Source organism: Micropterus dolomieu, linkage group LG20, assembly GCF_021292245.1.
Source record: "Micropterus dolomieu isolate WLL.071019.BEF.003 ecotype Adirondacks linkage group LG20, ASM2129224v1, whole genome shotgun sequence".
NCBI lineage: Eukaryota > Metazoa > Chordata > Actinopteri > Centrarchiformes > Centrarchidae > Micropterus > Micropterus dolomieu.
This window is the reverse complement of record NC_060169.1, coordinates 24,544,985-24,602,447: the sequence shown is the minus strand read 5'-3', so window position 1 is coordinate 24,602,447 and position 57,463 is coordinate 24,544,985. Positions and strand designations below refer to the sequence as shown.

Below are 57,463 nucleotides of genomic sequence, written 5' to 3'. Positions count from 1 at the left end.
CCAACTATAAAAACCGTTTGAAATCTGTGCTGGCCAATAATGGCTTTTCTACAAAATATTAACATGCTGTTTGTCCAGGGGGTCAAATACTTGTTTTTCCTCATCAGATGGTTATCAATTTTTATAAATTCATATGATGTGATTTTCTGGAATTTTCTTTGGGATTCTGTCTTTCACTGTTAGAATGTACATATGATTAAAATTGTAGATTGTTGCATTCTTTGTAAGTGGGCAAACCTGCAAAATCAGCAAGGGGTCAAATACTTTTTTCCCCCACTGTAATTGCTGCATTTCGTATTGTATTCCCTTTCACCACTCAATTCCAAAAAAAGCAATCACAATATTGTCATGTGTAACTCTTTAACACTGGCAGTAAGTAGGTTATCGCACTAGAAGGTCAGGGGATCAGTCAGTAGTAACCAAATAGCAAATATATGTACCAGATTTTGTGTCAATCCATTAATTTGATGTGAAGATATTTCAAAGTCAAAACTTAGATCCCCTGGTGGAACTAGATGAAAAGTCAGGGGTTCCCCAAAGACATTATGTTTCATCCTTTGGGCGCCATAAATGTCTGTACAAAAAATCAGGGCAATCCATCAAATACTTGTTGAGTTACGGTGTTTTATCTGACCAACCAAAATTGCCTTCCATAGAGCCATGCTGCTAGCACTGACTTGGCTAGAGAGCCTGAGACACAGCTTACCAAGTGATCACAATGGACCTACATTGATTCATGTTACACATTGTAGAGTCTTATTAAAGCACCGTCATCAACATTCAAAGTAAATAGCTTTTTATCTGGTCTTACCTTTTCTACATCTCATCAAAAACTACCCAGGAGTCTGAAGCTAGCATGTGTTAATTGAGCACTACAATAAATAAGCACGCATCAGATGAGACCTTCCCATGCAGGCGTTGATCAGCTATGGCAGAGTGATGAGAATCGACTGAGAGTCTCAATTTCCAATAGCAATCACAGTGTGACATCTCTTTCTCTAATTAGGACTGGAGGGCAGGAGAGATGAATCCAGTGGGAGCTGGTGTTGCTTTGAATAAGTTGTTGTCTACTTTAATAGTCTCTCTCCTTTTCTCCCTGACCTGTAAATGATGCGGACACTGTAGAGTCCAAGCACACATTCTGACAGCAGCTATTGTCGGCTGCTGGGTGAATTACATACCACATATAGTGTTAATTTCAAACAGCTCTTTCATTTGCTTTACTTAACCTGTAAACAATTTGGCTTCATGGGGAGCGCAAGTCATCCATGAATGCTGAATTTGTTCTGGCAAAGACAGGAAGCAGGTCCATGTTTAAAAACCTGTGGGAATTTAGCCAACCAAATATCAGTATACATTTAGCAAGCCTTGAATATAGTATAAACCAGGTTAGGATTTCTGTAACACTCCATATTTGGACAGAGGGAAAGTGTGTGTGTGCACATTCGTGCCTAGGAACTCTGGCCTGAAATTAACCTTTTAGTTGGTTAGATGACAAGAATTAGAGTCTAATGATTTAGAACGATGTAGCTAAAAACAGTTTAGGAAAAAGGACAAATAACAGGGCTGTTGCCAACAACCTGGTCTCATGGGATATACGTACCTCTGACTACATTTTTGCAGCTCCACAATTACGTACCCTCAAGTACATTTTGCCACAGTTTTGAGAAATAAATGTCCACTGTGGGTGCTAAAGAGAGGCACTGTACTGGAACACTATGATCACATTAGAGATGGGCTGTAGTTGACTTTTTTATTTTCATTATTAAAAAGTCCTAAACCTCAACTTTTAAGCTTTTATATAAATATACTATATTACAGTAGTGAACATGTGTATGTACTGTCACAGCCCAGCTCTTGGACTGTAACAAAAACTGGAGACACACAGGTAAACTAAATAACAAATTGATATATTGATAAGAAAAATAAGCTAAACCAATGTATGCCATTTGAAAATATATGTATAGTTACATGTATTTAGTCAGAAGAAATGTAAGGATTACAGCTTTCTATTAGGTGTACAGGTTGCCTGTTTTAAACAGATGTGTTGGAAATTTCCAGGAAAGTGGTCAGCCAGGGGGCGGCATGGTGATGCAGTGGTTAGCACTGTCGCCTCATAGCAAGAAAGTTGTTTCCCCGGCCTTTCTGTGCAGAGTTTGCATGTTGTCCACCTGGGTTCTCTCCAGGTGCTCCAGTGTCCTCCCACCATCCATGTCTTCCAAAGGCTTCCACAGGTTAATTGGTGTCTCTAAATTGGGTGTGAATGTGAGTGGATGTCTGTCTATGTGCAGCATCCCTGGCGACCTGTCCAGGGTGTACCCCACCTTTCGCCCAATGTCAGCTGGGATGGGCTCCAGCCCCCCACAACCCTGTACACAGGATAAGCAGTTGACAATGGATGGTCAGTCAGGAGTTTCCAGGCATGCACAAAAAGCACGATTATATAAAGACTTGATTTATCACTAAGTTTAGACAATTGTGAGAAACTCCAATTTGAGCCAAAAGAGTGACACGGGTAAATTTGAGCCGTGTGCAATGATTTGGGTATAAAAAACAAAGGAAGGAGAAAAAGGGGGTCTTCTCTTGAGCTGTCAGAGAGAGGTTCTCTCGGTCTGCCAGGAACTAAGGTAATAGCCTATAGATAGGTTAAATTCTATGTCGACCTTGTCCTAGAAGCAATATCCTTAAGATAATATTGATAATCTGATTTTGGTTACAGTTATCTTTTTCCATGCCAAACTTGGTATTGTTATCAGTAACATTCACTGATTCTCAAGCTTTTCTGTAATTCATACTCATTTTTATAATCCTGTAAATAAATTATTGTAAAAACTTTTATTCGGTGGTAAGTTGTGATTTATATTTCCATGAGGGAAAAGCCACCACATAAACAAACCTAAAACTGAATGAGTCTTATTCTAAGAAAATACATCATGTTTTAAAAGTTTTTGCTTGGTGCAAGAAATCATGCAAGCATTTCTGTACTTACATCAGTGTAAACAGCATTGGTTTAATTCAGAAACCTGTTTCTTTAAGTGAAAGTTATATTTAAATGATACTTTAATCACCTACTGTATAATTGAGTTAATCAACCAAAGAAGAAAAAAGAAAATTACTGCTTAAAAAAATGCACCCAATTAGTAAGAAAGAAACACTGGTGATAAAGCAGTACCCGAAAGTAATAAAATATTAACACCTTATACCAAAGTGAAATATTGCTATATGTGTCAGCTGCTATATCATGTCATGTTACCATAGCTAATTAGCACGTAGCAGCAAGTGTTTAAGCAAGCGCTTTAAAGATCAAAATGTGTCTACATGATTAAATAATGTATTTCCCATTGGATGGCAAAAAACATCCAATTAGCTTACAGGTTGATTTCTGTTTTTAGCAGCAAAGTTCCAAACTGTAAAGTGATACTTTACACAATAGAAGATTCAAGATCCCCAGAGGATGAATTCTGATTTTCAGGGAATTTAACTTTGGGGGCTCAATGTGGTTAAATGGTGAGATACAAATCATATACAGGTCTGGGACTGTCTCTCTCCTTGTCAGGGTGATGGCAACTGGGCTGATAGGAAGACACTGTAGGCTAGCAGATAATGGTGTTTTCTTCAGTTTGATATGTTTACAGACTGGCTGTCTCTGCTTAGAATGCAAAAAATGTGACCTCCAGATCCCAATATGACTTATGTAATGCATCTGAGTTTAACATCCAGCAGACTGGCTGTTCAGATTTAGGCCAGTTAAAGCTGTAGGGAAAGACTATAGGGATAGCAGAGAGATACATATTGTGGACAGAGGGATTTTTCCGATCGGGTATGTCCCCACTCTGTATGCTGATGCCCAACTGGGCTTCAATAAACAATGGTCTGTAAGACATTTTGAGTGTTTCTGAGATGTGCTGAAAATAAGAGTTGACCCCTGCACTAATGACTTTGGTGCCCCTATGAGTTTTCCTCTAGTGCCACCAGGAGGTTTTCCTTTATTCATTCTAAATTTCAGTTAATCCAACACTTTGGTTTATGACTAAATACCTGCAAAATAAATGACATTCCCATCGGCCTCATTTTTACATGTGTGTTAGCATTCCAACATCAAATGTTAGAATGCTAACACGCTAAATTAAGATGGTCAACCTTATACCTTCTATACATTGTAAGCATGGTAGCATTTATTTTAATGTGTTTTTTAAATTATTATTTTAATGGTGTCTGGTCCCTAGTCTGAGGCCATGGACAGCACTATGCATTCAAGCAAGCATATAACCACCACTTATCTTGCTCACTGTCCACACTCCTACCTGAAAGATCTATTAAAAACAGACGAAGGCTAGACTGTCCACTCCACTCTATCTAAAGTAAAAGGCGGCAGAGAAGGTTGTCAGGTGTTCTCCATTAGTGGTTAAAAAGCAGCCTCTCACTCCCTGCTGAATGTACACTCACATAGCAGCATGGAGAGATAAGTGTGTGTGTGTGTATGTGTCTGTGTGTGTGTAACAGAGAGATGCAGCTCACAGCGGCAGGTAGAAATCATGTTTTCCTTTTTGGGCAGTCATTTAGTTTCCAAGGTAACTAAACATGCTTTCTCTAAAAATCTAAAGCAGACATGACCCAGCACTGCCTCAGTGGGTAGTGAAGGTGACTAGACCATCCAGATCTCATAACAGTCCTATGGAAAACTACCGAAAATGTGTGGTTCCTCCGACGTCAATTGTTTTATTGGTACAGCACTGTTTCATGAAGTCATCAACATTGCAAAGTGTCACTATCAAAACAACCACAAGATGGAAAACATTTGCTAGATTTCAAATGACTAATTCCTTCCCTGATTATTTGTTGCAGCTAGTCCAGATTGTATTGCAATAGTTACTGCAAGAGTTGTCCAGGTGCTCAATTGTCTGTGAAGATTTTTGGTCAAAACAAAGTTTGTCTTGACCTCGGGTGAAAAGGCTGTGGCTGGGGTGGGTATTGTCCTTTAAAATCCTTTTGGCTCTTCGTAGGCAAAAATAGATCTTGGCACAGGAATTTGGCCTTCTTAAGCTTCCTCAAGAAATATAGTCGTTTTAGAAGAGATGTGAGACGACCATGTCAGGTTCTCTGTGATGCTGATTCCCAGGAACCTGAAACTGTTCACCTGCTCCCCCTCAGCTCCACTGATGAAATCCGCCCGATGATGGTGGTGTCGTCCACAAACTTCACAACAGAGTTCTCTCCATCTCGGGGGATGCAGTCGTGGGTGTACAGCGTGAACAGGTGGCGGGCTGAGCACACAGCCATGGGGGGCTCCGGTGTTGAGCACAAGAGTGGAGGAGGTGTGTCCACCAATCCGAAATGTCTGGAGTCTGTTTGCGAGGGAGTCCAATATCCAGTTGCAGAGTGTTGTATCCAAACCCAGAGTGCTGAGTTTGCCAATCAGTTTCATGGGGGAGATTGTGTTTAATGCTAAGCTGAAATCCACAAACAGCATTCTGAGGTAAGAGCGATTACTTAATAACTCCTCAGTATGATGTATCACTTTACTTCAGGGTGCACAAAACCAATAACTACTGATTAAGTAATGAGTCGTTGCTAGTTTTGTGCCGCTCAGTGGCTGATTTAAAGTTAACTAGTCTACTCATGAAGAGAGTGGTCAGTACGTCGATCACAAATATTTATGAAATAACCATTATGTCATGATTCGGTATTCAGTATCTCTCAGTCTGTTCTCTAGCAACTCTCCATTGTCACCTGCAGCCCTCCATCCAATTAATTCATTTTCAGGCATTCCTGATAAATGAAATTAATCCAGTCAGCAATTATATTTGGCACAGCCACCACAACATAATCGAAGAAAAAAGGCTTAGTAGAAGGAAATAAAATAACAAGTGACTTTCTCCATATTGCTGATCAGTAAAAGCTGTTTTCAACATGTACATTCTTTAAAGACACAATAGTCAGATAGTGTGTTCCACTTTTCATTCAGTAAGAGTAACAAAGTCATTACCAATAGTGGAAGCAGTATAAATCTTAAGCATTAATGTGACTGGGTCTGGAACAATCAACTTATAAAGTCAGGTTTTCCAACACTTCATCAAACCTGGTTTAGGAAATTGACTGATAGGTTGGAGTCCTGTTCTTTTAATGCCATTATGCTGTAACAACATAACATAACTGTAACAGCTACATTATGCGAAAGAGTCGTGTGTATACTACATCCTCTGTTTTCCTGAAATTAGCTTTTAAATTGCTTTACTTTCTGGTGTAGCTATCTGTCCCAGGAGTGAAGACTAGAAACATAGCACTGCAGTGAACAACAACAGAAGGCTGTGGTGTGACTGAACACCTCCCATTGTTTTTAATGTATGGACGTGTAGCAAGCCCTCAGTAACTTTCCCAGGATCGATAAAGGTTTATGAGATTTTGAAAGTGTATCGTTTAATTAGATCACATACATCCTATTAACACTGGACAACACAGTGTTTTCAGTTCCAAGCTACTTAAAGTATAAGTCTTTTTTTTCTTTGACTGCATTTTATGGTTTATTTTGCGGGAAAGTTCTCTCTCTCTCTCTCTCTCTCTCTCTCTCTCTCTCTCTCTCTCTCTCTCTCTCTCTCTCTCTCTCTCTCTCACACACACACACACACACTGCCTCCTCTCTGAAACCCAACCTGTATTGGGTTGTCCAATATCATGGATCACTCTGGATGAATAAATTTGCTTTCCCGCTTCTGTCCACTCAATGCTGTCTCCACATACACACACACCACAGGCCTCTGTAAATTGTTAGCATCCGCTCGCTGCATGTAATGTGATATTACAACAATTAGCAATTAAACACTATACAGCGCTGGTACATTGAATTTATGTTTCTGTCTTTTGCAGATGTGATGGTGCTGGGTGTCATTGGGAAATTTTATCACTACTTGGGTAATGGAATTGGGGAGGGAGGTGGGAGGGGTCTGAGAGATTGTGTTGTTAGGGCTTCCTGACAGACGAGCAGAGGTTTTCGTTGCTGATCCCTCCCCCCACACTCCTTTTTCACTTGCAATTTAATTAGCTTTATTGGTATGAAAGTTCGCAAACAATATTGCCAAGGTAATTACAATTTACATATAATTTAGGTAATGATTGGACCTTCTATGACTGCCTGCTTGTGGATGTGTGTGTGTGGGGGGTGTTACAGAATAATTGAATTTAATAAAAACAATCAAATAATGGGCAGATGATGAAGATAATAGTAACAGCTCCATGCGTTGATTGAATAAATGAAAATGTGTTGATCAAATAGTTTTCTCTGTGGCTTTGGCATGCACAGAAATCTTTTTCTGCCTCCGGGGTTTTTTCTCTAAGGAGGTTTTGAATTCAAATTGACCAGAGGATGTATCAAGTTCTTTAAATTTATATACTGATCATCAACTTTCTCTAGGCAGCCAGGGTTGTTGGAGTCGATAAAAAGGTTGTGGTTAATGAGTGTGTAGTTGATATTTTTCTCAGATCTCTGGTCAGGTAGTCTGCTCGAATGTACATAAAGATTAATAGCACTGAAGTTTGTCTGAGTGTTGTTGGTGGTGGTAACCAGCAGACTCTTTGCTATGTTCAACACTGTGAGAGCAACTGTCCAGTCAGCACAGGGCAACGCTAAAATAACATAAACCCAGAAAGTTAGTTTTGTATTGTATAAAAAAAGAGTGTGAATATTACCCATTACATTACCCAGAAACACAACTTCAACTGAATGATAATGTTGCTCCGTAACTGCTAGATGTGCAAAGCAACTGCTTCGCCCCATTAATATGTTAATATTGTGTTCACAACTTTTTTCTGCTACAAGTGGCCAAAAAAAATCATTATCATTACATAATAATAATCATTATTGCATATTTATAACAAGCGACCCTCCCAACCCAATCATTATATTTTCTATCTTACTCATTTGGGCCATGTCCACATCAGAAACTATCTGCAGTGGAAACAACAGACTCATTGCCAAAGCACATAATTATGCTTTGGCGATAATCGAGGCTCATAAATGTTACCTTCCCAGCAAGGCTGATTAATTCCTGGGGTGTTATTATTTATGACCCTCAATTCTTCTTCTTCTGAATTCTTCTTCTTCCTGACTGCCTGTGCAGTCAGCTGATAACAGAAACGTATGTCAATGGCAACACCTGTATCATGTGATCAGCTATAGATCAGCTAAAAGAAATCACAGTGTTGGAAGGTACAGAAAGATGGCTTCTTAACATCACTGGCAAGCAGTATATTAACCATGTCGGTTATAGCTTTTTCAAAAAGATGACTCTACATTTTGGTGGTTAAAATTCGCATGGTAGTATAGTATGGATGAAATCCCTAAAAAGTTTGGTTTTGTTTTCAAATGTATGTCTTACACACACACACACACACACACACACACACACACACACACACACACACACACACACACACAATGTTCTATAAAGTACCTAAATCAGCAGCAGATAAGGACAGCAGTGTGTGAGAAAGATTATGGTGAATATGAAAGGTCAGCAAGGGTAAAAGGACAGAGAGGGAGGAAGACAGAAATCAAGACAGCCGTAGAGAGAAGGTGGTGTATGTGTGGATAATACGCAAGATAATTACTGGTCAAATGGTGATGGGCCTCTGCTTGGATTGGTTTCCCACTTGGGGAGGGGGGGTTGTATGGCCGTCCCCTGATTGATAAACCATGTATGTGGTTTCCTTGGCTAACCCCCCTGTGTGTTTGTGTATGTCTAAAGGTGAGCTGGTGGACAACGGAAGACTTTTAGATCGAGCTGATACTGAAGGACTCTTGACATGATGTAGCTGTGTGTGAGTGTGTGCACGCATGCATAATTGAGTGTTTATATGCTTCTTTCATTCAGCTCTTGAGTAGCTACTTCTGTTTAAAGAGGGAGTAAAAGTACAAATGCCACTTGAATGTCAAACAAGGACATCAAGTTGTAAGAGTTTTATTTTGCTATGCAAAAGGATTTTTTTTCTCTCAGCTAGTAGCCTCTCACAGCTCCAATACACAGCTTTAACGTCTGTGACTTGAACCAACAAAATGCCAGAGGAGCAAAAATTGGTACTGTTTTCTTAGTATTGTTTTATTTTTAAATGTATGGTCAAAAGTAACCAGACACAGAAAGAAAGAAAGTGTCGTGAATTTATGTGGTGGATTTTCCCTCATGGAAATATAAATCAGAAACCATAGAGACTGAATAAAAGTCTTACAATAATGAAAGAGAATGGATTACAAACAGCTTAAGAATCAGTAAATTGAACAATAATAACAAGTTTGGTATGTAAAATATAACTGAAACCAAATTCAGATATCAATCAATATTTCCTTAAAGATATTGCTTCTGGGGCAAGGTGAATTATAATTTAACCTATCTATATTAACTTAGTTCCTGGTTGACCAAGAGGACCTCTCTCTGATAGCTCAAGAGAAGACCCCCTTTCTCTCCTCACTTCATTTTCTATACCCAAATCAAAGCACACGGCTCAGATTTACCAGCGTTACTCTTTGGCTCAAATAGAATTTTTCCAACAATTGTCTAAACACAGTGATAATTTAAGTCGTTATATAATCGTGCTTTTGGTACTGGCTACAAGCCCGGGAATTCCTGACAGACCAATTTCCTGGAATTATCTTTCGTCCAGTACATCTGTTTAAACATGCAAACTGTACATCTAATAGAAAGCTTCTATTAATAACACGTAAACTATACGTACATTTTCAAATGGCATACATGTAGAAACATTTTTGGCAACAGCCCTTTTGTTCTTTTTCTAAACTGTTGTTAGCTACATTGTTATAAATCATTAGACTCTAAGGTTCATTTCAGGCCAGAGTTCCTACCAAAAGTGGAGTGTGACAGAAATCGCATATATTATACTATATTCAACACTTTCTAAATGTACACTGATGTTTAGCTGACTTAATTCCAACAAAAAAAAGAAAGAAAGAAAAAGAAGGAGAGAAAGAAAGAAAGAGAGAGAAGGAAGTCATGGCCTTGAGGGAACAGGGACTTTTGGATCTTGATATGCTTGACATTTATGGGCACAGTTCACAAGCACAATCTCAGAAAGGACTGTATAGACATTGTAAGATACAAAGGATTTTTTGGCACATACGCATTGATTGAAGCTGAGTTTGTTTGAAGGCATGCAATACTCCCAAATTCTTACAGAAATCAAGAAATGTGTTTTTTGTTTAGCCCCATCAGCAGGGTAAATCAGGACATCTAAGCTGCAGGTATATTGTGGCCAATGTTACAACACATCAGTGGGAATCAGTGGGAACAACAAACAATGTTTTCTACTGGACCATTTTACATCAGAAGAACCACTTCAGAAAAACACTTAAATGAGACTGAATATAAGACATTTAAGTACTTTAAATGCAACTGCCATGAATGGCATTTAGTGCGATTTGGAGAGATGAGATCAACTAAAGCATGCACTGTGTGTGCATCTATGCACATGAAGTTTGATATAGACAGGGATGGGCGCAGACAATGACAAATAAGACAAAATCACATCAGTATGATTATAATAATTCCAAATTACCGTACATATTAGACACAGTTACCTTGATTTGTTGAGTTTTTGACAATTGAACAGAAAGTGGTTTAAAGGCTAGCAGAGGGACACTTGCAGACTGTAGATGTGATCATCCAATGACCAAATGATGTCAGCCATTGCTGATATTGTGACAAAATGAAAGGCAGTTCAGATCAGCTTCAATATAGAGGACATTTATCTTTTGTATGTCTATAACGTCTGTATGTACAATGTTGAATTGGTGTTATTAGCACTTTAAACATGTTTTTTAAACTGTCTATTATCAAAGGCCATGGGATTGTATCATGCAGAGTGACTGAGAAACATTATCTGTGGAGTAAACTGATTTTTAGTGTGTAAAATCAGTGGGGTGCCCCCATAGTTACTTTTTTGTATTTTGGAATGCAGTCAAACACTGTCGTGTCCTTTTTCTGGCCGAGTTCCCCTTGTGCAATAAACAAGAGGCACAAATCAATAGGCCGCTTCTTAATTTTCAATAATTTATTAAAAATACAAAAAGTATAAAATATATCAAATAGACAAATACTATAGTGATTACATGAGGTTATAATTAAAGAAAATAATAAATAGACTGGTAAATAAAAGTGGAGATAAGTTTATATTTGTTGTCAATTTAATAGTTTTTATATGGTCTTTTTTCAGAACCTAGAAATCCCTAAAGATTACTCAAGAATTCCCAAAGTCACTAAAATTAGCTACAGTTAAAATAAACTGGTGAACATTAAACTTAAGATTATATTCAATGGTATTTAATTCTTATTCAAAATTCAGAGATAAAACTGACCAGTTTTGTCAGAGACGTTCTCCCTCAACCCCTCTGGAAGATGTCTGAGGGCTACTCCTTCTATTCCCTAATATAAACCCCTAAAAACTACAGCCACGTAGACAACATGGCCGACTTCTTAAACTGCCTCATTCCTAGGTACTTTCACTCTCCATGGCTATAAAGGTCACAATAATAAGCTATCAGTTTAAATGTCTGTTGTGTAAATGATCTTCTTTGGTAAGCAATGTTTTTTCCCTTCTTTTTCCTCTGGTGTCAAAAGTTCAGTCTAAATCACTCAAAAGGCACATAAGACAATGAAAACACTTTTTCCTCAATGCATGCATATTGAAAGGTACACATAGTCTGTAATAATAAGATTACTTTAAATATTAAACTCTCAGTTCCAACTAGATCTTTACCATTAACTCTAGAGATGCTTCAAGCGAGGCCTCAGCTTGTAAACATGTGGGTTCACAGGCCAGCTTACCTTTAGTAGTGTTGTAGTCAAGACTGCCCAAACTCAGACCAAGTCAAGACCAAGACCAGAGTTTATCAAGACCGAGACAAGACCAAGACTTTTAGGGGCTGAGATCAAGTCGAGACCAAGACTGAGGGAGGTCTAGACTGAGTCAAGACCAAGACCAGTTCCCCACATTACAACATACGATAAAATGTGGAACGAGATCATAGGTACTTCTCAAATTGATCTGAAAGATCCACATTCCCATTAAAACACCCGCATACAAACACTAAGAGCTGAAATCAACATAAGCATCTTTATTCAACTATCCTTTTCCATGTTTACCATCACAGGGAGGGGTGACGGTAACGGTAATTAGGGTTATTGGTTGCATTTGAAGTCAAAGTTAGGATGCTAACAAATAAAGCAGACAATGCAAAAGCAATTTATTTATATTCCCAAAGTTACGGTCTTGAAATAAAATCCTGAGTCCTCAATGTCCAAGACAAGACCAAGTACAAATGCAGTAGAGGCCGAGATGAGACCATCAAAAAGTGGTCTTAAGACCGGTCTCGAGAACTACAACATTAACCTTTAGGCTATATTAAACATTTCTATATGACAATTACATGAGTTTACTAAATAGTTAAAGACATTTAGCTCCTTTTAAGGCTCTAGGTACATCTGCTCTCAGGCAAATGTTACTTGGCAGTGACTGTCAAGTTCTGTGTGTTTTTTAATTGATTACAGCTCAGCTCAAACTTGAAAACTGCTTTTCTCTCTGAAGAACGCAAAGGACAACTCAATCTTTTCACTTCTTGATTCTTTATTAATAAAGAAATCTTCTTTGAGATGGTTTGATAGACCAGTGATGGAATAATATGGTATAGTTTCTTGAAGGTGACTTGATAGATCAGTGATGGAGCAGTAGATATAGGTTGATAACCTTTCAAATACACAAATCAAAACATGAATTAGTTACAGATAAATCATGAATCAGTCACACATAAATCACAATACCACTTTCTAATAAATAAATAAATGCTATTGAATCTCCAAACCAAACTAAACACGATCATTAAGTTTAACCTAGGATTTTAACAAGAAAATACCAATCCCATAATAAAACTCATGCACATGTTACTTCTGTCAAGTTCAACATTCACATAACAAATCCCCATTACTTATTTTAAATTGCAAATTACAATCCAAGCAGAACCTGAACATTTAAAACTCAATATATTCAAACACAGTCAATCATAAATTGTCCTACCAGTTGTGTCTTTGAATGATCAGGAGCTGTAATCATAGTATCCTTTTCCAGGGATAAATGAGAGAACCAACCGAACTCTCTACAAACATTTCAATGCAATGCTCTCTCTGTGGGTGCACAGGCAAATATAGTCCCAAAAGCTACTTCCCCAAAAGTTGGTTCCACCAACTTTTGTTGCATGGTTGCCCCCTGCAGTTTGGGAGTGCTCTGAGTGTCCTGGGTGAATCTAGGCTTGGAGTGCTCAGCACAACTAAAGCAAAGTAACCATAAATTGACACAACAGTGACAGAAATATTTTAACTTTCTGATGTTTGGCTCAGTCCAAAGTCAGCCTGAATTCACATTTCCTGTCTCCTTTTTACACAAATGATTATCTTTATTTCAAAACAGCTGAAAGCAATAGCAGTTTTATTTTCTTAGCAATAACACTATTAAATAAATGTACTGTGGCTAATGTCTGTCAATTAATCATTCCTTTAAACTTGTGACCGTTTACAGTTGTTCACTGCACATAGACCAGAATAATCTCTTCAACACATTAGCACATTTAGTATTTTTTGGACTATACATGAAGTGTTAAATTGCATTATTTACTAACAACAGAGAAGCATTACAGTTACCAATCTGCTAATCAGATGTCAGACAGTTGATAAAAGCAGGAGAATTTTGCCAATAAAAATCCAACGTGGTCTTTTAAATCCACCGAAGCATGAAGTGGGCAGAATGTTTTGCTGCTTAATATGCTGCAGCTGTCAAAGCTGCTTCTTCAGTCTAAACTGGATTCAACTTTTTTTAACCTCTGGGTCTTGGAAACAGCCCAAGCATAGCAGCGACAGAAGTAGAGCAGAACATTACACCAATGAGTAAGAAGGAGGCGGAAGCTAAGAGGGGACAGTTTAGAGATAAAGGTTAGGAAGACCAAGGATAGGTGAGAAAGACGGGTGAGGGAGATATAAGCTGCCCAGTTTGGCTTTGGTATAGAGAATTGAGAAACAGGAAATCAATAGTGGCAGCCACCCAGGCAGCCAAATAATGGAGGCTTTACAGTGGCCCACAGCAAACGATGACTACACATTAATAAGGAAAATACAGTTTGAGGGGAAAATGACACGCCATGGTATGCTGCGGCCTGGTTGTGGAATGAGAAAAAGACATAGAATGAGTGCTGCAAAAATACAAAATTTTGTGCAAACATCTACACTTGCTACACAAATGCACAGTCAGCTTCTTCCTTAAAGGTCACATGGAGAAAGAAAAAATGTCAGACTGACAGTAATGGCTACACAGGGATTGGATCTTCCACTGTCGCTGCTCATTTCCTCTTAAACCTGACCAAATGTCAGCAGTATGCCTGTTTGAGGCTCCTACATCATAGTGTCGGTTTGTGGTGGTAAATGATGGTTGGGGTGGTTATGAATGGTGCTGCAGTCATTAGCTATGGTATGAGAGGGAGTTATGCCTTATGTGTCTCTGGGTAAGAATATTAAAGAATAAATCTCTACTCATGATACACATGACATTTTGTGTTTTAGGTGAGCTACGATAAAGCACAAAGTTACAGTTTAAGATGTGTTACTGATTAAACCTACAATAACTGCTTTTTTTAGGTCACATGGGGCCAACAGAAACAAGCTGTGAACACTACATGGTGAACTTGTTTGCAAGCAGCTGCTAATTACACATCCAACTGATATAGAGCACCATAATCATCTATTTGGAGTGTTTCTGGATACCTGATGAATATAAGCCCAATATTCACTCTGTTAGCTGTGTTTGGTCTCCACCAACTACTGAGGGAAATTTCTGGCTACTTAGCTGCTAAATGATCCACTATGTTCACCAGGCAGTTGCTTTATCTGTCCACTGTTTGGTGCTGGGGAGGTAGTGTACAGTGGGTTAATAAGAGCTTTTTGCAGAAAACAGCTGCTGGCTGAACCTGGAAATAACGCTGATGAGAGCAATGAGAGTGAAACAAAATTGCGGTCCAGAAAACAAAAACAAGTTTTAAAAAAATAATAATAATAAAAATAAAAACATTGATTATAGTCGCATTAATGGTTAAGACAACTTTGACAGGTTTTCTCAAACTTTAAATTATGTCAAACTAAAGGGCGACTATAGGGAAGTTTTTACCTATTATCAAGGATAGAGGGAACTAATGTACGAACTGCTCTATTACAGCCCTTGAACATTATACCAGCAAACATTTTTAGAGTTACATGGCTCTCCAACCAAGATTGTTGGTTTTGATATAATTTAAGCAGGAATTTCAACCTACATGCTGCCTTATTATTTCATGACTCATTTTCTCTGCAGCTTCTTCATAATTCTCTCTACTTTCCCAATGTGACATAATAGGCAGGCCTCTTTTGAATTAAGTGAAAACCAAAGCAACACAGCATTTGTACAGTATAGTCTTGGCTAAATTCATATTTTTGACACATATAAAGCACAATGCTCATTAAGAGCTTGCATTTTTATAGCACCTTTCAGATGACCAAAGGATGCCTTACACAAATGGCAGATAAGTCAAAGCAAAACAAGAATAGAAAATGATTATTAAAATCTTTTATTGAAGTACATCTGCTGTGTAATGAAGATTTGGAGTCTGTTGTCCATGTAATCCATCTGATGTTATCACAGAAATGCCCTCATACTGACAAGTGGTCAACAGGTAAAATACTACTGAGTGACTTTATCATGACACTGGGTCACACAAGCACTGCCTGGAAAACAGACTATGACACATGAAATAATGAAACTGATACTGCTTTGGACGTGGTCACCTTCCATTTACTGGATATCTGAGATCATTCTTTATATGATGTCTGATTCAAACTGGTGCCTGCTTTTTGAAGTAGGAACTAATAAATCAGCGCTCACTTGAGCTCAGGCACACTTGGTTTCATGAATGTGTCTGAGGAGAGAAAGAAATAACAGTGGAGACATGAAGGCCCAGACAGAGTGGCAAGAGAGACAAAGTATTTAACAGAGCAAAATCCAATACAAGGATGGTGTATGTAACTGATGTTAGCCAATTAAGGTGGTGAGAATGGCAGGCCTCCTTGTTTGTTGAGCTGTAAGGAGATTACTTACCACCGGCCACTACATCTTATCCCCCCAAATCCCTCTCACTAGGCAGCCTCCAGCAAATACACATCTCATGCTCCTTGTTGCCACCCAATCCTGGCACTGCGCTTCATCCTGTGTCAGGATATAATCAAGACAACATAAAACACAATAGAGTGCAGACACTGACACCCAAAACAGAGGCCTCTAAAAAGCCTGTGGGAGACTTAAACGATCATTTAAACAAACCAACTGATATATTCCAACCAAATTTAAGAGTGAAAGCTGGAAAATGTAGAAATAAATGGGAGTTTGTGTCAGAAAAATATATAATTCACCACTTCAAGGTCCAAAAGTTTCATGATCGCAGCAGTTATCATGCGTCAACATATGGCATGCTCGTGTACAGATGAGCAAGAGGTAGCCCAAATGGATGAAATTATATATTTCAAGTCTATTTTTCTTTAATTAAAAATACATCAAACAAATATTTATCAGTCTTGGAGATCTCCTGCGATACCATATGCATGTCAAATGACCCAGTGTGGTGGCGAGCACAATTACAATTACACAGAGCACATTTTAAGAGATTGAAATGCTGTGTGTAACCCAGCAGGGTTGTTCAAAGTTTCAACCACCTTGACAAAGGAGAAACTTCTATTACAACTACTTCACATTTAGATGCTAACTTGCATAGTTTGAGGAGGTTGCGAGATTACACATAGCCGGGCGGCCGGCCAACTTCAACGTTTGAAGATTCCTTTTGATCATGGCTACATGTGTTTTCTTTTTTCACAGCATTAATTAGTGCAGCCGGCCCACAAGACTCATCGCTCCCATCAGAAGCCTCTTTAGTTAAAATTCTCCATTAGCAAGCACACATGTTCACACACAAACACACACTCAAACAGATTTGTTAAGTAAATGAGAGTAGCTTTATAGCAGCCCTCTGTGAGCAGTAACAGATGTTTACATCACTATAAAAAGTTGGTAGGATACTAGGACGTGGAGTGCCAGCACCTTGTTGCAAGAAGGCTTGGACTTTTAACAAACCTCACTTTACACGTGCGTTTATTAAAAATACACATTATGCAAAATATGCATATATGTTCATCCTACTCCCAAATTTCCACCTTGCACCTCGAGTGTGACTGAAAAATCAAATCAGTTTGGGGGGAAATTGTGTGTGTAACTGCTCAGCTCTTGCCTTTTCCCAAACAATCATCATCCTCCCATCCAGCATGTCAATAAGTACACTAGAGATGTTCACACTTTGTCTAATCCAGTTTATTCTTTCTCAGTAAAAGAAAAAGTAGGAAAGGGGAGGTAAAATGTAAAGTAATGGAAACAAATATAAAGATTTTTCCACATTCATCTTCCCATTTTATAACCACATTACAACCCCAAAAAAAGAAGTTCTAAACTAAAGTCTAAGTGAAACGCAAAAAGGGGTTAAATAAGGATTTCTTTAAGATACAGAATATTCATTCATTATGCATTTTCTGTTCATTCCTACCACAGTCCACCAGGAGAGCATTTGGAAAGTCATTATTTGCTGATGTCAACTTTTAGCACTCTGCTCACCCCTGCTGATGGCGGGGGAGCAGTACTAGGAAAAATAGAGCAATCAATAAGGGGAAGATGAGAAAACAAAAGTGGAAGGCAGGAGGAGCAGAATGCTTGTGAGCTCATCATGCTATCTAGAAATGAAAACATCAGGCATTGTAGGAAGTACTGGTAAAAGGAGTGAAAACCAAACAATATTAAGTATTGTATCAAAGCTGTCGCCAAAAATGACCTTAAAAATACGGATAATTGAAATGAAGGCCTAAGACATTATAACAAACCTGAACTACAACAACCATCACCCATCTTAAACAGGAACCTCTGAGTGAGTACAGCAATGTTTGATTTTACCTGCTTGTGCTCAATGTGAACAGCTGAGCACATAAAACATGTAAGTGTATGTATTTGCAAAAGTATAGTGATGTGCGGACGCATACAATGCAGACATTTCAGGTCCAGTCATAAATCATACGCATACTTTAATGTATGCCATGTCTTGCAAATGTTGTCTTCCTCAAGTTTGTACATATCAAACACACATATTCCTAATCCTCATTGCAGAAAAGAGACTATATGAGGGACATGTCTTCATTATGTGGGAGGACTTGTGGAGAATAAGGTGATGAAGACCGAGACTAAAAGAGGAAGACAGAGAAAATCCGCAAGAAATTAAGTCTTGATCAATCGTGTCCAAACATTGAAGACAGATCTGTGAGCAATCCAAGGACAACCAGCTCACTCTCACCATCATGTATTTGAGTCCAGCTCACACTGCAAGTTCTGAATTTGGACTTAACAGCATCACCCCAATTTCATCATCCACAATGGATTCTACAACAAAGCAGAAACACCTGCGGGACACTCTTAAACAAACAAAGGAGCAAAAGGTGCAGAGGAAAAGAGAAGGATGCAAGTTGGTGGGAGGAGGGGTGAAGAATGGGCCTTGATATCCTGATAACCTGAGGTGGGATGATTAACAGGTTTCTAAAGGTTTAGGATTAGGGGTAGTGGCTGGCCAGGGGCTAAGACACTGACTTAAACTGAGGCTGGCTAGCTTGGTTTGCTTCACAAAGTCTATGCTTGGCGCAGAGCACAAAGCAAGCTCTGTCTGATTTTGAGGTAAAGAGCAGTCTATGGACAGCGCCAAAGCAGAAGTGTACACAAAGGGTAACCATCCCGTCCTCCTCCCTCTCCCCCTCCTTGTCATTCTTGTTTTTTTCCTTTCTTTTTTGAGGTAAAGAGTATAGTCTTAAACTGGCTTCCTGGACAAACATTTGTATAAAGCGTTGTATTCCTTCTCTTCATCCTTTTATTCATTCTTATTCTGCTCACACTTGTGTAGCCAGGAGATGACTACACAACAAAAAAGTGAAGAAATTTCATTTGCTCTTTATTGTTCTGTCATTCCTGGGCTTGGATTTTCCAAAAGGCATCTTAGCAGCAGGGATATGATCAAGCCAACAGAAGAAGAAAACAACTGGGACACTGGGATTCAAAAAGAGCGAGCATAATTTAAAAGAAAAGGGCGGAGGTTTGTATCCAAAAACCTGCAAAATCTTTGAAAAAAACGAAAAAAATAAAAGAAAAATCAAATCCCTGTTTGTGCCAAGACACCGTCTGAACACCGAGATTCTTCAGAGGGAACGGTCGCTCAGGAGCACTCTTCTCCAATGCGTTGGCATGAGCGGCCCACCTTGCGATCGAGCTTGACCATCTTTAGGACAGCCTCCTGGCGACCGCGGCCCAGGTGGTCAAAGAGACACTCATGTTGTTCTGGGAGCCGATGGAGCATACAGAAGACATAACCTGGAGGATGGGTGAGGAATGTGGTTGAAAGAGAGAGTGGTTAATTTCAGTCATATTCAGCAAATGTAAAAATACTTTATGTCTGCAGCTATAATTCTATTAAACTTCAAAAAACAAAAACAAAATAACAAACCAAATAATATTGTGAGATATATAGACTACTTATTTGAACATTTTTGAAACCACTGTAATTTTTACAAAAGGTAAAAAAACACATATACTGTTTATGGCAAAACCGTAGATGCATCCCGTTAAATATCCGTCTTTTTAAATGGCCAAAGGCAGATACTGCTTTGCAGCCATGCCTTTGTAAAAGATCTTGTTACCAGAGAAGACACTCTAGTTAATAGCGTCCTCTTTTGACTCCATTCCACAAAGGCAGACAACCCTCATCTCTCTCACTGACTCTGTCTCTACTGTAGCACTCTCAACAAAAGGCCCTGCCACGGTAGGAGGCTCGATAAGCTCAGAGAAGCTCGTTAGCTCTCGTCGTCTTCAATTCATTCATTAATACACATAATAACACTGCTGGCATTCAATGAGCGGTGATTAAAAGCCTAGTTTGACAGCTGGTTGCTATGCAATTAAAACCTATGTGATTACAGTGCACACAAATGGAGTGGAGAAGGGACAAAGTTGTGTAACATCCAAGTTTTTTAAAAAGGGACACTTCCCAAAACAAGGGAGGGCTGGCAACAGAGCAAATCTACTTCCAGTTTACAGTTACAGCAAAAAAAGTACTATTTTAAAGGCATGGCAAAAAACACAAATACAAATGATCATGACATTCATTTGCCAAAGAGTTAAGCTTCCTGAAAATAATCTGTGTGGGTTCCGATAGATTTCCATTCCACAGTTTGTCCCAAAGTGCAGCTACAGGTACTAAGCAAAATATTCATGACATTTTCACTACACTATTTTCAGAAGTTAGGGATAACAGACCATGATTTTGTTACTCCACCATTAGAAACCCTAAATCCAAAAAATTCCACCAAGCTCCATGCTGACCTTTTTATACTGTGAATCGGGTTGAGTTTCAAAACATCAATCAGGCTGCAGGAAATTTAGTGATTTGAGAAAGCTTTTGGGTAATATAATAAAATCAAAATGAATGTGACCAAAATCTCAACAGTTAATAGATAAAGTAAATATTGTGACACATCAATATTGAGACACTGCTTATCTAATTAGAGCAATATTAATTTTGGTCTTATAGCCAGTCTTATCCACGGGTTTCTGATATTGAACAAACCACATTTACATTTAGGTTCATTTTTAAAATTTAAAATTGATAGGAAGACAAGGGAAAATAAATAAGGTCCTGCTTCTGTTGGATCTCCACATCAGATGTGTGATGTATGATTTAATTGGCTTTTTTTTGCTTTTTTAGTTCTACTGCCTTTACTCTGTGTTATACTTACACCTAGTCAGATAAATAGTATACTTCCTGGGTAACACCAGTCTACAGAGTGTGACAACTTTGGATCAGATACTTTGCTGGAGCTATTTTTTCTCCCCCATTTACAATCTGAAAAGCGTGCTTTCAGCTCATTATCAGACCTTCGTGGGTTATACTGTGAGACATTCTGCCGAACCATTAGCAAAGTAATCTGCAATTACTGCAATAGTCAGAAATCACTGTAATTGCCACCATTTCCCTTTCAGTCTGTAAAAAGCATGTTTTCATAGTAAGCACTAGACTATTAAGGATGGATGGCCCATGCATTAAGCAGTGCCTGGTGGAAAAAAAGCAAGTCAATTTCCAATTTAGAAATTATTGCGTGGGTTTAAGCAGATGGTCTTTAAGCAGTGAAGAGCAGTGACTTTTTAAGTACTTTAATTTGTATGCAAACAAGTTGATTAGCAAGCCAAGTATTGGTTTAAACTGCATTAGTGTTTGTTGTAATTGGCTTATGTTTTATGTGCAATGTGAAACATTCCGGCTTTCTGTAATGGTCCCCCAAAGCGAGCAAAAGCACTCAAGTCATTGACATTTTCATCAACACACAAACAGGTAGTAGATGCATTTCACTGCAGTGGATGTATTCAAGTTCAAGTATGACCAGGTTAACCACCATGTATTTATTTATAAAGGACAATATTTACCACTGCAAAAGTCATTTATCACCTCATGCACGTGCAAGACACATGCCTGAGGTCTTTAATAACAGCTACCACTACTTAATGTATATGATCTTGTGTGTGAGAGTGGGCCTGTGCATGTATTAGCGTACATCTGTTCAAGGGTTAAAATGTATGTGTTCGAATGTATGTTTATGCGTATAGAGTTGTTTCACCGTACCACAGCGACAGGAACCCAGCTCTTGCTGTACCAGCTCCAGTTTGGTTTGGCATCGATGGCAACGTTTGCGGCTCCGCTGTTTAGAGCCACTACGAGACGAGGATGATGATGATGCAGACAAAGATGATGATGATGATGATGATGAAGACCCCTCACCCTCTGGCAGGTCACCCATTCGTCCTCGCTTCTCGGGTGAAACATCGCTCTCTGACTCTGAGGCTGGAGACACATGTAATAAGCACAGGGGCACAAAACGTAAAGAGAAAAAAAAGGGCTATTAGCTGCAATCACTGTGCTCTTTTCACAAAAGTGAGAAAATGTACAGTACGGGTTCTTGGATGTACTGTTGATGTCATGAGTAACTGAAAGTCTGAAGCCAAACGCAAAATGAATAGTAAACCTTTGGTAGCTCAACAATGGGTGTTATGTTAAACGTCCATATTAAGCCCACACACCATTTGAACATCATTTTTGCTGTGTAATGTTTTTTCCAATGAAAATTTTTTTTGCATATTCTATTCTTGTTTTTGACTTGTATATTACCTGTATTAGAAATATTGTTTCTTTTTAAATCAAAATATGAGTTTTTATAAGTTTTAACATGCTAGCAAACAGACCTGATGCTGCATCGATACAGTAGCTGCAGAGTGTGGTCCATTGCAGTGACATAAAGCATGGTAAGTGATATAGTTCACATTTTTGTATGCAGTTTATATTATTATACTTTTAAATAGACAATAAATGTGTATGTTCATCTGTACTTATTTTTTAATGAACATTTTTACACAGTGGTCGTAAAGGGGACGCTAGCAAAAAGATATAGTCACACAGAGGTGGACGTAAATGTCTATAGCCAACAATATTTTTACTGTTACCAATGTTCGCTTTAAGCACACCTGCTCCTATTAAGCCCACTTGATTGTGTTCCGATGGGGATATTCTCCCTTTTGACCTCTGAACTATTTTAATCCCTAAGTCACCCTAGGAAAAGGTAGAAATGGCATAAATGTTTTGTGAATAAAATTTTTTTGATGATACATGACCTTCTAGACATGAGTGATGTCTCCTCACAAATAACTGTTTTAATGTTACTGCAAAATGAAATGAGTGGTTTTAAAATAAATGTTTACAATGTTTTCAAACTTCTAGCCTGAATGTCTAGCCTAAAGTTATTGTTTTATAAATAGTTTGTTACCCATTAAGCCCCTGCAAGACATTTAACATATTTTGACAAATTAAAACTATAAAAAAACATTAGAAATGGGTGTAAATGAATAATTAACACTTGAGAGATTAGATTTTAATTTTAACTATATGTTCTCACTTAAATCTGGTCAGTATATATTAAAAATCTGAAAAGCGGTTTTGGTGGCCTAAATAGGAACATTGACCCGTGAAATCTTTTTTCCTGAAAATGAGGTGAACAATGGCATAATGGCAACTTAAAATGTTGAATGTCTGCTTTATTGTATTTAAAAATAGCCATTGTGAGGTTGTATGATCCAAAATATTGATTCTATGTTTCAAATATCCAATACTAACAACTGTGAAAAAGTATTCAGACCTAATGTCAGCAAAAAGGAGAGGAGATAGCTATGAAGAAATCAGTTTTCTGATACAAAAGATATGGGACGATTAATCATCCAGGAAATGATTTTAAATAATTAATCTACCAATATACAGCCAAACCTTCATCTTTTATTACTCCCCTACCCACATAATATTCCAAAAAGCATTCATCTCCTGTGGGTCCAGGACCCTAGCTACGAATAGAATTTCAAGAGAAAACTTAGGACCTCCAATAATAGGTTCCATAACAACTTTAATGTAATATATAAAGACATCATCTCTGATTTAGTGCAGTCTGCAACTAGGAGAGAACAGATGATAGCACACGGTAACAAAAAAAATCTGAATCTGCATCTGAAATTTAAAAAAAGCGCTTTGGAGATGAATGGTTCTCCTGCATTATATTACATTCAACCCAGCATCTGAGACAGGACGAGCATGCAGCGAGTTCCACTGGTCGGCTGGAATTTCAACTCAGCGTTTCTCATCAATCCTGCAGACTTTTTCCCTGGCCCGGCCGAATGCTGATCAGCGCTCAATAAATCTCTGAGAACTAGGCCAAGCTCAGCAGCCAGATCCCCCTCGCCTGCCCCATCGATCCCTATATGTGGGAGAGAATGTGTGTTCGTACATGTGCAAGTGCATGTCGTGGAAAAAAAATTGTTTCCTCCTTGCCTGCCTTTTGTTATCCTGGTAAATCTCTGTGTCCAATTTACACCGGCTGAAACATCAAATTTAAATGTGAGTCAACAACAAAGAAAAAGACATTTGAAGGCAAGACATTTGCACTAAGAACTGATTTGTGTGTAATAGGTTGCACATAAGATCAGCAAAGCCTAAGTGTATCCAGGCTTTAGACTAAAATACAGAGCGCCCCATTTAGAGATACTGTAAAAAGTGAAACGTCAACACGGCCACAGCACATGATCCCGCTGCATTAGACAGGGGATCAACATGTTTACACACCATGGCTGAGTCTTGCCTACTCTGCAGTAGTCTTAAGTCAGTGTTCAAGTGTGTGAGTGCAGAAGGTTGTGTCACCTAAGGGTGAAAGCACAATAAAGAGAAATCTACACTGGAGGAAAGTCTGCAGTGTTTTAGACATCCACCCTCGTTCAACTTATTCCAAATCAACGCTGCTAATAATGCTATGCTCTGCACCAGCTCCCAGCATGTGCACGTTTCAGCTGTGTCAGAAGTGCTTCACTGTGACCTGCTCCCTCTGTAACAAAGTCTATTTCCTAAATTTGTAGAATCAAACACCTTCTTATTGTGATGTGACAGTGCTAACCACTGAGCTACCACGCTCCATTCTGTGTGGCCTTTTCTTTATCGTATGTCTACGTTACCAATTTGTGTAACTACTGCATTTGTACCCAGCATTCACTCTAGTAAGCGCTTGACTGGCTTTACATTTGCACCCTCTGGCACATACACTCTATCGCATCCCCAATATCTGCTGTTTCCACTGTAAGTACAATTAGCCTGGTCACTTTGGATCAATCCAATACCATTGATGCTACTGGGTCTTCCACTCCCATGCCTATAAGTGGACCCGACAAGCACACAGTGTAAAACACAATAATGGACATTGTAATGGTAGAGTTAAGGGCATACCTGACTCGAAGGAGCGTTTTGTGGGAGTGGAGAGTGAACTGAAGACTGTGTCTGTGCTGGATACTTCTGAAAGACACACATATTGATTTAAAACAGACCAATAAATAATTCAACAATAAATCTGTAAAACGTTGGAAAATGCACACACTAGCACGGACATGCATTTGCAAAATCTTACATATACACACTATAAATATACAAAGCCAAACAACCGTTTAAAAATTGGTAAACTGAAAGTGATTGACAGATTAGGTCATGTGTTAGGTTGCTCTGAAAGAAAACTAGTTTATGATCATAACAGCCTGAGGACATGAAGCTGTTGGAGAGTCTTCTGGACGTTGCCCAGATACCGTGGTACAGTTTTCCACACGGTAGCAGGAAGAAAAGACCATGACTGGGGTGTGTGGAATCCATTATTATGCAGTGAGCTTTTTTTCCCCACAGAGACCGTGATAGATATCTGTGAAGGAGATATGTGTGACGTGTGCAGATTGAAGCCAGCCAAGACATGGCTGACGGTGGAAAAAAAAAAAAACTAAACAGCCACCTGATACATTTTTAATAGTGAAATTGAAAATGATACAGTAGAAATGCAATTGAGTCAAATGCCTGAATGACAATATTAAACAAAGGTAATAAATTCTGAAAAATTTTAAAACAAATGATTTACCTGCTCTTGGTAATGTTAATGCATTTAAGTTCCAGATCAGAGTCTTGTAATCAAACTTTCTGCCACAGACGGGGACTCAGAGTAAAATGAGTCAACGCACGGAAGGTTCAAAATCAAGTCACCACAAAACATGTACCATGTCGGGCTGCCATGAACAATTATTCTTACTTTCTTATATTACTTGATTCATCACCTAGTCTATAAAATGAAACAAAGGTATGTCACAATTTTAGTGGCGATGTCTTCAAATGTCTTGTTTTGTCCGTCCAAGAGTTCAAAACCCAAAGACATTTAGGTATTTAGGTATACATATATATATATATATATATATATATATGAAAAAAAAACTGAACAAAGAAGAAAACCATAAAAATTGACTAGCTAGAACCAATAACATGTTGCCAATTAAGCTAGAATATGACAAACAATAAATCAATTCCCAAAATAGTTGCAGATTCATTTTCTGTCAATTGACTAATAAATAAATCATTTAGCTATTTCAGCTCTAACATGTAATATGTAATATTTTAGCATCAGTTTCAGAGTACAGCTGAGGCTGATGGGTATTCAGTCACTGATTTTATAGGTATTTTATAAGTGAGTTCTGTGAGGGACTAAAAATCATGTACTTGTGTGTATTACGAAAAGGCTTCTGCGGTCACAGAGGAGCAGGTTAGTGTGGGTTCCACACATCCATGAGGTATCCACTTTACTGTCCTGTCCTGAACTGGCCTCCACAAACAACCTTGTCACTGTTTAGCGATGGCCGATGCCCTAGCAATTGTAGGTGTCCTCTTAAAACCTTCACTTCTGAATGGCTACCCTTTCCTATCATTCTCTCTATCTGTGCCATGAAGACAAATATAGCCAGGACAGGGGCACTGGAGCTGCTGCTTCAGCTGGCAGAAACTAGCTGCAGTCTTCTACCGAAAGATGCACTGGACTAAAAGCTACAATACTATGTTTGTGGTTTTAACCACTGCCATTAGCGCTTGTGTATTAAAACACACCTCTAAATTTTTAGCCCATTTGGCAGACATTGCATCACCGTGTAGTCTTTCAAGGACCAGTTTGTAGGATTTATGGCGCTTTTCCATTACCAGTACTACTCGACTCGGTTTGGCCGTGCTCCGTTTTCCATTGCACATTGTACCCAGACATAGTATCTCTCAATGTCTGGCGCGTGCAATGATGATGCAGTGAATAGTGACGATTTTCTCTGACCAATCAGTAGTCTGCTGTGTTTTCATGTCACACTGTAGTATCGCCTCAGCTCGCTTGAAACCTCAACGGAGGTGATACAAAAAAAAGTACCTGGAAGCAGGTACAGGTACAGCTTTTCCACAATGGAAAAGGAAAAAAAGGCGAGTAGAGTTGAGCCAAGTCGAGCTGGTACTGTACAGTGGAAAAGGGGCTTTAGTGGCATCTAGGTCAGGTTGCAACCAACTGAATACCCCTCGCCTCACCCTCCCCTTCCAAGCATGTAGGAAAACCTACAGTGGCTGATAAACTCGCAAAATATGCGAAAGGCCCTATTAAACATACTATTATTACTAATATTATAGAACCCGACCGATTTATCGCTATGCAGAAATTATCATCCAATATAAGCTACTTGCAGATATATCTGCATCAGCGTTTATAACAGCTGATATATGACTATTAAAAAAGAAAAACAGAGTAGGATCCTTCCCACATGCCGTGAGTGTTGCATAGTTTGCCCACCAGAGGGTGCCCTGCAGCTCCTCTGTTAACAACACTGCAGCACCACCGAATAAAACATCAGCTGACCGCAGTCTACCGGCTCGGAGTTCTGGTAGTTTAGTGTTCCCAGTGAGTTGGTCTTTTGTCACGTCAATTACACGACTTACATGACTAAAAATAGCCCGCACCAGAGTTGCTAACCCTCCCGTTTTTCACTGCCCTCTCCAGGCTCACAGCGTGTTTGATGTCACAGTAACCTAGGGTGTTTCTAAAAACCAACAATGCAAAGAACAGTTTTGTGTTCTTGGGGAGAACGTTCTTGCTAGTTGTTCTTGGAAGAATGAATTTGCAATGTCACGAGCACACAAAGCGGTGCTGACTGTTTGAGACCAGATTTTTCTGTACATCATCCAGATGTCTCTTGATTTAAGTTAAAACCTAACAAAATTACTCAGAATGTAATGACAGAATAACAACGGTACGAACGTTAAAACTATCTTACAGCTGTGGGCTTTTACTCTGCCGTTGTTGCTGGACTCTATGCTGTGTTGGCTGCAGTGGTCTGCCTGTCTGTTGAGGGCTCTGTGAGCTGACTGGGTGGCCGGCTCGTTAGCTCCCCCCTACGGACTGGTTCGCTAGCTCCCCCTGCTGACGGTTGCGGAGAACTCCGAAAACGTTGGAGCACATTTTTGATTCACCATCATTTTTAGTACATCTACAGTTGATTTAAAATAAAATGGGAGTGTCAAGAACATTTCCGGGAATTTTAACCGTTCTTGCCAAAACGCAAACTTGTGTATTGGGACTGTACTTGGGCCACAAAAGATGACGTTTCACAAGAACACAAGTACAAACAAGAACACAGATTGAGAAAGGTCTCTAGTGTTGGAGGCTACGCTGCTGACAGACGTGAATGTAATTTATTTCGGGAACAGTTTGGCAGTTCTAGCGACCGGTCCTCTCATTTCTCTCTAATTTATTACTTCTAAATATTTTCTAACATTGGCAACAGCAGATAACGCTGCCTGTTGCTAAATTAGCCACAAAGCTAAAGCCGTGTTTATCAGTTGAGGAGGCTAACATTAATGAACGATTAAACTGTAGTGTCTTTTGTTACAGGTGGCGTGTCAGAAATGATTAAATCAGAGGGGACTTGTGAGTAAACATGAGCTGAACAAGTATCTAACACACAGTTGCATGTAGTATTAAGTACAATTTATACTTCTGCGTCAAATCTACGGCATAGGTGAGTGTGTAGAGTAGGGAGCTACGCAGAGGCTATGCCGTAGATGTCAGAGCTAAACCGGAAGTTAGCCTGCTCAGCCGGCAAAAGTCAACACAGTGGACGCTGTAGCGCTACCGCTAACTAGCGTTTGGGGGTGTAATTGCAGAATGATGGAGACACCGACGTATAAGAATAAATGCCATGCTACCTGCGTAGCCTACGGCGTAGCTACGCATGTAGCCCCTACACAGGAGCTTAGCTTAAGATGATTCAAGGGAAGAGTTTCCTCTGCGTCACTGTATCATAGAGCCAAATAGCAGTTAGGAAATGGTTTCTGTAGCATTGGATCAAATTAACAGTGTTTATTTAATTGTTAATTTAATGTTCATTAGTAGTAGCACTCTATAATTTATAATAAATCAGATATTTTAAAAATGTTCTCTGTAGTTTTATACATTTGACTGTTATTTATCAAAACTAATATATTTTGTTGTACTTTTATTCTATGTACTATTTCTAACAATAACAAAGTTTATTTTTAAACTGCTTTATGTCATGGTATCTTGGGGCGGTCTCAACATAACAAATTTTAGGGATAATCTTTGTTTATGTTATGCGTTTCTTAAAATAAGGGGGAAAAGAATATCAGCCAATATATTGGCTATCGGATTTTAAATTCCTCAAATTTCAAAATCGGTATCAGACTTAAAAATCCCATATCGGTCGTGCTCTAGAATATTAGTATATTTCTGCCAATTTCCCTAAATGTTACACACTGGTCCTTTAAGTTAAACACTTCAGAGTAGGTCTAGAATTGTCAAGTCTTGATGGCGGTTACACACAGTAGCTCTGCTTTAATCTTGAGAAGCTGCAGAGCTTTTGTCTCTATTCATTAGTCACTGTAACTTACACTGTACATTTGCAGCTAAACTGAGGCTTACTGTTGACACCTTTTGCTCTGTACATGCACACTCTAAAAACACATGCACACTGACGCCCCCTTCCTTAAGGGTTAGCATTACAATTTTGGATTTATTTATGCACTTTAAAAATTTTTATTAAAAGCTTCTTTCTTTTCACATTTTTAATTAGTGTTATATGTTGATATTTATATCATAATAGACTGTATATTAACTTATTGGAAGAAAACCGGTATTATCCTCGTTTCATAACGCCTCTGCAAAGATTCGACTGTGACATTGGCAGTCGAATCAGTCTCCTTCTATCAAAGCACAGAATCTTCGACTATTCGGGGTCACCCTACTAAAGGGAGAGGGGTGCTCCACTCGCCACAGCTGCAAAGAAAAGGGCAGCAAAAATGTATCTTTCAATGAACTATGGCCCTAAGGCATCTGAAATATAAATATAACATCTGAAATAACAAAGAGGCCCTGGCCCAACATCATTTGTGCTGAAAAGAAAACATTAATTTCTTATTGATTAACTGCTGTCTTACCATCCTGAGCAGGTAGAGATGTCGCTCCCGTCTCTCCTGGCGAAGGGTCTTCCGATGTGTTAGGCATCGACATCAGTGACTGACTAATGCTGCTGTTTGTTTCATTACAGAAGACATCTGCTTGGCTGCCGCTGGAGCTTGAGGAGGCCTTCGGGGCACAATCATCGTCTGGCTGTTTCTTCTGAATATCTATGAAGAAAGTCAAATGGTGAGACATTTGTGTGCATCTGTGCGTATGCACCCGTTTCATGGTTGACAAGCAAATACCACCAAATAGGTTAAGTTAAAATTCCAGTTGGATACAGGTAAGGTATACAAGTTACTGCTGTAAAAATTATAAAATTCTGTCCTTTCCTTAAAAGTGTTTCATAACAAATAAACAGAGTTGGGGTGAGCACAACACTCAACTTTACCCCTGAGTTACTTCTTCAGACTTCTTTCTCCACTTTTTGTCACTTCAAGGCCTTTCCAGAACAGCTACATAAGTGGAGACAGTCCCTGACCCCCTACCCACCTACCTTACACAGCACTTTGTTGGACACAAGATCAATCAACCAACCAAACAAGCACACAGAAGAACAAGAACTTACCTGCAAAACACTTTGAGCAGAGATTCATAGTTTTGCTCGACCTGAGAAAAAGACCAGAGAGGAAAAGCATACGCGTTAATCAAATAGCTTGGATAAGCATTTCAAAAAGTGCGGAGTGGTATACAAAAAAAACAACAAAAAAATGTATGTGCCTTTTGCTGCCGAGTATCCACACAGCAAAAGTAACACCATGTTTCCATGACCCCAAGTACCAGGCTAACACTTTATGTCTCATCTGGGATCCTGGAAGAGAACTTTTCAAGATTAAGGGTGTGATCCAGGCTACAGTATTAAATTATTCACTGAATCTAAAGCTGCCATGCTATGAGGCTTTCAAGGTCTACATAACGGACTATCTAGGGGGATACATCAACTGAGGTGTGAATTTTTTTTAGATCTTTTACTGTACTACTTCCACAAATGAATACTATTTGACACTTCCAAACAGAAATTAAAACTCGTACACTTGTGAATTTTGAATGTCAAAGTTACAGATGGTAAACACGAGAGGTCATTTTGAATCCACATCAGCCATTCATTCAATATCAACATTCAACCAAGTCCCATTGTTCCAGCAAACGAGCTCACATAATGCTACTTTAAGTGTAAAGAAACAGCCATAGTAACCTAGTGGTTGGTGATATATTGTTCTCAGAAGATGACTAAACCAGAACTAAAAGCAAGTAAATACTGTACTTATATTCATCAGCTGGCCAAAAACCCAACTGCATGGACATCCACGTGGTGTGTCTGTAGGAAGGTAAGTGAACCACGTTTGCTAACATGTTAACCATGGAAACCCGATACACCAATGTTACGTTGAAGCTGTGTTTCTGTGTGTTTGAGCTTTTCAAAACAAAGACTCTCTGTTGACTTGCTTTGGACTCCTTCTGCCTCCGTGGTCAAAACCTGTTTAATGTAGCTTTAAAATGAGCTGAATGAAAATCATCCGTATTCTGTTTTTTTATATAATTGTAACAAAACTGTTAAAGTTAGATTTTCATTTATTCTTTTTGCAACTTTCGACACAGATCTGGCCAATAACATTGTTACTTTACCTATGTTGTGGTTATTAGTAGTAGATCATATTTAACATTACATAGTTACAGACATTGGTCAGTTGTCTCTAACAAACATTGAATCTGCACAGTGTGGTAGCAGTGGAGTTGAACATGTCGGTATGGCAGAACAAGCTGGCAAATCCTGCAAGCAAACAGCTGATTTCCAATGAGAAATTGAAGGCCTTTAATCTGTGTGTTGGCACATGTACATAGTTGATGTGACTGACTCAACTAGGCCTGATAAAGGTGAGTAAGAGTCACAAATGGAAAAAACTACAAACATCATTAACATGCCCTCTTTACCAGCTTTGAAAGCTTCTATTAGTTGAATGGAAACTTTCTCATTGCACAGAAGCATACATTTCCCTTCCTAATCCTGGATAAAGATCCTTGACATAAAAGCTGTAAGCTAATTAGGGGAGTAATGGTACATATATTCGTACCGGACCATTTCGGTACAGGACTTTCGAAACGGTGCACATGTGAATGCAATCTTTAACGTCATAATTAGGCTTGTTTTGTTTGTGGAACATACGTAAATTCCGAGTTTCCACACAGACAAGTGGCTGACCAAATCTCCGCCTGGCGGCGCTTTAGCGCTACACAAGCAGCACGCTTTAGCCCAGCCCCTCGCTAACTAGCGACTTGAGCAGCATGGTCAGTGCCAACGCCAATACACCTCTGCCGTCACCAAGTGCTACACGCCAACTTCTCCTCCTCAACTCTCTCTGTCCCTCTCCCCTTTGCTCACACACACACACACACACTTCGGCCTAGCAGGAACAATAAGAACCATCACTGTTAACTCTCTGCCAATCACAGGTACGAACACAGTTCATTGACAGGCTTCTAAACGTATCGCACATTCACTGACATCCTGGAACAATGGAAAACACAGCGCTTATGGTAAACAACCCTTTCTGGCTTAGCTGACTAGAACAATCTTACTAGTGACATTCTGACTTAACAATAACTTAACACCCACTTGTCATCCTGTCCATTTAAATACATTTATTATATTTTATTAGCTATATGTGGTAATGTTTTGAGAATATTTTATTTAGTGGAGAACTTGGTAGTAGTTTGCAGCAGTATTTTATTTGTTATTCTTTTTTATTTTATATAATTTATTTATTTTTTATTTATTATGTGTAATTTGTAAGTTTGTTAATAAATTGTAAACTAATTTGGATGTTCACAAAACTTCATAATATACCAGCAGCAATTTAATGTTAGCATTTTTTTCCCCCTTACTGTACCGAAAATAAATCGCACTGTGACTTCAAAACCGAGGTACGTACCTAACAGTGATTTTTGTGTGCCGTTACACCCCTATAGTTAATAGTACTCGTTAAGGGGTTGATGACTGAAGCCTCGCTGATTTCAGTGGCACAACTCTTTCACAACAGATGGCTCTGGCTTTCCTCTGACAAGGCTCCTCTCATTTCCTCTCCAGTCCTCGTCCTTACTGTCTGCGCACTGAGTGTGACGGTCGCTGCTATCAGTCACATTCTATTTATTTTGGGTGCTTCGTTGCACACCTTTGTCCTCATTTCTAAATGTAGGGTCATCTGCAGTCAACCTGGGGGCTGTCTGTCTGTCTGTCTACTGGTGTGTGGCCTTGGGTATAAAAGAAAAAGGAGGGAGCAAGAAGTAACAAAGGAGAAACCTCATCCAGAGGCACAGGCAGGGAGGAAGCTGATACTGGGTAAACAAGTCATATCCTGTTGTTAACCTTACAAATCACAGGTAATCAAATCACAGATTCATTAAGGAACTGAAAGGGGTGAGAAAGGATGAGAACAGGTGGAAAGAAACTGCTGCATGCTTGTTAAGCTGGGTGAAATTTGAATAGAGAGCACACAATCAGTCTGTTTCATAGTTGGCCCACTGCTGTTTCTAATGAGAATATCTGATTGGAACAGACAGGAAGATGTGCTCTGTCGCCGTGTTGATGCAGTTTGAGTGACATGAGCAATACAACTAAAAATGGCTTCCTAATTACAGAGAGAAGTCTGTTAAAAGAGAGTATTCAGACATGCTGTCACCTACACATGTGGCTGAATTAGTTATTAGATAATATTACATCTATTGGTAATAAAGTAGTGTCAGAAAATGGCTCAGCTGTGTTTTATGTTACAGGGGGAGGAGAGATAAAATACTACAGTTCTACATTTGCACCTGGAATGTGTCCAGTAGTTTTGCTTTGCTGATGGGCCCTACATCTCAAACTGTAAGGGCAGCACAACCTTGTCTTGCCGGCCAATGGCAGCTTCCATGTTGAAAACCCAAAGAACGCCTTAATTGAATAAGCTTTTTAAGTGGGATTTGCTGGCAAAAATATGCATTTTCATTTCATTTTTTCCCCAAACTGCTAGAGAGATGAGATGAGATTTCATAATATGCATAGTAGCATTAACCTTACAACTTATACAGCTGTGCAGTTGCCTGGAATATAGACAAATAAGTGTGTTAAAGTCTTCCCTTACAAAGGAAAAATAATTAAATAGTAGAGTAACTTTGGGGCTAAACCATGGTTTTAGTGTATATTTGTGGTATTTATAATATATACAGTATCTATATTATAGTAAAAACCAGACAATGACTCATATCTTTAGCTGCAAACAACAGCTGGATGGAAAGTTTACACTTACTTGAATTGCAGTACCTGTGAGCCAAAATTTGACTTTGTAATTTGACTTCTGCAATGCAAGCTCTGCCAGCCATGCATTCAGTACTTCTGTTGATCTAAAACATTGTTATGAACAGCAATAGCACTCTCAGCATCAATGTAAATGTCAATGATTCCTTGAGATTAAGGTTGCATGAAATATAGGGCTGACCGATAAACTAGTTGATAAAGCTGTTACTGGACTAATATAGCAATTTTCTATAGCCTTGGCAACAGTAATATTCACTATAGCAGTCTGGATTTAAAAAATAAACTTCTTTCTCATGTATCTCACACAGTTTACTTAAAACCGGACACACAGCACATGTGCACAAAGTGACTCGGGGTCAGGCCATATAATCAATTTGTATATACACTGAACAAAATTATAAATGCAACACTTTTGCCCCCATTCATCATCAGCTGAACTCAAAGATCTAAGACTTCTCTATGTACACAAAAGGCCTATTTCCCTCAAATATTGTTCACAAATCTGTCAAAATCTCTGTTAGTGAGCACTTCACCTTTGCCGAGATAATCCATCCATGTCACAGGTGTGGCATATCAAGATGCTGACCAGACAGCATGGGTATTGCATAGGTGTGCCTTAGGCTGGCCACAATAAAAGGCCACTCAAAAATTTCAGTGTATTGGGGAGAGTCCGCAGGGGTCCGGAAACCAGTCAGTATCTGGTGCGATCACCATTTTCCTCACACAATGCAACACATCTCCTTCACTTAGAGTTGATCAGGTTGTTGATTGTGGCCTGTGGTTAATCTACTCCTCTTCAATAGCTGTGCGAAGTTGCTGGATATTGGCAGGACCTGGAACACGCTGTCATATACGCCAATCCAGAGCATCCCAAACATGCTCAATGGGTGACATGGCCATGCAAGAACTGGGATGTTTTCAGCTTCCAGGAATTGTCTACAGCAACATGGGGCCATGCTGCAACATGAGGTAATGGTTGTGTATGAATGGCACAACAATGGGCCTCAGGATGTTGTCACGGTATCTCTGCGCATTCAAAATGCCATCAATAAAAAGCACTTGTGTTTGTTGTCCTTAACACATGCCTGCCCATACCATAACCACACCGCCACCATGGGCCATTCGATCCACAACGTTGACATCAGTAAACCAAGAGAACACCTCTCCACAGTGCCAGACGCTATCGAATGTTAAGCATTTGCCCACTCAAGTCAGTCACGAAGACGAACTGCAGTCAGGTAGATGACGAGCATGCAGATGAGATTCCCTCAGAAGGTTCATGACAGTTTTTGCATAAATTCTTTGGTTATGCGAACCGATTGTTGCAGCAGCTGTCCAGGTGGCTGGTCTCAGATGATCTTGGAGGTGAAGCTGCTGGATGTGGAAGTCCTGGACTGGTGTGGTTACACGTGGTCTGCGGTTGTGAGGCCAGTTAAATGTACTGCCAAATTCTCTGAAACGCCTACGACAGCATTTCCCATTTCTCTACGACAGCTTATCGTAGAGAAATGAACATCTAATTCATGGGCAACAGCTCTGGTGGCAGGGCTTTTTTCACCTCCGTCCCGAAAAACAATTTGAACCGTCCTGAAGTTAATGTAAAGCGTTATATAATATTGTGAGCCAGGTTCCGGTGTGAAAAAGTTTCGGAGACTGATGAAGACTTAACATAGCATTATTTATTGAGCCTGGCCGAGGAGAAACAGTGCCAGCATACAACACGTGAACACGTCAAATGCCAACACCAAATCTGAAGGATAACATCTTGTGGTCCCTTTTATGTTTCTGTCTTCCCCCTAGTGCCTATAGGTTTCTCTATTAGGTCACCTTTCACCTAGAACAACTATCTATCTGATGTTTAGACTCCAGTGCTTCATCATATTGGAATCTCTCACTATCCATGAGTTGTACCTGTATCTGTGGAGCCAGTGAGTTCTTGTAAACATTCTTGTAGGACTCAACCTTGTAAGATTCCCAGAGAACACTGATATCTGCTAGCCTGACGTCTGAGCTACTGTCTCGACGGTTTATAATCAGGCCGCAGCCTCTGTTGGCTCCCTCCCACACACACACAGACACACACACACACACACAGCGCCCAGCAGACCGAAAGGCTGTGCCATAGCTGTGGAGACGGTGAAGTTAAGTTCGCTCAAAACTACTCGAGTTGTCGACAGCTACGCTCGTTACTGTAAGTACGTGCAATAAAACCTTCCCGAGTAAAAAGACAATACTTATATCAATTCACCTGTCTGTAAGGTAAATCATCTCTGTCCTCAGTCTGTCATCCTGTAGGCTATGGTATTTACTAGCACAGCTAATGTTAACTTGGCAATTACCCAACAGTTAAAAACAAGCTAAATAGAAAGCTGTCTGTCTGTAACATAGACTGGTGTCTGGTGTACCTTCGACCAGGTAACGTTACCTGCAGGCAGTGAATTACAGCAAAAGGAGGAGGAAGAGGAGGGACTGATACAGACTGAGTTTTTAATCTTTCTAAACATCACTCAGTATCGTGATGTAAGATATTGAGTTTATATATAGTGACTTTGCTGTTGTAAACATTAATGTTGCTGCTCTAGAAACAAGCTGTATTTAAATTTTAAATTCTAATCCTATAAATAATTTAAAAACCAGGCGGTTAATATGCACACTTCAATGTTTATTTATTATAGTCATATGTCATCTCAATATATTACAATTCACACACACATTCGCACATTGAATATTTTCCTCATACCGTGCAGGCCTACCTCATGCACGTTGGGTCTGGTCTTACCAAATAACAGTCACCAAATAATAGAAAAGTATGATGGTTGTATCAATAAAGAATCGTGATCATTAAGCAGTCTCAATAAGGGCATGAATATCAATGAAAATTAACGATTCCCATCCCTAGTGACTATATAGTAACAGCATGAGAAGATGTGCTCTGTTGTAGTTAGCACTCGGTCGGTTCAGTTTATCATTTGCTAAGTGATAGTAATAAATAAACACATACACAATCCCTTTCGTCCCAGAGGTGCTCCAGAGAATATTTCTCTTCGTCCCAAACACATTTTCTATCGTCCCCAGGACGACAGGACGCCATTAGTCTAGAGCCCTGTCTGGTGGACATTCCTGCAGTCAGCATGCCAATTGCATGCTCCCTCAACACTTGCAACATCTGTGGCATTGTGCTGTGTGATGGAACTGCACATTTTCGAGTGGCTTTTTATTGTGGCCAGCCTAAGGCACACCTATGCAATACCCTTGCCGTCTGATTAGAATCTTGATATGCCACACCGGAGAATGGATTATCTCAGCAAAGGAGAAGTGCTCACTAACACAGATTTTGACAGATTTGTGAATAATATTTGAGGGAAACAGGCCTTTTGTGTACATAGAGAAAGTCTTAGATCTTTGAGTTCAGCTGATGAAGGGGGCAAAAACATTTTGCATTTATAATTTTGTTCAGTGTACTTCCCTATCTGACACTGTAAATGAAATTGAAGATAAAGTCCATTTGAAATTTTAAATAAATGTAACACTAAAGGAATGATCTAGCAAAAACCTATTAAAAAGTATAAAAAACCCAAAACTAATCACAGTAGCAACAAACAGAAATTGTGACTCAACCACATTTTTTAGCAAATAGAGCCTTGGGACATGACAGGGAACAGGACTATGTTCAACTTTCTTTGTGCAATAAGTCCCTGTTAAACTGCACTTGCCAATATTGGCAAGGAGTTACACACATGCAACTAACGGGGACCAACACAATCAATCCATACCTGCAAGGTACAGGAGTGTTAAATTCAAACACAAATGATAACATCAAACTTGAACTTGAACGTGCAGGCTGTAAATAACTGTATCTAATATCTGTTACAGGCATGATACAATTACGCTCCTGTAAAAACAGAATTCTTTACTGGACATTAAAAGGACAAGTTCAACAAAACATTTGTGATCACTAAAGCTAGCTGTAGTTCAGGTGTAACATAATGATTTCTTTCCTACCCTGTCAAAGATCACTTTGAGACTATCAAGCCTTCTGCTCTCAGGGGGAATAACAAAAGGAAGCACAAGCATTAATGCTTAGTCCACACTGCTTGACACGCGTATGGCGGTTTGTACGCGTGATGTACGCGTCCACACAGACAGCATTGCTGTTGCAGCACTCCTACTGCCAGCCCTATCTTTCTATACCGAGTTTGCCTTTAATAAATACAATAACCGCATTGTTAATAAATGAAGGGATTCTGTCCACAGAAACATTCGAGGGCTTTTAATCTGAAAGAAGGCCGAGTTGTTGAGTTAGATATACTCTATAGACACAGAAGCTGTAGTGAAAGATATGTTTTTGCTGAGAACCATGCTGACATAAATTATTTAATAAGTCATTTTATCCTCAAATAAATTGTTTGTTTGTAATGTGTTTTTTTCCTCAGGTTTAAACTGTATGAAAACAACAGGACACAGCAAATAGCCTGCTCAGTCTAAATGCAAGTGAATAACATGGCATGGCATGTGAAGTCGGCAACATGCTCATTGTGAACTACCGTATTTCATTTGCGTTCCTTCCTTGTTCATTTGCAGCTTTTGTGTTTGGTGCAAATTACCCTAAGACGAAGGTATATAATCAAAATGTGATCAGATAATGCATGCCAAGGCAAGCAATACATCAGAAGAAAAGGGCAATTAGCCAACACAGGTGCTCTAGAACTGGCAAAATATACTTACAAGCTAGACACCACTTAGGCTACTAAATAACCTCAAAGGTTATAATATCAGTTTGTATAAAATGTAATTTTATATTTTCAATTTTACAAAGTACTTAGTATTTTAATTATTTCGTCACACCAGTATTTTATATTTTATTTGTGCCTTTGGTTGCTCTAACCTGTTAACATGGGTGCCGAATATTATGGTTTATGAGCCTCAGAGCACCAATCACACCCATACAGTGTGCACTTGAATGTGCCTCTTCAAACACGTTTGAGGCAGAAAGAGACAAGTGGAAGTCAAACCGTATGACAAAGACACATGAGAAGTGAACCTGTGTTTCAAATGTTGCTGACAAGTCTGCAACATACAAAACAACTTGCAGGTGATTCCTACCAATACCCAAATTTTCTATTCCAAACCCAATGACAAAATGAGACCCACACACATAGCCTACTAGCAGGAGAATCGAATTCAGAGGATGGATTCCTACACTAGATTAGGGCTGGGCAATAAAATGATAAAAATAATTATTGCGATACTATTTTCTTCAATATAAATACAACAAATGTTAAATAAATGTTCGATATCATTCATTTGACTCACGAACAAATCTGCACTTAATTTTTCTATTAAATTATTTATTTGTTGAGGAATAAGGACTGAAAAGATTTTACTTAATTTAAAAAATGCATATTTGTTGAAAAAAGATTATCATTTTTATTAATTAATTACTGGTAAAACAATTATGTTTTCATGTTTTTATTGAACACACTGAGTAAACAGTCATAGTGCAGGGTGGAAAAAGTATGTGAACCCCTAGGCTAATGACTTCTCCAAAAGCTAATTGGTGTCAGAAGTCAGCCAACCTGAAGTCCAATCAATGAGACGAGATTGGAGGTGTTGGTAAGAGCTGTCCTGCCCTATAAAAAAACACATAAATTAAAAGTTTGATATTCCCATGAAGCATTGCCTGATGTGAATCATGCCTCGACCAACAGAGCTCTAAGAAGACCTAAGATTAAGAATTGTTGAATTGCATGAAGCTGGAAAGGGTTACAGAAGCATCTCTAAAAGTCTTGATGTCCATCAGTCCACAGTAAAACAAACTGTTTATAAATGGAAAAAGTTCAGCACTGTAACTACTCTCCATGCACTTAACACACATCCCAAGAATATTGCTGAACTGAAACAGATTTGTAAAGAGGAATGGTTCAAAGTTCCTCCTGAGTAGGGATGGGAATCGTTACTTTTTATTGATACCCTTATTGAGACTGTAGACGATACTACAATTATTTAGTGATGGTTATTTGGTAAGACCAGACCCAACGGGCATGAGGTAGGCCTGCACGGTATGAGGAAAATATTCAATGTGCGATAACGTTATATATTGAGATGACATATCACTTGCGATAAATAATGTTAATGTTAACAACAGCAAAGTAACTCAATAACTTTATCTGAGTAGTGAGTGACGTTTAGAAAGAATAACATCAGTCTGTATCAGTCCCTCCTCCTCTCTCGCTGGCTGCAGGTAACATTACCAGGTAGGAGGAGGAGCGGCTTGTTTGTCTTAGCCAGCAGCAGAGTTTTTAAGACTACAGACCAGTCTATGCTCCAGACAGACAGCTTTCTATTCAGCTTGTTTTTAACATTTGGCTAATGCCAAGCTAGCGTTAGCTGTGCTTGTATAAAACATACAGGATGAGATACTGAGGCCAGAGATGATTAAATTAACCATTTCTACATGTTTCACGTTACCTTACAGACAGGTGTATTGAAAAAGTATTGTATTTTTACTTGCAAAGGTTTTATTGCACGTACTTACAGTAACGAGTCTAGCTGTCATCAACTAACGTTACAGTAGTTTGGAGCTAACTTCACCCTCACCATAATGTTATTCCACCACGACGGCGCAGCCTCTTGCTCTGCTGCCGCTGTGTGTGTGTGTGTGTGTGTGTGTGTGTGTGTGTGTGTGTGTGTGTGTGTGTGTGTGTGTGTGTGTGTGTGTGTGTAGGAGCCCACAGAGAGCAGGCAGACTGCAGCCTGATGATTTTCTTATCCATTGCATTTCAAATCAAATCAGATTTGATGCTCGAGACATAACGTTATCATAGGACCCGCAAGTCTCGATAGCAGTATTGATAAGCTCGAACCTTATTGATTTTCGGGTTTTGAGAAATTTTGGAACCAGGTCTCGGTTCCCCATCCCTACTCCTGACCGTGGTTCAGGTCTGATCTGCAACTACAGAAACATTTGGTTGAGGATATTACTGCCAAGGAGGGTCAACCAGTTATTAAATCCAAGGGTTCACATACTTTTTCAACCCTGCACTGTGACTGTTTCCACAGTATATTTAATAAAAACATGGAAAGATATAATTATTTATGTGGAGTGTCTATGTTGTGACTTAGATGAAAATCAGATCACATTTTATGAGCAATTTAGGTAATTCCAGGTAATTCCAAAGGGTTCATATACTTTTTCCTGCAACTGTACATGGAAGTTACATTGAAATATTAAACATTAACATGATATATTGTTTGGCAATTGTCCAGCTTGTGGTCAAGTGAAACATCACAACTTGCACTGAATGCTCTGGTGTCTTGAAACGTCCCACAGGTTTTCAGTGTCAGCAATTTGATCATAAACTCTGAAATATTTGACTAAAGTGTTGGCAGGCACCGCTGAACTGCACCATTAGTTTTGGTGCTTCAGTAGTATTGTTTCTTATCTTCAATGAAGAAGTTGGACCTTATAGTGCTGACTCATATACAGGCGATACTGTCTGTAACTGACAGCAGTTCTGATTTTCTGATAAATTTGGTTGAAAAATAATAATTCTCTAAATAATAATTTCTCACGTCACAATGTCTGAACATCAACTAAAATGTGAGTCACATATAGACAGCTAACAACTGTATCAAAACAACACTCAAAACTTCTGCATACTTCATTCATTTTGTATTAGTGACTGGGTAGAAATATCACAAGGCCAGATTCTATAGTGAGAATAGTAGTTAGAAGAAATGAAATAATTAGTGTCCATGTCACAGCAGTGACATTCTGTCATTCTTTCAGAAGTGTGGACTCACAAGAGTTGCAAAACTGGGGTTAATGCTTACAGTGTTATAAAAGGAAGCTGTAAATGTGACGGACATTTAATTTCCAAAAATTTAAATAACTTTTTTGTGAGCAAATGTGTAACTTTTAGTACTTAGTTTCGATACTGTAACAGACAGATCATGCCATGATTTTGGTGCAGACTCCACTGATATTTGGTACCCCAGTGAACTCTGATAAGGTGGTTCACTACATTCTTGTAAGAAAAGCATTCGGAAATTTCATAGTAATAGTAATTCATAGAAATTTCAAGTTCATAGAAAATACTGGTATTGAGATCTGATGACTGGCATTGCAATGGGGGTTTTTTCCACATATTTTCCATGATTTTTCAACCAGTCATTGGGTGAGCTGTCGCCTCCAAACTGATCACCTCCTAAAATAAGCAAATAGTAAATTACGTACTTTAGTGTGCTAAGGCAGCTCTTGTACCTTACAGAAACAATAATGGAGAAAGAAAACAAACTACTCCAAATCTGGAAAACACAACATAGTCCTGACTGGCCTGGTCGGCTGCCATATAGCTTAAACTCCTTTACCATTAAGTTGAAAATTGAATACTGCAAAAAAAATGTAATTCACTATGATCCAACAAATCAACCACATTATGCCCCAAATGTTTAAAACACAGTACACTATCTAAAGTGGGACCTTTGTACCAAACCTGACTCATGATAACCTTTAAGTTAGCCCACCAAATGCAAATAGTAAACAAACTAAGTTAACCTCAATTTAAAGCACCATTGCTTTTTTATTTGTATATGTTTAATATTTATGTGTTTTTACTTTTTAAGTGCCATTTTAAATCATGATTACCACTATAAATGGGCCTGTTTATATGTTAATTAATGACTTGACACGATAAAATCTACTCATGGGGATAAATGTGCTGAGGAAAACTTAAACAAACAGCCAACTGTGTGAATGTGTGCCCATTTTGTTGCCGTCTTTGCAACTATGAGTCATTATATTAGCACATATCCTGCCTTTCAGCTTTCATTTTAACAGATAAAACCACGAGTGCCTAGTTTCTACCCAGGTCCTGTTTATGGCTTAACAACTGCAGTGTGATAACGTTATCTCTAACCAACTGCACCTTTAATGAACTGACACTTTGAAACTCGCCACTTTATCAGCGCTGTCACGCCTGTCACATTACCTGGAGGGCTAATCCCACATCCTTCGCCTGTTCTCTACATCTGCAGGAGAAGGTTAACGTTACCAAGGCCAGCTGGCGTTAGCTAGCAGCTAATGCTACAAAACAATGGGGAGGGGAGGGGAGGGGAGGGGTAATAACAAGAAAAGCAGCTCATCCCTGTTTGAGCTGCTAACGCTAGCTGCTAGCGACTCTGCTAGCTGTTGGCAGAGAAAGAAAGCAATCTGCAAGCAAGACATTTGACAGGTATGTCGCCTTACCCCCAGAAACCACAGGGGCAGCGCGGGGGTATCACGTTAACGTTACTCGGAGGCTTGCTGCCCTCGCTCCCCGTGTCCCCCATGTCGGTCTTCCGCGTGAGGCTCTCCGCGTAGCAGGTGAATCCGGGGACGGAGTGAGGGCCTCGTATTTGCGTTTAGATCCCCTGGCTTTGACGAGTACAGAGTCAATACCACGGCCAGATTATCCTTCAGAGTTTCACAAGACGAGGAACGATTTGCCGACACGAGCGGCCACTGACTCTGTACGATTAAAACAGTTTAAATCGACGTTGAGACACCGGAGCGGACAGAGCCACCGGGGAATCCTGGGCCGATCAGCTGGAGTGAGGAGCAAACCACTGCCGGAGAGGGGAGGTCAGTGAGTAACTGGACAGCCAAAAGTAAAACTTCCGAATAGAAGGTGACTAAAATACATACAGCTATAATAAGTATAAACATTCTACACGCTAAATGCTATTTGAACTACACAGTAAATGGTTCATTTTAAAGGTCTGATTTTGAGGAGCGCTTGAGTTAACATGGTACGATCCATGCAAAACTGTCTTCCTTCAACTAGAGAGCCCAGAACACAGTGGTACAGTATGTTAAATGCTGTTAGCAGGCGTATTTAAGTAGGAAAATGTTTGATTTAGTCTAAAATTCATTCACTTTCAACAGTAACATCTGCTTTTGTTGAACTGAACCCACATTTTAGTTATAATGATATGTCACCCTTGTCATTGTGAATGTCTGGTGCATTGAAAAACTTCAAAATTTGAAAAGCCTGTGGTTCTGCTTCCTAAAATCAGAATTATTGTGAAAATGTGCAATCCTACATGCATAAAGTTCTGTCTTTACAGCTGTATAGGTTGATGGAATTTACTGTACCCAGCAACAAGTGTGCAATACGCTAAACTGTAGCATACCCTTTGATACAAAATACTACAACGTTGTAATAGATATTTTTCACAGTAGGAAAAGCACAGGTGTGACTAATGAGATTGATGTTGGCTGAATTCCATTTAGCTCTTTCACTTTCAGGGTCCTGGTATTGTGCATGATGGCTGTCACAGTGGCACTGTTTACGGGGACAGAGTCATCATTAATGTTACTAGTTACTGTGCTTTTCCCACTATGACAAGTCAAAATATCTGCTGTAAAAGGGGTCTATTGCGACTTATTGCACTTTGGAAACACTTAGGAAAAACCTACTTTACAACATACTTTGTTTGATATAAAACTTGTTTTGAATGCTGACAAAACAAAACTCATGTCACTGAGTCTGTATCTAAATGCCGTGGTATCCTAGTTAATGGTTCTCTCTCTTTTAAACCTCATATTCAGCTATTGGCGAATTGGAGTTTTATTTTAGAAACAAGGCGTGTCACCAAAAGGAGACTTGTTGCTACCGCCTTTATGTCAGTGCTTGACTATGGTGATGCTATATACATGCATGTATTCATTCAAAGCCTAAAAGTGTTGGATACTCTCTACCACGGAGCACTGAGCTTCATCACAAGCTGTATAGTCCTTACTCACGATTGCTCCTTGTATGCTCAGGTTGGTTGGTCTGTATTGTCCACCCGTAGACTTAATCATTGGCATACTCTTATTTATAAGGTTGTTCTTGGTCTGCTTCCATCTTACTTACAAATCTGCACCCAAGAGAAAAGTACAGGAAGATACTGTCTTTGTTCCCAGGACTTTATTATCTGTCTGTCTGGACTGAATTGGGAAAAGGGGCATTTATGGTGCTCCCTTTGCTTGAAATCAGCTGCAAAATTTCCTGAATCTTCGGGAACCGGTTTGCTTTTAAAGTACTTTTAAATGACTTGGATGCTGGCAATTCTGGCTGTAGATGTTATGATTGATTACTTGTTTGATCCTTGTTGTTGATGAATTGTAGTGAATGTTTGAAAAATATAGACATTTTATGACCTTGTAACTAGTTATTTATTCCCATTGTAAATTGTTGTATATTTTATGTTTATGTGATATTTCTTACGTCTGCAATCTTGGTTATTGTGCTGTTGTTTGTCTTGGCCAGGACACTCTTGAAAAAGAGATTTTAAATCTCAATTATTTTTTTTCTGGTTAAATAAAGGTATAATAAAAATTGCCTATTTTTCCAGGGTGCTGGCATTGTGCATGCTGGCTCACCAATACACCGAAGTAGAATGGAGCCATTACTATTTTTATTTGTTACACCCCTTACAGTCAGCCCACACACACATATTTACTATAATTTACTACACTTCTAATGTGAAAATATAAAATGGGTCTATATTTTTTTAAAACTGGACACCTTTGTCTATAGTGTGGATGGCTTTGAAACTGATATCGTGGGACGGCATGTATTTCCTTTGACACGCAGTAATTATTAAATATCTACTTAGCAAAGAGTAGTTTATGTACGTCCTGTTGTTTTTGAATTGAGGACATAAACAGAAAAAGTATGAACAAAACAAGTCAACCAAAACTAGATAGCTAACAGGTTTGTGCTGCTCCAAATTAATTTAAGACCAATTAATAGGTTTTCTTCGAGATTCTTATGAGTCTGCAACTTGTTTTGACTGAAGAAACCTAAGATTTAGTATGTTGCTGACATCACAGATGATTCCAGCTGTCTGGTGTCTAGCTTGGGAAAAGGGTTGTTTCATGTTCACAAATATTGATGGTGCTGTCTACAACAACAGAAATAGCAGCACTGAATTTGGTTTTTCACCTCAAAATGACTTTCACAAGAATGCAACACTTTACTTTAGAGCCAGGAGGTTTAGATTCCCCTCAGCAAGACCTGCCAAGAAGTAGCTCCTGTCTGCAGGGAAGGACAAGTGGGCCCTGGGTGGAATGAAGACAGATAGCTGATAGTTCATTATCTAGTTAGGCATAGGGAGGGGTACTGTATACCGCAGAGGATTGCCGAATCTTGTTTTTCAGTGTAGCTAAGAGCCCATATTCCAGTGGAGGGCCAAACAATGCTACTTAACACTTAGTTGTTATTTGCTCTCAATCTCAATCAAACTAATATTTTAGTCTTTGCTCTGTTGACCTTTTGCTGCCTTAAGACATTGTGTTTCTGGTGGGAGACACTGTCCCAACTAAAACAGATAACAATGGAAATTTAATGTAGCAAACATGGCCATGGCAAACCCCAGTTTTGGCCCCGCAGAGGAAAAGTGGTTGTTGCTTCTCTCCCCACAGCCTGAGTCCAGCCTCGGGCATGGTTGTCCTCTAGAGATTTGCGGAACACCACTTCAAAGACAGATCCCCTTACATACTGTATACCCTCTCTCCCTTCCCTTGCTATAAACACAAGAACTTAAGGAATTAATTAGACACTGGATCAAACATGGGTTAGTAAATTCAGCTCACTGAAGATACCAGGAATGGTATAATCACATGTTGAGTGTTGTGTCCCTTGTCATGCGGGGTATCTTTAATATGAAGCCTGTGTTTTGTTTGAGATCTGGCATGACAGCTTGCACTGGCACTCTCTTGACCCGTTTCGAGTGATATGGTTAGGGATATTTTGTAAGCTCTGCTCCTCACACCGAGAGACAACACCACAGCCCTGTAAAAACGCAAAGAAAAATGTCCTTGATACTGCAGCTGCTCCTTGAAGACCCGAAGAAAGTTTCTGTCACAAGGGTTGGTCCAAATTTAATTTTCCCATTGCTCACATCAAAGAAGCAGAAGTTCTGATAATCTGTGAAATATAACATACTTCTGTTTATTGTATAGGTGTAAAGGTGGAGTACATTACATTTTATTTATGTTTTGGGGGAAACCAGTATGGTCTCAATATGTCCTCAGTATCCATGGTGTTACTTCTCTATCCTGCAATCTCACAGCCCCCGTGTAGCCAATGTAGCCCCCCCAATTCCAATGAAGTTGGGACATTGTGTAAAACATAAATAAAACCAGAATACATTCATTTGCTAATCCTTTTCAACCTATATTCAATTTAATGCACTACAAAGACAAGATATTTAATATTCAAACTGATAAACTTTATTGTTTTTTGCAAATATTCACTCACTTTTAATTTGATGCCTGCAACATGTTTTAAAAAAGCTGGGACAGACTGGGAAAGCTGAGGAATGCTCAAAAAACCCCTGTTTGGAACATTCCACAGGTGAACAGGTTAATTGGAGACAAACGAGTGTCATGATTGGGTATAAAAGGAGCATCCCCGAAAGGCTCACTAATTCACAAGCAAGAATGTGGTGAGATTCACCACTTTGTGAACAACTGCGTGAGCAAATAGCCCAACAGTTTAAGAACAATGTTTCTCAACGTACATTTGCAAGGAATTTAGGGATTTCATCATCTACGGTCCATAATATCATCAAAAGATTCAGAGAATCTGGAGAAATCTCTGCACGTAAGCGGGAAGACCGATCCCTCAGGCGGCACTGCATTAAAAAACGACATCAATGTGTTAAGGATATTACCACATGGGCTCAGGAACACTTTAGAAAACCATTGTCAGTTAACACAGTTTGTCGCTACATCAATAAGTGCAAGTTAAAACTCTACCATGCAAAGTGAAAGCCATATATCAACAACACCCAGAAACACCGCCGGCTTCTCTGGGCCCGAGCTCATCCGAGATGGACTGACACAAAGTGGAAAAGTGTGCTGTGGTCTGACGAGTCCACATTTCAAATTGTTTTTGGAAATTATGGATGTCATGTCCTCCGGGCCAAAGAGAAAAAGAACCAATACAGATTGTTACCAGTGCAAAGTTCAAAAGCCAGCATCTGTAATGGTATGGGGGTGTGTTAGTGCCCATGGCATGGGTAACTTGCACATCTGTGAAGGCACCATTAATGCTGAAAGGTACATACAGGTTTTGGAGCAACATATGCTGCCATCCAAGCAACGTTTTTTCTGTTTATTTCAGCAAAACAATGCCAAGCCACATTCTGCACGTGTTACAACAGCGTGGTTTCGTAGTAAAAGAGTGCGGGTACTAGACTGGCCTGCCTGCAGTCCAGACCTGTCTCCCATTGAAAATGTGTTGCGCATTATGAAGCGCAAAATACGAGACAGAGACCCCGGACTGTTGAGCAACTGAAGTTGTACATCAAGCAAGAATGGTAAAGAATTCCACCTATAAAGCTTCAACAATTAGTGTCCACAGTTCCCAAACGCTTATTGAGTGTTGTTAAAAGGAAAGGTGATGTAACACAATGGTAAACATGCCCCTGTCCCAGCTTTTTTGGAACGTGTTGCAGGCATCAAATTCAAAGTGAGTGAATATTTGCAAAAAACAATAAAGTTTATCAGTTTGAACATAAAATATCTTGTCTTTGGTGTATTCAGTTGAATATAGGTTGAAAAGGATTTGAAAATCATTGTATTCTGTTTGTATTTACGTTTTACACAATGTTCCAACTTCATTGGAATTGGGGTTGTAATATCTTTATTTATAGGTACAGTAACAAATCACAGGCTATATTCTGCACATGCTGATTACCCAGCTACACTTGCATTACTACATGTGTCGATAAAGAGAGTTGATTCATAGCTGCTAATATGAGAGGCAGGCTCTCCACAACATGCCATAGATTGATTGAATAGGAAATCTATATAAGCACATTTTTCCATAAGTGAGAGTCTTTTTTATCATTTAATGCCCTCCCCAGATAGGCACGCAGGCTGTTATTGACTGCAGGACAAGCAACATGTCACAGCTTGTACATTTGCTCTGAGAGGGTAGACCAGAAAACAGGATTACCTAGTTTAGTCCGATAACTGTGAAAACAGCATTATTGATTTGAATAAGCAGGCTATTTGGACAGCTGCTGCAGTCTGCCTTAAATTATTATTTTAAGTTCAGCCTCTCATGTCATTCTTCTCGCTGCATTTTTGCGGAACATCTGGCAATATGGCATAATATATTGCACTTGCTGTGTGTTGATGGTGTCTTTCTGCTGCACTAACTCTCATTGACAGATGAGGAAAACCATCTTTTATGAGGAGCTGAGATCATAACTTGGCTGTGAAGGAGCAGTGGCTGGTGGTATGTTTAGAAGTGCACACAGGCAGGATAAACATCAGAGAGGATCCTGCCAGGCAGCCAGTAAAAGCTGTTTGCACTCCTTCATTCAAGCCCCCCCCCGACCTAATTATTAACAATTCCCGTCTTTACCTTTCTCTGCCTATGTAGCTCTTCCTCTCTACTTCACTCTTTTTCTCTTTCACATACACACACACACAAGCACGCACACACCAACAGTCCAGCCTCCCACTGTGTGCAGAATGTGGAAAGGAGCCACCCATGCATCAGGCGGAGAAGCCAACATAACCAGCCTCCCTACCATCTCACTATCTGCTGATCAAAGACCTGCTAAACAGCCAGAAACTACAGTGGGTGCAAGAGCGGAGCCTGCACAGCACCACAATTAGCAAGCACCACTTTTTTTATATATATATATATATATAATGTTTTTGAATTCCATTCCCGATCCCTGACATTTTCACACATTAACACGGTATAAAAACAAACATGCAAATACCTCTATTTGAATTAAATATTCTGTACACACCACCCACACACACACACACACACACACACACACACACACACACACACATATATACATGTACTATATACAGTATAAAAGATGATAATAAAGTAAGTTGAACGGTGTCTTCACCTGTGAGTGACGGGATCGGCCACTGATCTCTAAGTTGCTCAATTAAAGTTAGCAAAGAGCCTTAACAGGGCAAAGAGTGGGGAGGAGGAGGAAGATCAAAGGGAATATAGAGAAAATCCTGGCAGGAGAAAGAGGAAGAGTGTGTGTGAGTGTGCACAGAGAAAGAGCATGTGAGTGATAGGAAGACAGTGAAAGAGAGACAGTACAGACAAAAAAATATCCTGATATTCAGGGTTGTGATTAATTGTCTCTCCACTAAGTGATGTAGGAGTCATTGCAGAAGTCCTTTTTATGGTAAAATCCCAATAAGCTGGCAGAGTGTGTGTGGAAAACAGAGGTCAGCTCATGTCTTAAACAATTTATCAGCAGCGGTATACCGCCTGGGATGTAGCTCATCCCACCAAATGGTTTGGATATATGAGAGGGAGCCATTCTTTGAGTACCAGACCATTAAGACAATCACAGAAAAGATGTTTAATTTAGTGCCAACTTTACTTTGCTAGTAATTGTATACTTTTACAGTATAAAAGATAATAATCATCATCATATCATAATAGAAATGTTGTAAAGCTAAAGCAGGTTTTAAAAAACAAACACTACTTCAAGGTTTCATTACTGTCACAATTATAGTTTTGTGCAAGTTTGGCAAGATATGGCTTTTTTGGAAGCTTCTCGCACATGATGCTTGAGAATTAAAGCAAGACTATGTAAGTTTACTTGCACTACTGTTATGCAACATTTTAGCATTTGACATTATCCTATAAATGCCACAAGTGACATTATTCAGCAAAAGTAACTAACTTTAAGTAAACTAGCCGTAGGCCTACATTCTGGGCGGAGGGGGGACAAACAGACATTCATAATGGAAAGAGAAGGACTGTCAAACTAAATTATTAATGGGACATTTGTGAGAGAACAGTCATTTGAAACATATAAATTGAAGAGCATTTTTTCATAATGTTCTTAACACTGAAGGCAATGCCAGGACATTTCCGGGAGCTGTGCCAGTGGAGGGGGGCTCTGGCTCACTTCACTGCCACTGCTTATTCAAGTGTGCCCTCCAATGGAGGAAAACAGGGCATGTTGACAAAATAGTCTCCTCTGCAGGATGTTTAAGTGATACTTGGACTCTGACAAAAAATGTATTTTTCACTGTGAATTTCCTCTGCCCTCAGGTGCCACAATCAGTGAACTGAGTGCATTTACACTTAAACTCTGCAATTACAGGCACTTTTAACCATCAAGTCTTAATTTAATATCACAAAGTACCCAGTAGAGCAAACGGTGAATAAGTCAAGTCAAATATCAAGGCTGTCAGAGGAAACCTGAGATAGCCCAGGATATTACAAACCAAAACCTTTGAAAATTGAACTCAGCCCCACATACCTTTCCCTCTCTGAGGTTTTGAAGCATTATTTCTGATAATCCAAAAACAATCAGAACAAGCACAGACTTCACTTGTAGCATATGTTCATTAGTGACACATTATAATGCAGTTCTTGGAAAGGTCACTGAATGATTGCGAGGTTCTAATCCAAATGGTAATTCACTAACTGATTGGAAAAGTGCAGTAATGTAATGATAATGATATGCAGATGAGTTCTCATCAGAGCTGTCTATCCATTAATGAGATGATATTTGAGCGTACTGTACGTGTTTGTGTGTGAGTGTGTGCACGTGTGTCCGTGCAGGCAAAGCTGCATGCACGTGTAGAGAGCGAGTGCATATTGAGAACGCGCATTCAGTTCCATCAGAATATTTAGCATATTAATGTTCAATCAGTCTGCACTAATGCAAAGTTTGATTAGGACATGCCATAGTAGCTAATAAACAGATGGAAGCAACAGCTCTTGATTATATCACAGCCAGCTTAAGCGACCAGCTTATCCTAAAAATGTAGGCCCTGTGTGCGAGGATGTGAAGATTTGTATGTTATAAAAATGGGTTGTGATGCAGGTTAGCATTCAGTACTGTATGTATAACGTTTTTGATTGTGTCCTAGCAGAAAGACTGGGGTTCAATTCTCAGCTCTGGTCCTTCCTGTGTGGAGGTTGAATGTGTTTGCCATGAGTTTCCAATGGGTGCTGTGGTTTCCATTCACTCTCACAAAATATGCTGGTTAATTGGATGGCCCAAAATAAGCAAAGAGCCCATGGAGGGTAGTGTTTGCTGGGATGTTAGCCAATAGGGATCCAAATAGCTGAACAACACAATCTTATATTCCCTAGTTTTAATTTGCTAGCTTACTATGTGTAACAATACTTTGCTACAGGTTATACACTTTCCTGTTGTAGTTTTTACAACTACTCAATCTGCATCCAAGTCAGTGGTGGAAAGTAACAAAGTAGATTTACTTAAGAACTGTACTTTAATTTTGAGGTATTTTATCTGAGTACCTATTTCCATTTTATGTTCATACATACTACTCCACTACATTTCAGAGATAAATGTTGTACTTTTTATGCCACTACATTTATTTGGCAGATACCTGTTAATTTACAGATTAAGATTATAGATTAAAACATATGATAAACTCATAAAATACAGGAGCAGTCTAAGTAGTCGTTCCCAGCCATTTGGCATGTGAACTTGGGGCCTCTTGTCATGATTGAAATGTGTGAGTTGTTAGCCGTTCAACTTTTCACCCTATAAACTTCTCAAATAGTTTCATTAAAATAACAGTTTGAGGACCAAAAAGGTCAAATTAACCCATATTTTACAAAAAAAAAAAAGGAAAGATTAGAGAAAAATCTACAACATTAATATAAATGTGTGTATTTGAAATTATTTTTTTCATCTTTACTCTCCCATTAATCAACTCATTACCCCTCAGATTTATCTGTTCACCCTTTGGAGGAACAGATAAAACACAGGGAATATTTTACTGCAGAACGATACTTTTACTTTTGACAGTTTAAGCACTTCCATAGGAATTTGTATTATAAATTGTTGTATTGGTTCTTCTTCTACCACTGATCCAAAATACCAAAATGTAAAGAAAGAATTCAACAGCAGGATAAATTAAGCCTCGTATTGTCAAGCACAGTGGCGGACTCAGGTTGTCTGAAGGCTAGGGGCTAAAAAAAACAAAAAGGGCACCAGCTTCATGTGGTGGGGCAGAAATTGAACTAAGCACGTTGGCGCGTATTCATCAGAAATTCATGCCTTTCAAGCATCGACGAAAGTTAGCATAGACAATTGGTATTTTCGAGCAGTGGGAATCTGTCCCAGCAGAGGGTCCTAAATCGTGTTTTTTGCACATAGGGGCACCTTGGACGGCACTTTATTACATTTCCTCACACAAAGAGGCACCCATTAGGGCACTGCATCACATTTTCCACTGGAAGGGCACACAGAGGGAACATTATCTTGTTTTATTTCTGAAAGGGGCATTCGAAAAGGTACTTTTGTGGCATTTTTTTCTAATGTGGGAAAACTGTGTCTACCACTCGTAAAGCACACTTAGTCACTATGAAAATTAACAAATGTATCCAAATCAAGTTCCTGAACTTCTCTGACAATGAATGGAGAGTTGTCCTGCATCGGACAACTCTGAATGGAGAGTTGTCCTGCATCGGACAACTCTCCATTCATTGTCAGAGAAGTTCAGGTTGCACCCAATGCCATCGTCCATCTCGATGTTTCATTGTAGACATCGTCTGATGGAAATTTTGTAGACATCGCCCAACCCTAATTTCAAAAGAACCAACACCACAAAAGATTTTTTAGGGGGATACATTCAGAGTGGTTTTACTTCTTCTTCCCAGGACCCAAATGAAAAATGCTGTTTTTTCATCCTGGGACCCAAATGCCCATTAAAGAGTGATGAAACAGACTGTAACTGCTCGTCTGTACTCTAAATTTAAAAAAATACAAAAATATAGAAGGAGGAGATATGATGTAAGCCAGGGCATATATGTTATGCTACAGCTATGTCCACTGAATCACAACTCCGTCTTTGTATTTTGTCAGCATGTATTCAGTCTTCATGTGGGACCTGTTGAGTTGATTGTGCAGGACAACAGCATTCTTTGACAAAAGCAACATGCGCATTTAAACAGAGCCAAACACAACAGGCTACACAGCCAACATGCTGCTTCTCTAGACAGTTCCAACCAGTTTGGCAGAAGTTACCTTACAGCTTCTCTGCAATGTCCTCTCATTCCGCACAGCCAGTGCAGATTTACTAGTACCTCCTGTAGAAAACCTTCACTTTTACATCTGGGGATCGCACATCGTACAGATCCTTATTTGACTCTGTATGGATTTACAGTGTGCCACTGGAGGGCAACATAGTCCAAATGTAGTTTCTGCATAGGCCTGCTTTTTCTTTGAGACTACGTAGTGTTGAACTTCAATGTGTACTAAGCCAGAGACATATTCCCTTTACTTAAATTTCCTCTTTATACCATCCATGGTAAGGTGCACACTAAATACAAGTACATACTTAAGACAATAATGACAACAACTAATTAAGACTATTGCTCCCTATTTTCACCTGATTACAGTTATCCATCTATCATTAAAAATAATAACATTAAAGTAATATTATATCATGGAAAACATTACATATATATAGATATATGTATATATCAGATCCATATTTGGAGCTCTAGTCCATGAATGTCTTGTTCCAGTGGCCCATTTGTCATCAGGTTGCGCTGGTTCTCTAGCACCTGACAATGGTAATTGGAGCACTGGGGGCTCAATTCAACAGTGCTGTACTGACACCTGGTGGACAGTTGGAAGCATAGGATTCACTGAATTTATTGCATTTGCTAATAACTGTGGCTTCCCCTGTCTTTTCCACAAGCAAAGGTTTGAAAGTTCTTTGCTTCAAGCCTCACACACAAATCTATTAATTGATATGAATAGACCACCAAGTTGACAAAAAATACAAATATCTAACACAATCTTGTAATAAATATGTGTTAGATTTTTGTTTAGACTATCAGAAGAAGACTCAAATCTCTTTTAGGGCCACAGTTTAAAGTGTCATCACACTCTGTAATCCAAATTTATCTTTCCACCTTTCCTGTCAAAATCAAATACATTTCATAATCACACATCACTAGCCATATGCCTACAATAAATAGCATTATTGTATAATGAGTTTATAACCAGGAGAGACAGAATGCACATATTCACAAACGATTCTTAGCTAAAACAGCTGTTTGATCAGGAAGACACAGTAGGGATATTTGCTGGAATCACAAAAGGTTTATTTACCATGTCCACTTTATGCTCAACAAGATCAATACATTTAATAACCACCAGCCAACACAATGCAGCACTGTTCCAATATAATCCAGTGTGAAAGACAGGAGTGAGAGCATTAGTCTACTAAATAATGCGCATACATCATTCAAGAAACTCTTATGTGGAAAAAAAACACACGTTTCTGCATCTTGTTGCATGATCTGCTGAGCCTTCATGTTGTCCCCGCAATGCATTTACAATGTTTAGCATTTCCCTTGCTCCCTTTGCTCAAATTCAGATTCATGCATATCTTAATCCTCTAGTAGCTCTTAGTCATATGATCTTTGGCCCAGTAAAAACATTATTGCACATTAACTACATAAAGAAATGTTTAATATGATTGGTTAATGTTTCCTAAGTGCTGGCACGTTAAAATACTACCTAGCATCCTTTAGTTGTAGCTTAACCATCACAGCAGGAAGGTTTTTGTAAGTGATTTATTTATTCATGAGGGGAAAGACATCATGAGAATATGGTCAATCCAGCTCTTCTACGCCTTTATTTATATGTCAAAGTACATTTTAATTACAGCAGAGGCTTTCCTATACTCTAGAAACATGAATCCTCTTTTTTCATCCCTGAACCCAAATGACAAATGATTACATCTTTTGTCCTTATACACGGGTTCATAAACACAACGCAGCCCCTTTTACTTTCGTAATACAGCTACAGAGGTGGGCTCTGATGTTTGGCTCTGACCCACTCTGGGCACCAAATTTCTAGCCCACTGTTTCCAAAACCAGGCTTGACGTGTTTCACGGCAAGCAGCAGTTGACCTGGTTGTCAATTGTGTCCCTTCTCATTCAATTTTCTCAGGAGGAACTACTTCCATCAGCAGCTGGAGATGCATGGTGATGGGCCCTACAGGGGAATGGAGGTCAAAGGTCACATCAACACTATTCAAGTGGGTTCATCATGAGGTCAGCGCAACATAACACTGTATTTCATGAACTTGCTTTCTACCTTTTGAGCACATGATGTCCCATTTTATTCTACACTAATGGTCAAAAACCAATGGAAATATTTTAACATCTTAATTTTTGAGATGAAGTCAGTTCAGAGTAAAACATACTCATGAGTTTGCGTGCCCAGTTGACCTTCCGGTGGATGAAAGGGTAGTAGAGGAGAAGTCCACTGAAGATGAAGATAGTACAGTAGAGGTACTCCAGCTCTGGCTTATCAATGATGGGAGCCAGGACTAAGTAGCAGGACACCAGGACCATTAGGCATGGTATGACAATCGGTACCTTTGAGTACCAAATCACACAATTACACAAGGCACATTGTTTAGTATATACACTGCTCAAAAAAATAAAGGGAACAGTAAAATAACACATCCTAGATCTGAATGAATGAAATAATCTCATTAAATACTCCTTTCTTTACATAGTTGAATGTGCTGACAACAAAATCACACAAAAATTATCAATGGAAATCAAATTTATCAACCCATGGAGGTCTGGATTTGGAGTCACACTCAAAATCAAAGTGGAAAACCACACTACAGGCCGATCCAAATTTGATGTAATGTCCTTAAAACAAGTCAAAATGAGGCTCAGTAGTGTGTGTGGCCTCCACGTGCCTGTATGACCTCCCTACGACGCCTGGGCATGCTCCTGATGAGGTGGCGGATGGTCTCCTGAGGGATCTCCTCCCAGACCTGGACTAAAGCCTAACCCAACTCCTGAACAGTCTGTGGTGCAACGTGGCGTTGGTGGATGGAGCGAGACATGATGTCCCAGATGTGCTCAGTTGGAATCAGGTCAGGGGAACGGGCGGGCCAGTCCATAGCATCAATGCCTTCCTCTTGCAGGAACTGCTGACACACTCCAGCCACATGAGATCTAGCATTGTCTTGCATTAGGAGGAAGCCAGGGCCAACCGCACCAGCATATGGTCTCACAAGGGGTCTGAGGAT

General features: G+C 39.3%; 2 protein-coding genes across 5 annotated transcripts in view; both read right to left on the bottom strand.

Moving 5' to 3' along the window:
* Positions 1 to 17,414: 17,414 nt before the first annotated feature.
* On the bottom strand, positions 17,415 to 43,984 carry LOC123958735 (AN1-type zinc finger protein 3-like). Of its 4 annotated transcripts, none has more exons than XM_046032305.1 (7): positions 43,619 to 43,984; positions 30,649 to 30,689; positions 30,059 to 30,247; positions 25,004 to 25,066; positions 24,066 to 24,107; positions 21,818 to 22,036; positions 17,415 to 19,515 (listed from the first exon to the last, which is right to left on the bottom strand). In XM_046032305.1, exons 1-7 carry the CDS (start codon positions 43,699 to 43,701, stop codon positions 19,361 to 19,363), a joined length of 792 nt encoding a protein of 263 aa, XP_045888261.1. In that variant the 5' UTR covers positions 43,702 to 43,984; the 3' UTR covers positions 17,415 to 19,360. The 4 variants fall into 4 exon arrangements, with proteins under 4 accessions (XP_045888261.1, XP_045888260.1, XP_045888263.1 ...); XM_046032304.1 differs by having other exon boundaries at positions 25,004 to 25,069; positions 43,619 to 43,983; XM_046032307.1 differs by lacking the exon at positions 24,066 to 24,107 and having other exon boundaries at positions 43,619 to 43,981.
* An 11,552-nt stretch (positions 43,985 to 55,536) lies between these two features.
* Positions 55,537 to 57,463, bottom strand: part of LOC123958734 (b(0,+)-type amino acid transporter 1-like) — a 6,141-nt gene continuing 4,214 nt past the window's right edge. The window contains exons 8-9 of the mRNA XM_046032302.1: positions 56,618 to 56,792; positions 55,537 to 56,406 (exon numbers count right to left, since the gene is read on the bottom strand). Coding sequence (XP_045888258.1) covers positions 56,345 to 56,406; positions 56,618 to 56,792 — 237 coding nt within the window. The 3' untranslated portion in view covers positions 55,537 to 56,344. The remainder of the gene's footprint in view (positions 56,407 to 56,617; positions 56,793 to 57,463) is intronic.

Bases quoted from the DNA above. Each gene is read 5' to 3' on its own strand.
- LOC123958735 (XM_046032304.1), bottom strand. From the start codon at position 43,701: ATGGGGGACACGGGGAGCGAGGGCAGCAAGCCTCCGAGTAACGTTAAC. The intron at 30,690-43,618 runs GTAAGGCGACAT...TCTTTTTCTCAG, and splicing joins TGCCCCTGTGGTTTCTGGGG to GTCGAGCAAAACTATGAATC. The intron at 25,070-30,058 runs GTAAGACAGCAG...TGTGTCTTTCAG, and splicing joins ATCTCTACCTGCTCAGGATG to AAGTATCCAGCACAGACACA.